Here is a 72,089-nt window from a genome sequence, read left to right as displayed (position 1 = left end):
TAAAATTTACTGTTACTATTCATCTCAGTAGATTCCTGAAGCCTAGAAACGGGCTTCTTGACTTTAAAACCTCGGACGGCCTACTTCCAACCTCTTACCTTGATTTTTTCACTTCCTTGACTTCAAATGTATCCCTATAATACTTCTCTCGCTAATGTATCTCTCCTTTCCTCAAAGTTTTACATTTTTAACAAGTTACCTTAATTAAAGCGGTCAAGACTTGTACTTGGCTTTTTGCCACCATTTTTGAATTTTCAAGTGAAGCTTACTTGCTAGACTTGTCCATATGTTGGCCTTGATATTTGTACTAGTGTTGGCAATCATACAAGCATTTTAAAAGAATGATTTGAAAGGTTTCTTGTGAACTTAATTAGTAATACTCGGAATGCTTTGGCCAAGCTTCCAAGTAAAAATGTGTTCATCTTCCTTATTTGAAAGCCAAAGTTTTTATCGCCATAGTTTCCTAAGTTTACGCCCTCGATTTAACCATTGAAAATGAACGTTAAGTGAGTCTTTTACTAAAAGAAAACTTAAGAAATTTCACTCAATTTACGTTTATAACTTGAAGTGGCAGCTAAAGAAGTTAATGCGTCGTTAGTGGCGGTTTTACTAGACTTTAACTAAATGAGTTTGGAAAATGTGAAAGCTCACTTATACTTGAAACTTGGGCGTATAACTAGGAAATTTTGACCAGAAAATAATCTTCCATCTTTCTCGATTTTGGTGCCAAAACATAGAGACCTATTGGCTAACCTTGGGACCCGAGCCAGCAATGGCTTGGTCGGGAAGCTTGGTGAACAGTAGAAAGTGATAAGTTTGATCTATTGGAGAGACCTTACTTGGTATATCAAGTAGTATTACCACCTCTTGCGTGTTTGGTTCCAGGCCCGAGAGGGACAAATGTTGGGAGGAGACGTAGCAAGTGGTGATTCTACGGATTTGTTTGATGCTTGGTTGACGGAGAGTCAACACCTGAGATGGAATGGTATCAGCTTCAACCACTTTACGAGTGGACTTAGCTCCTGAGAGTTCCAGTATCTTTAATTTTTTCTGCTTACTTTTCCTACTTGAAATGTTAATTACTTGAAACTTCTGGTTTTACTATTGTCTCGATTTTTTTTTCGTGCTCTCTTCTACTTACTCTATTACGTGCTTGCATGTCTTTTCTTGGCCTCACTGAGCGTTAGCTCATTCCATTCCATTTGTTATTCCTTAACAGGAGAGTGACGTGAAGGAAGTGATTGGAAGATACTAGTGAAGGCTAGTCTTTTGTATACTTTGGTATTATTGTAACTGACCTTTGGGGAATTGTAAGATTTGGAACTCGATGTAATTGACTTGAGATTTGTATCCTTGGATGTACTTGTGCAATAAAATATTATAGTCGTGTTGTTATTTTGGGCATATTTAGATGTAATTATTGGATGCAAAACCGATTGGCAAAAAACAAGTAACCATTGGAAATAAAGAACTTACCTTGCCCAGTGTGTTTGCAAGAAGTGTAAAGCTCACCAAAGTCACTATCTTGGATATAGAGCTCTTTAATCAGCTCAAACCCTAACGACTTAGCATCTAAGGAGGTGAGTAGAGAGTACCTTCGGGAGAGGGTATCCGCAACCACATTAGACTTACCAACCTTATATTTAATCACGTACGGAAAGGACTCCACGAATGCAATCCACCTTGCATGCTTCTTGTTCAAGGTGTGCTGGGCCTTAAGGTACTTAAGGGACTCATGATCAATGTGTATCATGAATTCCTTAGGCCTTAAGTAGTGCTGCCACACTTGTAGTGCTCGAATGAAGGCATACAACTCTTTATCATAAGTTGAGTAGTTCAGTGCAGCCCCATTGAGTTTCTCACTAAAGTAGGCAATGGGCCTCCCACCTTGGTTCAACACGGCTCTAACCCCAATACCTGAAACATCACAATCAATTTCAAATGTCTTAGAAAAGTCAGGTAAAGCAAGTACAGGTGCATGTGTGAGTTTGTGCTTTAAAGCGCGAAAAGCCTGTTCTTGAGAATCTCCCCAATGGAAGTTCTCATTCTTCTTGATCAATTCGGTCAAGGACACAACAATGGTGCTAAAGTCCCTCATGAATCTCCTGTAGAAACCCGCAAGTCCATGGAAGCTCCGAACATCACCTACAGATCTTGTTGTTGGCCACTCTTGGATAGCTTTCACCTTTTGGTCATCCACCTTCATTCCCCGCGCACTTATAACAAACCCTAGAAACACAAACTCATTAGTACAAAAATTGCACTTCTTGAGATTGGCATAGAGCTTCTCTCATCGAAGTATATCCATAACAGTCCTAATATGCTCTAGGTGTTCATCAAAAGATTTGCTATAAATTAGGATATCGTCAAAGTAAACTACCATAAATTTCCCTAAGAATGGACGCAGAACATGGTTCATTAACCTCATGAAGGTACTAGGTGCATTAGTTAGCCCAAAAGGTATCACTAACCACTCATACAATTCATACTTAGTTTTGAAGGCAGTTTTCCATTCATCCCCCTCCTTAATTGTAATTTAATGGTACCCACTTTTGAGATCAATTTTGGTAAAGAACACAATCCCATGTAACTCATCAAGCATGTCATCTAAGTGAGATATAGGGTGGCGATACTTTACCGTGATGGCATTTTTGGCTCTACAATCGGTGCACATCCTCCACGTACTATCTTTTTTGGGCACCAAAATGACTGGGACAGCGCATGGGCTTAAGCTCTCATGTGCCATCCTTTGCCAAGCAATTCATCCACTTGTCTTTGCAACTCCTTAGTTTCCTCCGGGTTGCTCTTGTAAGCTGGCCGATTTGGCAACGAAGCTCTAGGGACGAAGTCTATTTGGTGCTCATGCCTCTTAGCAGTGGTAATCCACTTGGCACGTCCTCGGGGAAGATATCAGCATATTCCTGCAAAAGAGACTTCACCTCAAGAGGTATGTTAGTATCAAATTCATGCACATTCAGAGCTACTTCTTTGCTAACAAGCATAAGAAACGGTTGCTCATCCCTCACTAATTTCCTCACTTGCTTGGCTTTTATTAGGAGCATTTGTTTTCCCTCGGGTTTTACCTCACTTGCCGAGCTATCTATAGCTTTTTTCCTCTCTTTTTTTGCCTCAGCTTTCTCATTTTCTTTCTTTTTTGCACTATACTTCTCAAACTCTTGTTGCAATTTTAATTGGTCCTCATGCACTTGTTTCGGGGAAAGAGGTGCTAGGGTGACTTTTTTTACTATTATACAAGAAGCTATATTTGTTAGTCACACCATCAAAAGTTACCTGCCTGTCAAATTACAACAGCCTACCCAGTATAATGTGACTAGCCTGCATAGGAACTACATCACATAACACTTCATCAGAATATTTATGAATTTGGAAGGATATAAGAACCTGTTTGGTTACTCGAACCACCCCAGAATTGTTGAGCCATTGAAGTTTGTAAGGTTGCGGGTGATCTCTTGTAGGCAGTTTCAAGTTGTCCACCATGAGTGAACTAGTTATATTTGTGCAGCTCCCATTATCAATAATCACACTGCAAAGTGCTTAGTTAATGAAGCACCTGGTGTAAAAGATGTTCTCCCGTTGAAATTCGTCCTCCTTAACACGTGCAGTTAATGCCCTCCTTGCAATCAAGGCGGTCCCAAAGTGACCCTCGGGTGCACTAAATTCCTCTTCATTTGGTGACTCACCATCACTACCTCCTTCAAGGGGTGACATGCCTTCGTACTCGATTTCGTCCTCACTCATGATCTCGCCATTTTGTATCATAATCATAGTCCTTTGATTGGAACATTGACTAGCAATATGGCCTCTACCTTAACATTTGAAGCATCAAGTATCACGAGCCCTAGTTTGTGCCCTAGGCTCCTCAAATTTTGAAGTAGAAGAGGGTGGTTTACCAACACTAGAATTGCCCGCCTTACCTCCCTCGAATCTCGGCTTTGGTGTAGGAGCATTTGGCAAAGGCCGAGAATCATTCCGCGGTTGGAATGGGTGGTTGGTAGAGTAGGTGGTATTGTCGAAATTCGAACGAGTAGTACCCCTCCCCTCCTCTTGAGCCTTTGCTCGACCTTAATAGCCTTGTCAAGAAGCTCATGTAACTCCATATAGTGTTGAAGTTCGATTCGTTCAGCAATATCGGGTCTTAACCCGTTCAAGAATCTCGCCATGGTGGCTTCGGGATCCTCTTGTACATCCGCTCTAAGTATCAGGATCTCCATCTCCTTGTGGTACTCATCCACACTCCGGTTGCCTTGGACTAGGGTTTGTAATCGGTGATACAAATCCCTAGTATAGTGTCCAGGAACAAATGGGATGCGCATCATGGCTCGAAGTTCGGACCATGGAATGAGTTCAGGTAGCTCACTTATCCTTCTAGACTTCTTGATTTGGTTCCACCAAACCACAGCGTACTCAGTGAATTCCATGGTTGCCAATTGCACCTTTTGCACCTCGATGTAGTTTTGGCAAGAAAAGACCATTTCGATCTTGGATAACCATTCAAGAAAGGTCTCGGGATCGGACCGTCCTTTGAACTCAGGGATTTGTATCTTGATTCCTTTGAACACATCGGTAGGTCCAGGTTGGTTCCTTTGCCTTGGTCGAACGCGAGGTTCTCTGTTATCATCATCATTGTTGGAACCATTAGACTCCTCTATGTCCCTTCGCCTTCGCCTGGACTTAGACGTTCTTGGTGTTCCAGACGCCCGGAGTTGCAGCAACACTTCTTGAATCGGCTCTAGCATGCGTTGGAAACACCGTTCCATTTGCTCCATCATTTTTTCAAAGTCCATGGGACGGGATACTCCTTCGTTTCCACTAGACATGGAGTCTCGAGTGTACCTGCAAGGGTTAGTAGCAAAGAAAGGGAAAAGAGAGAAGAAATGTTTGTTTCCTTTTTTTTTCTTCACTCCCTAAGTGTATACTCTCACACTCGTGTATGGTTACTTAGATCACTCTAATGTTCTCACCAAAGATTTTCTCACAGACCCTTGCAAACCTTGAAGAAATTAGAATTCCTCATGTGCTCAAGTATAGCGCAAAAATCAAGTTCACGCTAGAATTTGAGGTTCGTAAGAGTGGGGATTTTCTTGGAAAACAAATTTAGAACACTAAGAATGGAGTAGTAGAATATATTCAAGAGTAAAAATTAGAAAAAGAATGGACACAAAAGCTACAAAAAATTAAGAATGACACTCAAGGCTCTAACCGACAAGGAAGTTGGTTTTTTTGCTTGTGCTGGATTTCTCGGTCAGCTTACCAACCAAGGTTACCAAATGCCTGTTAGTTGAACGGCTCAATGAACGACTCATAGGTTGACCACGGCTCAATAAACGACTCAATAAACGACTCAAGCCTGAATTTTACGAAGCCTAGACGAGACACTATGGACGTTGGCTTGCTGGAATCTGGTCTTGCTACTGCCTTGGGTTCGGGTTGGGGGTTTTATGGGGTATTGGTGCTGCTTGGAATGCTTAAGGAGTAGGGACGTGGTATTCGTTGATGGTAATTGATATCGGTTCACAAGGTGTGGTAACCGAAGTGGAGAACAAGAGCTAGTGGGCTGTTGGTCTTTGTTAGGGAACTGATTTGTAGGTCGGTTGGTTCACAATTTGGGAACTGAATTGCGGTGTGAGGTGAGCTGGTGATGTCGGTTGAAGGCTTTGAGACTGATTGGGAGTCTGGCCAATGTTTCTTGGCAACCACTGTTCCAAGGAGAATTAGAATTGGTTGTAGTCCGGTTGGGAATTGGTTTCCAATTAGGAAACTACTAGAGCCGATACTATCTCCTTCCTCTTTTTTTTTTCAATTCTCTTGCAGCTGTCTGATTTGTTTTATAGAGGTGTGGGAAAGACTGGGTTTCAATATGGACAAGTGGGGGCTACAAATCAGGAAGCAATAAGGATTGGAACTCACCTCTAGCGGCTGTCCCCCTTTCTTTTCTAGATGTGCACCCGAGTGGGTTCTTCTTTCGAAGAGCTTGAGGAGTGCACAGAGACTGGTTGGAGTTCCCCAATTCAATAAAGTATTCAAGACTCTTTGTTTCGAAATTAGCTTGCTGTGTTTGTTTTGTTCTCCTCTCTTTTTTTTTTCAGCAACAACCTCGGATGAACAAAGGTTCGGGTTATCAATTTCTTTCCCAGGTCTGTATCGAGTTTGTCCAGATCTTTTGTGGTAGGTTGTTGCAATTGGCTAGGCTAGGTTCGGTCACAAACGAGTCAAGTACAGCTCTAGGTATCAACCAGCCTTTAACAACCAAGAATAGTAAACCAAACACCAAGAATGTCTAGCAAGAACTTCAGGAAGATCGCTGCAATTTCCAGATTTCAAGGTACCAAGAATCCCTTCAAGAACTCCAAGAAATTGAGAAGTTTGCCCACAAAATTCAAGAACAAGGTACCACTACTTTCCTAGAGAACAAACAACTCGGCAAAGACTCAAGACAAATTTAGAAACAACCCATACACAACAAATAGATATGAACAGAATTTGACAACTTCAAGAGCTGCACTTCGCGACTTGGGAGAGAGCAGCGAGCAGAATTTTTTTGTGTGTTTCTTTTTTTTTTTTTTAAACTCAGGTTGGACGTAATCTCGAGAACAAGAAGATATCAAGTTGCTGAACAATTATCATGCACAAGCAATGAGGCGACAACTTGGACAGATTTATCAGTGATAGTGCCGCAAGACAGAATCTCCAATCGACTCAATATTTTGTGCAACTTGGAAACATGACAATTCAACACCGACTGAATCTTTAACCTGTTGGACCCAAGCGGTGGACACAATACAGCAAGACATGTCCAGATTTAACACACTAGGCTCAATGGAATTGGCAATAATGGGACAGATCGCACAAGGTTCAATGGACACAGCAATACGGGAGCGACACTAAGAACACTAGCGGTGTGGTTTTGTTTCTTTTTTTTTAATGACTGCTGGGATCACACACCACCAACCCAAACACAACACACTTGACTTCTAGAAATTCCAGGAATTGAAGACGACACCAAGACAGACTCCAAAACACCATGACCAGAATTGAGCAAAAAGAAAAAAAGAACAAGGAAGACTTGCAGACAGTTTGCAGTTGCGTGAACATAATTTAATTTAATTTTTTTAACCAATGAGACAGATACTAAAGACACGAAAAGAGGGATAACGATGTTACCAACAAGCTAGCTCTGATGCCAGCTGATACGAATCTCGTTGGGGAGAAGATTCGTGACCCAAGATCGCTTGTTGGATTTGACGTCGGATGCAAGAAACGGTAGCAGCGGAAACCCTACGACCCCTCTAATCCCTGTGACTACGAACCTGTTGATACTATCTCAACCCGTGATCAAACAAACTAGCGAACCTCAGGCAAGTGTACAAGGCGCCACAATTCAAGTGCGATTCTTGAATTGATAAGCCAATCAAGAACACTAGAGTATAACTCTAGGTTGTTCAAGGGTTGCTCGAAAGTTATGAAAAAAATTCTCTCAAGTATTTTATGATAAAAGTGTCTACCCCTTTATTGATGTAATGTAGTGCCTTATATAGGCTACAAATAAAAACCCTAATCTAGTAAGGAAAAAGACTAAAGGTGCGGTCAGATATGGGTCCTAATAAGTGACGAAACGGAAACGGAAGCTACAGGCTCAACCCTCGACGGGTTGAGCCTCATGTGGGCTTTCCTTCCTAGGCTGCCCATTCTAGCAAATAATAATGAACAAAATAGCAATCCTACCCTTGGCGATTCTACGTGCAACATGCACTTAGCCAATTATTCAAGCTATTCAACTAATGTGGAAATAACTGACTATGATGCTAAAACGGAAACCAGAGTTTGGCAACAACCCTAATCCTCAGGTGTAGCTTCAATGCTCATTACCGAACTGCGATCACCCTCACTTGAGTGTATGAATCCTTCAAAGGACTTGTGTATGGCTTGAATAAGTTTATTGAGTTGCTCACAAAGTCTCTTCGCGCGAGCCCTAGTAATGGATCCGCTTGGAGCTTGCACATGATCCTCAGCCCCTCGATCACTCGAGCCATTGTTGGCGTGCCCACGTACCATGACGCTATCAGTATTCAAATTAGGGATTTCAAACCCTATTCTTATGGCCTTGATAATTGTAAAGAGTTGACAATTATACAAGTATTTAAAAGAATGATTTGAAAGGTTTCTTATAAACTTAATTAGTAATGCCCAGAATGCTTTGGCCAAGCTTCCAAGTAAATATATCCATCTTTCTTGATTTTCGTGCCAAAACTTAGAGATTTGTTTAATCTTCAACTTGAAGAATCTTGGACATGACTTGACTTGGATTAATGTATTTTTGAGTATTTTCAAATGCTACTCTCGTGGATTAAGTTATTATGTGATATTTGTATTCGATTTGAACGCGTTATCTCTTAAGTGAGAGTAGCGGGAATACTACTAGACCTTGGTTGAATACCTAGGTGAATTGTAATTGTACATGTCTCAGGGGATCAAGAGGATCCCGAGAAACTCGTTTGATCTTGCCTCGCTCTTGTTTTACACTCTTGGTTTCGGTGAGTGTTTCTTATAGGTGTACGTGATTTGAACAGTTTTACTATATGTTTACTTCATAGTTATTGTGTACTTAAGTGTTAAGTGCACCCTACAATTGCTCCCATTTAACTGTCCACCATTTTAAGGCGAGTGTGTATTTTATCTCTCTCGATCTACTAAAATAATAAATTTCTACCGTTTAAGCGTAAATTTTCTACCGTTAACCGTGAACTACTACCGTTTATCGATTTACTTGATTACTTGTGCATGTTGTAAGTTCTAAACTGAACTGGTTCCTGCCCTTGGTTACTAATCTGTTTGAGCCAAAACTAGGCTTGGTCGGGTAAGTTGGAACCCTGGACTACCGTTTCGGTATACTCGAGTATTACCACTGGAGGGATAAGGTGATGGCCAGACAAACCGAGGGGATCACTGGAGTTATAAGATGAAGTGGACCGAAATCATTCCAAATGAACACCGTATCCTTTCAATGTGTGTTTATTTCTGTACAATGATAACTGTTTCATTTTAATGTGCCAATGTGACACCTTGAACCGTATTTGCGTTATGCTCAATTTACTTGATTTATTAGAATTGCTAGTGTGTTTTGGAACCTCATTGAGCTATTTAGTTCATTCCACGCTTTTGTTTTGCTTAACAGGGTTCAAGACCGAGAGTACCCGTGAATAGTATCAGGTTATTTTCTTTTGAAAACTTTAAATTGCATTGTAGCATATGACTATAGTACATATTTTTTTGGGTTGTATTTAAGTTTGAAGGTTAACTAATGGTAAGTATGAAATGTTTTGGAGTACTTTAAATGTAAATTGAAAATATTTGAAGTATTTCTAGTTTTGAGTTATGGATTGTAGTGAGTCCTGACGAAAGTTGGGCAGGCATTCCGCGGATACCCTCGGGTTCGCCCTTGGGAGAAGTGGGGGCATCACAGGTGGTATCAGAACCACTTTGCGTGGTCTCTGCGCAGGGCGAGTTTGGGCCAAGTGGTGTTATGGTCTTTTTTATGTGAATAAGTAAAGGTTTAAGTATTTTTCTAAAGCGTAAGCTGTGAATCTTAAATGTGATAGGTATAAACCCTTTGTCTTGATACTTGGGGAAAATTAGATATGTATGTTGGGTAGGAATCTCAAATATGGTGATTTACTCTTGGGACCGGCCGGCTCGAGTTGTGAATTATCTTATTTCGGATTCTTGCACACTTGAGATCTCCATTTGCAGGGAATAAGAACGGGTTAATGTTTTGCGAGTGCAAGCGCAAGAGGTCAACGGACGTCTAGTTCGAGTAGTAAGAGAAATGAGAGATCGAGCGGAGAATATCTTAACCGAGTGTGGGACAATATTGGCCAGAGATAAGTGGAATGTAGTTGAGCTTAAGAAAGAAAGGTGAAGAAGATCGTGGCCCAGAAGATCCTAGTGTTGGGAATAAAGTTGAATGTGTTAGGGAACGGGAATTATCTAGTTCCAATTAATCTAGTGAAGCACTATTTTTGGCCTTTTGTAATGGGACAATGGGAATAGGATTTAAGAGTTTGTGTCTTGGAGATGCATATACTTTTGTTAAACACCCGTTTACTTTTGTTTACTGACCTTGACTTGGTATGTACTTTACTTAACTGTAACTTGTGTTATGATTTAATGAGCTCTAGTTTGTGTTTGACTTGTACGGTGATAATGTTATTTGTGCAAATGATTCCATTTCTTTAGAATTGTTACCGGTATGTGTGTGTAGTTCAGTTATGGTTTAGTGTTGGGTTTATGCATGTGCATCTAGATTAGCTGTGAACATGGAAACTAGAGGACAACGAAAGGGACATCAACCCAGACAACCCCGAAATCAAAGGATAGATAATGATTCTGCTACTGATCAAAACGCCTAACCAAGGGTTGGGGGAGGAGATGATCAAATGGGATTAGTTTTTACTTTCATGACGGATGTACTAGAGCTCTTAGTAGCACAACAAGGTCCAACGTTATCTAAGGTTACGGAAGGTATGATTTTCGAGAACGAAATTCTTTTAAGGAGGGAAGGATGAGAGGACCCAAAAAATTTTCTTATTTTTATTTTATTTGTCGCGCCCCATTTTTAATAAGAAAAATAAAAGACGAGTTTAGAAAAATGGCTTTTGATTCAATTTTTGATTGAAAATTAAATTTTTTATTTAAAAGGAAAATGAAAAACATGGGTCTAAATGGGACTTGAAAATGCGACGATTTGACCCAAAATATAGTTTAAAAAGGGGTATTTTTGGAATGAAAAATGGAGTCACCACTTTGTATTGAGTTGAGGTGTACCAAAAAAAAAAAGTAGAAAACCCTTTTTAAACGACTCCAAGTCTACGAAAAAAGATTCGGGAATCACATTTGAAGAAAGGGAAGACAAGGATAAGAATCCAAGACACCCTTTCAACCTAGCCAAGGCTAGTTGCGCGATTTAGTCAAAGATTTTCTTATTTTTAACCTAAAGATTTATCACATTTGGATGTACTATATGAATGCAAACCTTAGACCTAAATGGGTATCGGGGGGTCGAAATTTCTCTTCAAAACTCAATTGATGCCAATCACATTAATTGTGATGCCCAATGTGGATTCTTTGGAGAGGTCACGAACAATGCAAAAAAAAATGAGACTCTAAGAAAAGAATAGGAGAATAAAAGTAATTATACAAATATACATGGCCTAAAGGAATGCATCATGTTGGGTACGGGGGACTAATGTTCGTGACTCAATTTTCCCTTTAATAGAGGGAATACGAGCGTGCTAAGGCTAGAGAGCCAAACTCGTCCATATCCCATATCCAAGGGGTGTTTTCCTATCTAATCAAGCAAATGCACTACCCTAATTCTATTTCTTAAATGAAATGCAAGTCTAATGTTATGTTTTCATACAAAGGGGTAAGGAATATACATATAAGGGAAAATGCGGGATAGGGGATATAAATAGGAGAGAATATGGGATAAAGGATAAGAAAGTGTCATGCATCATGGTAAAAACCCTAAAACGGTGAAAATATGCATGAAATGTAGTGATTCACACAAACATGATCTAACGCGTAGACGGTCCCTAAAGGTCTAGTATTGGACTAGTCCTTTACTAACGTTCTCTCACAAGTATTGGACTTGTAAGAGCTCGAGGGGAAGACCATGACTAGCATTGGACTAGCCACGGTAACGTGCATTTGCATTCACCATATATATACAAGTAAATGGGCATAGTTAAAGCAAAGCATATGAGCACGTAATTCACATAACACATAAGTATGCATATCTAGATGCTAAATCCTAGGAAAGCGATAACACATAGCAAGTAAGCATGCAAATCACACAGGGCAAATAAAGCAAAGGAAGCCCTATCTATTACACTTGGGAGGCCCTACTACAATCTAAGAGGGGGGAAAAGAGTAAGTAAAATGAATACCTAACTATTACATCTTGGCATTTGAATGCCCCCCTTAAATAATTACATTAGAATAAACCCACAAAATTAAAATAAATGAAATAATTAAAGAAAGAAATAAATAAAAATAAAATAAAACATTCAAAATCATACAATTACACACATAAAACACATAAGATCAAATAAAATGAAAAAAATAAAGGATAGAGTATACCTCCCTTCGACTTGGAGCCCTAAGGAAATGGAATTACTCTCTTATTTACCCTTCAAAAACAAAGAAAGGGTCAAGGCACCACTTTAATTAACAAGTAATCACAAGAAATGAGAATAAGCATGAAATCCAAGGCATTTAAAGGAAGGTGAACAACCCATGTAAAGATTAAAACAAGTAGTTATTTGATTGCAAAAACTAAAGAAATTTGAGGGGGCAATTTGATTGATTTTTCAATTATTTGGGCCATAGTGAAACAAGAGGAAACTTTGGGGGCCAAAGTGCAATTTTTAAAAGTTTTTCCATGCAAACTCATGCAAAGTTACGAAGCTTATGTTTCTGTAACTCAAACCTGCTGCCATTTCATTTCAAATGAGGATTCCAGACAAAAATTTGATTCAAAAACTTGTCATCTAGACTTCAAAACTTAACTTAAGCAACAAAACACATATATTCCACATCCAAATCAAACAAAACTTAGAAGGAAATTATGCAAGTCTTGAAGAAATTTTCATGCAAAGATGGCTGGCCAACTCGTTATGAAAACATCTGCAATTTAGCAAAGCTTGCGACATAACTTCATGATATCTGATGTAGGAGTAAGTAAACCAACTATGGTTCAAACATCAAACACTTCCAGCAACCCACGAATCAAACCCTTCAAACAATCCAAAACACTCAACAAGCAAAAATAAAGTTTGCTGCAATTTTCTGCTACAATTTCGCATGCTCCAATTCAAGCCAATGAAATACCAAAATCACACATCTTCAACCATCAAACTTAGTATTGATCCAACATGGTTGCCTACCCCTAACTATTCCCAGCCGAGAACAACAAAATGCAGCAAGGAAAGTCAATCGCGACTTATGTTCATGCCACTTTTACTCGACCGAAACGTATTCCCATGAAGCAATTCAAACCTTAACACATCAACTGATTCAGTAACTGACCCAAAATAGAGAAAAGACAGCAATTGATCATCTGGACATGAACATAAACTGTGACAGCCCCACCTTCCCCTAAGGCGAACCAGAGGGGTTAGCGGACTGCCTGCCCAGCTCTCGCCAGGACTAACGGTACAGTTTACGTCAATCTATAACGTTCCGAACATTGCAATGCCCGCAAATAAGCCAAAAGCACAAAATAAAAAAAACGAAAAGAAACGAAGCCAAAATTTATCTAAACCATAGCCAAGCATATATATACAATGGAAATCAACATTTACAACCATAATGGCATGCCAAAACCATTCATTAATGAGTACACATTCGATTTGCCTATCAAAAGGAAATGAACCCGTTATACATTAGGGTTTCACTTCAAGAGCTATACAAAAGACATTTACAAGCTCAGTATGGCAATTGACTATCCAGTCCATTTTCAAAAGCAATTATATCCCTGTAAGGAAAACAAATAACACGGAATGAGCCAAAGCCCAGTGGTATACCACCCAATAAGCGATCAAAGTCACATAAGCATGAACTTTCATTTGAAGTACGCAAATAAGCGATAAAGCAAAACAGTAAAAGGATACGGTTGGCTCTCAAGAGCCCAATTCCACGCTTGTAATCTTGATCCAACCCCATTGACCCTCCGTCAATGTTAAAAGTACCAAACCGTAGACCACACTTTACTTCCATTCCTTCCACCTATCATACCCCAACCGGGCCCGCACTCCATTCAGTAATATTTTTGGTAATACTCGAGTTTACCGGAACCAAGGGTCTCATTACCACAAGGTTCCCCAGTACAGTCCCCGTGGCATGATAATTTTCACGACCAAGCCCTCGCCGGCTCGATCCAATTAACTACCATACGGGGTTGAGCTCATAAATGCAGTAAAGCCATTGGATACTCGTCCAACGACACCAAATCAGTTTCCATGAATGGAATGCAGTATTTCATATATCCAGTGCAGTATTTCAGTAAAACAATCAATAGCCACGAATAAAGTCAGGAGGGGTGAGGGCGATCAAGTACACCCTCACCTCAATCATTTCCAATAACCAAATAAGCCTTCAAGGCATCAAATACACATAGCACAAAGCCACATTATAACAAGTAAGTGAGTAGTATACTCACTAAGCCAGTAAGTGGTATTTCATGTACCACGATCACCAAGCCGTCGTGCACTACCTTCACGCCCTAGAATCATGCAACACATACAATAAGACTCCATGCCGAGCCATAAACAACACCAATTCACAACCCTAATAGGGTTTCATATGCATAAATGAGCATAATAGCAAACCAGAAATTAGAAAATGGCCTTAGTCTTGGCCCCAAATAGAAAACTGTTTTACACTCATTATGCGGTAATGGTACAACTCTCACCACAAATATCGGTTGGGGGTGTAAGACCCACCGTTTCGAAGCTATGGAACAGGGCTACAATAATGTAAAAGACCACTCAATCCAGTTCCTAGCTTAACTAGGTCGAAAATGCCAAATACTAACCCAGAATTCCTAAAACAGGTTTGCAAAACACAGAAAACTGTAATCGGTACATCTCAGTCCTTACAAGTCCAAATGCCGAAATTCCAAAGGCATATGTTAGCTAGGACACTCAGCTACATTTCATCAGAAGACACCAACTCCAAAATCCAAACCAATTCCAGTCAAAATAGCCAGTTACTATCGCAGTTTTCGCATTCTGCTCAAAGCAGAACAGCTACAGTAATTTCGTCATAACTCATTCTACATTAATCCAAATGACCTGAAATTTTACAGGCACATCAACCTCATCAATACCTACAACTTTCATGTTTTGAGCAAAGTCAAATTCGGCCTCTAACACAGTGATCTAAAACCGGACAGAATTGGGGTTCAAGAACCCTAACTTTTCAAATTTCACACCAAATCCAAAATTGATTGCATTTAACCACAATTCACACTCACTAGAGTCATTTCCAACCATTACAATTCATCATACAAGCCCCCAACATCAAGATCATATTAAACCAGAAAAATTCCCAATAAAATAAAAACTTCACCATAACAAGCCAAATCAAGAAATAAATCACATTTTCACACACTCATGCCACTTCTAAGCATCATATGACCATTATTAGAGGTAGTAGGGTGTTCAAGCAACACTTACCAAGAGATCAAGAGAGAGAGGGATGTAGGACACCTTTGCTCTTCAAACAAAGTTCACCAAACAACTTGCTAGCACTAGAAGGAAGAAATTTATGGAGTAAAAACTAAGTTAAGCAAGTGGTTTAGTTGATTTGAGCTTGGAGTTGGCTAGAATATTGAAGAGTTTTGTCTTTCTTCTTGCTTAGGGAGGGCCGGCCATGGAGGAAGAAAATGAGAGAATTTTTGGTGAATTTTTTTTGAAGATATTTACTTATTTGGGTCAAAAGTCAAAAAATGTCAAAAGGTGAATAGTAACTCTTAAAGTAAGACTAATGACATGGTGACAAGTGGCACTACATTAAATGCAATCTTATCATTTCTTTTCTCTCTCACATCAATCACTTCACACACACTACTTATCTCTTAACACCCGATAAATTTATAACAGTATCCGAAACTTAACCTTATTGGCCGAATTTTTCCGAACTTTTCGCACTAGTGGGTCCCACGTCCATTATTTATCCTTAATTTTCTAAAAACTCGCCAATGCTAGAAAAATCATCTTAAAACTATAATTGCTCATAAAATCCTCTCAGAAAATATTTCTAAGCCAGAATATGCAAAATTATGCAATTAAAGGGGAATAAACCCTAGGAAAATAATTAGGGTTTTACGGGCTCTCACATAAACTCAGCTGAGACTTCATTTAAAGCAACTGAAGTTTTTTCCTTTTTAATGCAGACAGTCTACTTCTACAATGGATTCACCGTATTGTAGCCATTCATCCTTTTTAGTTTCATACATGAAAACAACAGCTTTGACAGCAAACATATTCATGGAATCACATTCAAACGATAACCAACAGCAAGAACATCAAAACACTTCAACTTCAGCAACCCAAAAGAAATTCCACACTGCTGCAACAAGCCGAGAAATTCAAGTTTGTCGCGCCCCATTTTTTGATAAATTAATAAAATGGTTTAAAAAGTGTGTTTGTGATTGGAAAATGGATTATGATTTAAAAGAAAAATGGGTCTAAATGGGACTTTTGAAAATGCGACGATTTGACCCAAGAAAAATAGTTCAAAAAGGGTTTTTTATATGAAAAATGGAGTCGCCACTTGGTATAGAGTTAGGGTGTACCAAGTCACCTAAAAAAAGTGAATTTTTTAAGGAAAAAAGTAAGAAAACCCTTTTGAACGACTCCTAGTCCACGTAATCAAAGAAAAAGGTTCGGGAGTCACATTTGACGAAGGGGAAGGCAAGGATAAAAATCCAAGGCACCCCTTCGACCTAGCCAAGGCTAGTTGCGTTGATTTAATCAAAGATTTTCTTGTTTTAACCAAAGAATTTATTACATTTGGATGCACTACATGAATGCAAAAGAAAAGAAAAGAAAAAAAATGCAAACCTAAATTCTAAAATGTCTCTTGTAAGGTTTTTGGTCCCAACCACATGAATTGTGACGGCCAATAAAGGAAAACCTTATAGAGGTCGATTAATGCAAATGATGGCTAAAGTACAAGTGTGCAAGTGTAGAAAAAGGTGTACGTGTGAAATTGAAAAATCCAAGTGTTTGTGTGCAAGTGTACGAAAATAGAATAATAGATATATAAGGTAAGGTGGAATTCCATTTGTGAGGTGAAATTGAGCACGTGATGAGAAAAATGTAGTGAGAAAGTATGGTTTAAGAAATGTGAAAAAATGTGGTTAAAATAGTATGTAGGTGATAAAAATGAAAGTATGACCCTAGAGGAATGCAACAAGTCGGGTACGGGGGTTGACTCCTAACTTTTCGACTTCGATTTTCCCTTTGATTAGAAGGCGAAACTAGCGTGCTAAGGCTATCGAGTAGCCACACTCGCTCGTTTCCCTTATCGGAAGGGATTTTCACGCAAATGAGCCCTAACTAGCATGAGATGCAAGTCCTAAAATGAAGGGGAAGGGGTTTGAGGAACATACCAAATGACAAACTAAGGAAAAATGCGTGATATGTGGTGATCATGCACTTAATGAAAAAAAGGAAAAAAAGAACCTATTGGGTCTAGCATTGGACTAGCCCATTCTATGAATTCCGACTAGCGTTGGACTAGTGGAAACGATAAAAGAAGCCACAACTAGCGTTGGACTAGTGTGGTGACGTACATTCATCCATTCCATTCATCTATACTACAAAAAGCGAGTAGACATGCGAATCACTTATAAACACGTAGCACATAACACTTAGCATGCTTGACTAGATGCAAAATCCTAATAAAGCATTTAACATATAACACATAGGCATGCAACCATTACATTTGCTAACTAAAACAAAGGGGAAAGGGGAAATGGACCAAATTACTTGCTACGCCCTATCTATTACAAGCCAAGAGGTGTACACATACCCCATTAATAAAAATCAAAAGTAAATGGAATAATTGAAAGGAAATAAGGAGAGGCTAGGAAAGCAAATAGACATGCAAATTTCAATTAGCACATTAGTCACATAAGAGAAACAAGAAAGATAAAAGGAATTATACCGCTCTCTTTTGTAGTGTTAAATGGCCGAGACTTAAACTGGGCTAAGTCACCAACTAACGGGATAACATATGCTAAAACCATTCAAAGCAAAGGATTAACGCACCAATTTAGTTATAAGATATAAACAAAACAATTGGAATCCACCAAATCATTAAATTTTCCCCCAATGGCAACTTAATGAAGTAAAAAGCTAATTAAAGACCAAGCAAAGGCATGATCATCCAACCTCCAAGCATAAGATCTACTAAAGACCCAAATGCAAGCACTACTCAACTCATTTGAACCTAATTGAAGCATTTAAAAACTCAAAGGTCCCCAAGTAAAGAAAAATAAAGTCCAAGCAAACATTATATCTCAAGAATCCAAGAGTGAATGAAGGTCCATGAATGGTTTAAACTTGCATTTCTAGGACCCAATAATGACCACTAATCAATCACAATCAACGTCAAAATGAATCATCAAAGAGCTTCAAAGTTCCCCAAAATAATAAAGATCCATTAATGATTCAAATGCAAACACCTTAGGACCTAATTGTTAGAACATGGAATGTAATTGGGCCATAATGCATTGCTGCAAAAATATCAGGGATCCAATTGATTAGCTTTCTCAAATTTGTGGGTCATAGTAACATTAAGGACAAGCCAAGGGGTCAAAAATGTAATTCTCAAAAAAAACCATGCATGCAACGAAGGAAGATTTCTGCATTTCTGGCTTCCTTTCCTCTGCAGCATACTTAACCAAATGGATCATCAACAAGCATCATCTTTTGGAATCAAACAACCACAAGACACAACTTCCAATCATCTACCAAGCCAAATATTACATTTTATTGCAGGATTAAAGCTGAAAAACTAGATTGGTGACTGCTAAAAACAAAAAGAAATAACAACAAAAAGGAAAGGAAAAAAAAACAAAATGCAGCAAGAGTTTTCGGCCACCTTCTTTCCTACGCTTTGAAGTTTCGGCAAAACGAAGGGAGTTGGGGAATTAAAGTGCAATTTCAGTAATGTTTCATGCAAGTTTCATGCAAAATGACAAACCAGATTTTTTGCTATAAAGCATTCGTCAACTGGGGCAGATTTCTGAAATTTTTCAATGCAATTTTCCATCCCAAACACAGCTAAAACTTTAAACGAACAATGCCACTTTGACTTTAACAACAACCATCACCAAACTAAGCATCCAAATAAGCCAAAGACATGGGAGGAAATCACACAAATGCCTGGAGAAAAGTCCAGCAGACATTCGGCAAACTGGACAGAACAAAAAGAAAAGTTTTTGCTGCAATTTTCTGCTGCAACTTCCGCATGCTCCAATTCATGTGTACTTCACATCAGACAGATTGCACCAAGCTCATGGGTTTATTAACTCAAATCAATAAAAACCTCAACCCATTTAGTTAGCATAATCTGGACAAGGTTCTTGATATGCCAAAAGGAGAAGAAACACGCAATAACAAGGGAAAACATGAAACCAGAATCTTTAAGAGCTAATCTTTGCTTTGTCTAATACAATTTCCTTTTCCAAGAACATCTAACAATTTCGGCCAAACAACTGGAAACAAGATGTCACGAAACTTTCATTTCATCTTTTCAGCACCCAAATGAAACAAGCAAAAGATGTCTAAAACCAATTTCAAGAGCTGTTGCAGGACCAGAAAAAACCATAAACGTGAGAAACGAAGTGCGGCTTTTCTTGTTTTAAACAAAAATTCCAAATAGCATCTTGACAGAAATCCAATGTTAAAGTATTTCATTGGATAGATTAAAGCAATAAAAGTGACTCAAACACACACCAGCGGCAAAAAATATGCATCAAGAGATGCTACAAGCACCCGTGTCTCTAGAACCCAAGGGAAAGTGAAATTGCAGCAGAGGCATGAAGATACCCAACGGCAAACATGCTTACAATCTACTATCATAGGAATCGAATGTTAACAAACCGCAGCTTGAACCAGCAAAAGAAGGTACCATAAAACAGCAAGTAAAACCCCAGCTTAGGAAGAAAAGATTACCTGCAATGCTTTCTTCCTCTTCCGAAGGTGATGACAACGGCATGAAATGGAGATAACTCCACTCCTTGCAATAGACAGCGGCTGCAAAGGCTTCTCGTCCCCTGCCTCACAAAGTTCTCTTTTTCCTAAAACTCTTCTCCTGATTTTCTTCCTTAGTCACGGAACTTTCCCCCCAGATTTCAGCCGTCAAAAGCCTCTTGCCTTCTCGCTCAACTCAGCCGCAAGTCTGACTTTTTCTCGTCCCTTTTGCCGTCGCCTCCAGTTTCTCACCGTAGCTCTCTTACATTTCTTCCTCCTGGTTGTGGTTTCTTCTTTTCTACCCTAGCCCCTCATCCGATTCTATTCTCAGCAAGTTTTTGTGGTTTTTGCTCTCTCAAAACCCTCCTTAAACCTGGCCGCCAACTATCTCTGTCCCTCTCTTTTCTCCCTTCGGAGTTTTTTCCTTTCCAAGTTTCTTTCTCTGCTTAGCCGTCACCTCCCATATGAAGCCTCCCACGTAACTTCACGTTTCCGCCGCCCCTTTTTCTGTTTTTTTTTTTAACTCTCAGCCGTTGTATCCCCCTAAAATCCCTCTGTTGCGGCTTCCGTTTCTGTCTTTCTTTTGCTCTCTCCTTCTTTTTTCCAAACTCAGCCGCTAATTCCTTTCTTCTCTAAAACCCTCTCCCCCTGCGGCTGCTGCTTCTTGTTCTATTTATATGAAGCACTCCCAGGTTAAACCCTCATACGAAGGGTGCTGATGAGGGGTTGGTCCCTGCCTTCCATCCAGCCCTTCGATGGTTAGTGAGGCTGTCATTTGCACGCTGCAAAAATTTGCAGCGTGCATGCTGCGGCTCTTTTTTTTTTTTTTTTTTTTTTTTTTTCTTTAATTTTCTCTTTCAAAATAAATAAACAAAATGCCAACAGATTGAACTTAAAAGAAATGAACGTATTTTTGAACCATTTTCTTTTTTTTCCTTTTTTTTTTTTATTTTTCATTCTCATTTTTTCCATTTTTTCCAAGAAAACATTGCATTTAAATCAAAACAATTAAAACACATTTTTTTGAATGCTTTTCTTTTCTTTTCGAGAAATTCTATGCTAAAAACTTAAAAATAATAATAATAACATGAAAAACTAAAAAAACTAAAAATTAAAAAGTGAATAAAACGAGCACAAACTAAAAAAATAAATAGTAAATGAAATTACACCAAAATTTGGTATCTACAGTTTGCCCCTCTTTGTCTGAGTTTTGGAAAAACTTGAGACAAAGAAGTAGACACCAAATGCTCACCTGTGTTATTCGGCTACGAGCGTCTCGAACGATGGACGCTTTAGAAATGGGGACTGACCCCTTTGACAAAAATTTAAAATGGGATTGACCCAAATAAACGTTAAAATCATGGGACTGACCCAACTAAGCTTTTAATCATGGGACTGGCCCGAAAATGCTTTGACAATCGGACAGTGGGATTAAAACCAATCCTGCCGTGATGAAACTTGATTTGATTTTTGAAAATTTTTTTTTTTTTTTGTTTTTTTTGTTTTTTTTTTTTTTGATTTTTGATTTTTTTGAATTTTTTTTTTTATTTTTTGATTTTTTGAATTTTTTTTTTTTGAAAAACTTCCCAAAAATAATTTGCCCCAGTATGATGAATTGATCAGCGGGATTACACCCGAACCTGCCTTGGTTGTATTGGCGGCACAAATTTCAGACTCAATGGGATGTTGGCGGCACAAATTCCAGGCCCAACGTGATTTTGTGAAGTTGGCGGCACGAAATCCAGACTCAATTTGATCTTTGGAACGTTGGCGGCACGAAACTCAGGCCCAACATGAATTTTGGAATGTTGGCGGCACGAAACTCAGGCCCAACGAGATGTGATGTGATGTTGGCGGGATAGAAACCAGTTCTACCGAGGTCGGAGGGATAAAACCCATGCCCAACGAGAATAAAAGCGGTCAGAGGGATAAAACCCATGCCTGCCGAGGTCGGAGGGATAAAACCCGTGCCCAACGAGAATAAAAGCGGTCAGAGGGATAAAACCCATGCCTGCCGAGGATAAAAGCGGTCAGAGGGATAAAAGCGGTCAGAGGGATAAAAGCGGTCAGAGGGATAAAACCCATGCCTGCCGAGGATAAAAGCGGTCAGAGGGATAAAACCCATGCCTGCCGAGGTCGGAGGGATAAAAGCGGTCAGAGGGATAAAAGCGGTCAGAGGGATAAAACCCATGCCTGCCGAGGTCGGAGGGATAAAACCCGTGCCCAACGAAAATAAACACGGTCAGTGGGATAAAACCCGAGCCTGCCGAGGTCGGAGGGATAAAACCCGTGCCCAACGAAAATAAAAGCGGTCAGTGGGATAAAACCCGAGCCTGCCGAGGTCGGAGGGATAAAACCCGTGCCCTACGAAAATAAAAGCGGTCAGTGGGATAAAACCCGAGCCTGCCGAGGTCGGAGGGATAAAACCCATGCCCTACGAAAGTAAAAGCGGTCAGTGGGATAAAACCCGAGCCTGCCGAGGTCAGACTTGATCTGATTTTTCGACTTTTCTGATGATGATTTTTGATGTTTGATTTGATTTGATTTGATTTTTGATTTTTGATTGATTGATTTTATTTGTTCTCTTCTTTTCTTTTTTTTTTCTTTTCTCAAAAATAAATTTGCCCCAGTTGGATGAAATTTTTTCTTTTTTTTTTTTTTTTTTTTTTTTTTTTTTTTTTGCAATTTGAGTCCATAGTTGATTCGATATCGCCATGTCGCTGCACCTTTTGATCAAATTTGATTGCAACTTTTCAAATCTGCCCTTGTTCACCTGGGGACTCTTCCCGACACCAATTCCAGTGCGATGTGTGATTACTTTCATCTGTGCCTGCAATTTTCTGCAAATGAAAAAAACAAAAGAAATTGCCACCATCATTTGCCCCGTTTTCCTTTGAGAATCGTGTAAACATGAGTCTTTCGACGCCTTTATTAACTTTTGCTGCGACAGCCGATTGAGTTGGATTTCTCGCCCTAAGGCTTTTCCGATTTTCAAACTGACCAGGTATATGCTTTGCCATATTATGAAGTTTGTGTAGCTGGCTTGGCTGGATTTCAACTGTTTCCAAAGGATGACTGAATCCAAGTATACTTTTTGAAATAAATCACAGGGATTGTCATTTATCACAATTCAACGATAAAAAATGAGGTATGCAAGAAAATTCACATGTCATGTAAAAATGAATATGCACAAGAATGCACATATAACCATGTGTGCTTAAATTCTACAAAAATGTCATGAATACAAGTAATTTGGGAAAAAATGAGTTTCCTAAGAATGTATGTGCAAAAGAATGTTTTTACCAAAATGACAGCTTTGGCCAACGGATGTCATATTCGAATCTCTGGGTATCCTTGTTCTGGGATTCAATGTTGCCAGAGGTATGACAAAAATGAGAAGAAATCTAAATGGACCAAACCACCAGTTGTTCCTCTTTGTGCTTGCTCATTGCAGAAACCTACCTTGGCGCCCATTCGGGTTTTCACCAAGGTTGCCCCCCACCCTTTTTGTTGGTTTTCCTTTTCTCTTTCTTCTTCTTTTTTTTCTTGAGGTGCCCTTGTGGGTTTTTCACCTAATGAAATAATGGAAGAGCTCAACCATAGTCGACTCAGGAATGTAAGTTGAAGATTGCTGGCATCAGTAAAAATGCGCTTCTCTTATAGACTTAACGAAGGTATTATGGACATCACGTGCCAGTTGATTAGCAAAATCCCTAATAGAAATGCAGCAAGTGACGAAAGCCAGGACTTTTGGGCTTTTGTAATGAGGTCAGGCGGGGTGTTTTCTAGAAAAGTTGAGGCTTGAAAGCAATTTGTGCTTATGAGAGGTGAAATAACCTGAGATTGCATCATTTTGAAATCATCTCCAATTTTTGAACGAAACCGAGGAAAATTTGCCCCAGTTTGATTGGATTTTTCTTTCTTCGTATTTTTCATTGCATTTTCTTCTCTTTTGTATTTTTCTTCAAAAACTAAATTTGCCCCAGTGTGGGGTTCTTTCTTCCTTTTCATCTCTTTTTCAAAACAAATTTGCCCCAGTATGAGGTTCTTTCTTTTCCTCAGATCTCTTTCAAAGATAAATTTGCCCCAGTGTGGGGTTTTTCTTTTCTTTCTGATCATTTTCAAAATGAATTTGCTCCAGTGTGGGGTTTGCAATTCTCAGGGGTTGCCAAACGAAAATTATTGTTCTGATGGCTCAAAAGGGACGACTAGGGATGAAATATTTTGATTGGAAAGGAAGATGGCCTGACTTTTGCCTCGTCTCTTGCATGATTTCCTAAAAGAAACTTTGCATAATCAAATAAAGAACATCTTACACATGTCTGAGTTGATAGGTTGAGAGAAATGTCTGTCCTTCCATCTCTCCTTTGAACACCCAATAAGCTTTGCCGATTTGAAGCAAATTTGCCTTTGACTTCGTCTTTCATCGCTTTAGCACTTTGTTTCTTTTTCAGAAGATCGGTGGCGGATCCTTTTGTTATGAACACAGGTCATGCGTTTTGACAACGTTGGTCATGGCACATAGCATTCAACTGCTTTTCAGTAATCAGAATCAATCGTTAATGACACTGCTTTAACCAATCAGCTTACAACCTGGCAGGAAAGGGATTTTCTCAATGAAGGAATTTCTCAATGAAGGCTTTTTCCTTTTTATGAAGGCTTTTTCCATGAAGGGGTCTCTCAAAGAAGAGATTTCTCAATGAATGGATTTTTTTAATGGAGGGGTTTTCAATGGTTTTTTCAATGAAGGCTTTCCCAAGGAAGGGATTTTCAATGAAAGGATTTTTAATGAAGGGATTTTCAATGAAGGGCTACATCAGATTCCAGAACAGTGATATCAAAGGATCAAATAATTTCATCTTTGGCCATCTCAAAGAATTAACAAAAATTCAGGGAAATAATCAAATAAACAAATAAAACAAATTGTGCATTTTATGAAACTTCAAATCAAAGCAGAAACAAGACAAAACTCAATTGCAAAAGATGCTTTCATTAAGCTATTCACATATGCAAGAAAAAGTTTTCGTGAATTTTAGTAAATGACAAACCCTTAGATTCATCGAAATTCCCTTTGAGATGGAGGATAATCAGCCATCCAAATTGTGCGGAGCTCCTTCAAGATTTTCAAATTTCGTCATTGGAGGTGGATGCTTCAAAGGTGTCACTGTGTTTGGGAAAGGGGTTTGTACTTATGTTCGGTCCTTGTTCTGCACTTCTTCTAATCAATATTTCCCCGGCCTCGATCATTTCCTGGACTTTCTGTCTAAGTGCTCTACAATCAGTAGTTGGGTGGCCAGGTGCTCCCGAATGATAGGCACAAAAAGATTGAGGATTATAATCAGGAGGAAATCCTTTAGCATAGGCTTTAGGAGGTATTGTACCAATTTTCCCTGCGGCCTTGAGCTGCTCATATAGTTGATCCAAGGGCCGGCCTAAATTGGTAAAAGTTCTATATCGAGCCGGGTCTTGGGTGCCAGCGGTTTGTTGATAGTTGTGATTATGGTTGACGGGTAATGTGGGTCTTGGATGATAAGGAGAGCGAGGTCTAGTTTGAAAACTATGTGGAGAAATATGAAATGGTGTTGTAGGCGTGTTTGGGTAATTTGGTCGAGGTCGAGGATGAGGGGTATTAATGTGATAAACAGGCTGAGGGTTTGAATAGTAAGGGTAAGGGTTGGAGTAGGTAAAGTGTGGTCGAGGTCTAGGTCTTGGGGTAGGGTTTTGATCCCAAACAAAAGTAGTTTCCTCCTCTTGCTTTTTGGGCTGTTGCTTCTTCCCATTACTACCTTGGCTTTGCAAAGCATCCAACTGTGATTTGAGGACAGACACATTAACAATCTTTCCTGCCCTCACGAAATCATCGTACTCCTCAAGCTTATTGACAATGGCAGCGAACGAGCATCCAGTCATGCGGAAAATTTCTTCAAAATACGGCGGATCATGTGCTTTGATGAAAGTGCGTATGATTTCATCCTCAGTCATTGGTGGCTCGACTTTGGCAGCTATTTTCCTCCACCTCTTGGCATAGGTCTTGTGATCCTCGGAGGGTTTTCTTTTTGTTCCTTCCAGTGTGGTCCGCGTTGGCGCTAGCTCACAATTGTACTCATATTGCCTTGTAAAGGCATTGGACAGGTCCAACCAGGTCTTTATCTTTTCGGGCTTCAGCTTGGAATACCAGTCGAGCGCATCCCCCTCCAGACTTTCTGGGAATAGCCTCAAAGGCAGATTTTCATCATCTGTTGGTCTACCCAATTTGTTAGCGAACAATCGGAGGTGCGTTTTGGGATTGCCCGTCCCATCATATTTGTTAAACTTAGGAGTTTTGAACCCCTCAGGCAGTTGCACATTCGGAAAGAGACATAGCTCATCGTAATCCAAAACTCCTTGCTTGTTCAACACCTGACTCTTCCTCATGAATTCATCGAAACGGTCCAGGCGCTTTAATAACTTCACATCAATGGGAGCAGAGGATCCTCCCACCTCTGGTTTGGTTTGAATAAAATGGTCCGGCAGATAAGGCTCAGTGGTGGGGTAATAAAAAGCTTGTGTCTCAGGTGGTATATTTGCAGTGACTTGAGGTTGAGGACCTTGCATTTGAGTAGGGAAAAATGAAGGATTAGGAGGGTAGGTGTATGGCAGATGGATGGTGGGGTAGGTAAAAGTCCCTTCAGGTGGACCCTGCATGGGAAAAGTAGTCTGAACTGCAGGAATAACAAAAGGTTCAGATTGTGGTTGTGTGACGTGCGGAAGTTCAGGCTGTACCCCGCTACTGACAAGCTCGTCTATCAATTTCTTTTGGGAGGCCATTGTAGATGCCATTTCCTCAAACTTAGCAAGTAATTCGGCCAACTGAATTCCAGGACTTGTGGTTTCCGGCTGAGTAGTTGCCATGGTCTTATCGGATGATTGAGGCTTAGTACTCATGTTTACACAATTCTCTTGGGTTTCACTTCGGGATCGTGTAATGGTGGGACTTTTTCGAAACAGCTGTTTTTGGAAATTTTCCTGAGCATGCAAAAGATACATTTAGATAAACAAATCATTTGGTAGATTTCTGCAATTTATTCGAAAAGGAAAAAGGAAAAGACATGAGTTAGTGATTGTTAAAACAATTCAGATGCATGTCCTATGGGGGAACCCTTTTTTGTGCCAAGGGTAGGCCTAACATGAAAATGCAATCCTCCAGAGCAGGCACTATACCATACCCGATGGATCTGATCAACTCATTTAAGTGAAAAATAATTTTGAAAAATTTGGTCAATTGGAGTGCCGAGAGACATTTGTCAAAATGATGTCAACGTCCAAGTGGATTGATCACTTTTGATCGATACAAGAATCTGCAAAAACGCACAGGTTTGACCTTGACGAACTTCCTATCGAAGAGATTGGAATTCGTTTTGACAACTTTTCTTAGTGGAGCACGGGTCAAAACTCCAACTGATCAAATGGCATGGATACAATGGATGGTTTTCTCAAAAATCGACTAAATTTCCCAATTTGAAATTGACATTGAAACCCTGATTAGTCAAATGGGTTGAATGAAATTGACCATTTATTTAAAATCGACCGGATTACCCTAAAAAGGGAAACAGGTCAAATGAATTGAATGAAATTTAACTTATCCAAAATTAATCAGATCACCCTAAAAAGGGTAAATTGATCAAATAGATTGAACGCAACTTGATTTATTCAAAATCGGCTCGATTGCCCTAAAAATGGGTAAATTGGCCAAATGAATGAAATTGAATTAGTGATTTATTCAAAAATTGGCCGAATGACCCTAAAAAGGGCAAATTGGTCAAATGAATTGACGATTTATTCAAAATCGACCAGGTGACCCTAAAAAGGGTAAATTGGTCAAATGACCCTAAAAAGGGTAAATTGGTCAAATGACCCTAAAAAGGGTAAATTGGTCAAATGAATTGACGATTTATTCCCAATTGACCGGATGACCCTAAAAAGGGTAAATTGGTCAAATGACCCTAAAAAGGGTAAATTGGTCAAATGAATTGACGATTTATTCCAAATTGACCGGATGACCCTAAAAAGGGTAAATTGGTCAAATGAATTGACGACTTATTCCAAATTGACCGGATGACCCTAAAAAGGGTAAATTGGTCAAATGAATGGTTTATTCAAAATTGATTATGAATTGACAAAATGGATCGATTGAATCGTTCGGCCATTGATGGTTTCAGAAAATTAGTCTATGAGCTTTCTAAAATCACTATTTGGCCTCAATTTATTTATCGTCTCAATAGGAGGAATCATTTGTGAATTTCTTCAAATTAATGTCCTTCACGCAAGGGATTTTTACCAATTTTTGATAAAATGGCCAAAAAGTGATTATTAGATGCTCATATTCCAAAGATCACTCTACGAAAATGATCGGATCCTACCTTACCTTGTGCACTACCCCTTTGGATGGTACAAAATGTAAACGTGCAAGTCTCGTTGGATTAAGTATCCGAGACACAAGGTGGCTTATTCCTAACACGGGATCCCCTAAGTGGCATTCCCTTTCTAGGGTTTATGCATGATGCCAGTTATTAAAGCAGGAAAAAATGCAATTCGAAATGAAACGTGACCTAAGGAATCCTTTATCTGCCAGGGTAGGCCTAGAATGATATGCAATCATTAATCTATGAATGCAATATACAAAAATCTTTAGACGTGCAATAGCCTATCTACAAGGGTAGGTTCTAAAAGAAAGTCATGCCGGACCTCTTATTTCCTAATGTTTGTGAATGCAAAAGACAAGAGACAAGGAAACGTGAGTTCAACACATAACACATAACACATTTGGACAATTAGATAATATAAAAGGCAATAAAGATAAATAAGGAAAAAGGATTGGGACCCCTCCCCTCGTGAATAGTGTCCCTAGTTCAGGATAAGGCTGACTCTACCCTAGGCAATTCTAATATGGATGCATGAGGCTTGGCTTACTAATGCATCTAGACTCGATAGGTCATAGGCCCCCGAGCCTTCAGACTTAGAAACCAAGGGTCATCAATCCCAAGGTTCTTCGTCGGTGGCACGAGCGATTCCCCAAACACCGCTACGCACACATCGTGTCGCGGCTACGTGTTTGAGTGAATCTATCAAAATCCTCAACCTTCGACTAAAAGCTAAAGGCTATCAACCCATAGCTTAAAGCGGAAGATTGAGTGACTCATTGGAACATGCTACACACACATCGTGTCGTGATCACATGGCCAAGTGAGTCACCTAATCCTAGTAGGGTGGAGTGGCGTGACAAGCCACTAAAAGAAAAATAAATGAAGGGTGAATAATAAAGCGAATGCACGTATGCTAGTGCTCGTTTGGAGGGGAGGGATCGAGAACCAACGCAAGGCTCTAAGGTGATGTCCCCCACCCAAATGCAATGCAAGCGCGAGATAAGCAAGTAAACATATATCCAATCAACCAAACATACATTCGCAAGCGAGGGAGTAGTTGGATACGCGTGAAGTGCAAAATCCTAAAAAAGGGGAAAAATGCAACCCTAAACATCCAATGTGATAAATGAAAAGGTTAAAAAGAGAAAAAGGTTGATTAAATCAAATTTGCTCGGACTCTCGAATGTCCCCAGTGGAGTCGCCAACTGTCGCGCCCCATTTTTTGATAAATTAATAAAATGGTTTAAAAAGTGTGTTTGTGATTGGAAAATGGATTATGATTTAAAAGAAAAATGGGTCTAAATGGGACTTTTGAAAATGTGACGATTTGACCCAAGAAAAATAGTTCAAAAAGGGTTTTTTATATGAAAAATGGAGTCGCCACTTGGTATAGAGTTAGGGTGTACCAAGTCACCTAAAAAAAGTGAATTTTTTAAGGAAAAAAGTAAGAAAACCCTTTTGAACGACTCCTAGTCCACGTAATCAAAGAAAAAGGTTCGGGAGTCACATTTGACGAAGGGGAAGGCAAGGATAAAAATCCAAGGCACCCCTTCGACCTAGCCAAGGCTAGTTGCGTTGATTTAATCAAAGATTTTCTTGTTTTAACCAAAGAATTTATTACATTTGGATGCACTACATGAATGCAAAAGAAAAGAAAAGAAAAAAAATGCAAACCTAAATTCTAAAATGTCTCTTGTAAGGTTTTTGGTCCCAACCACATGAATTGTGGCGGCCAATAAAGGAAAACCTTATAGAGGTCGATTAATGCAAATGATGGCTAAAGTACAAGTGTGCAAGTGTAGAAAAAGGTGTACGTGTGAAATTGAAAAATCCAAGTGTTTGTGTGCAAGTGTACGAAAATAGAATAATAGATATATAAGGTAAGGTGGAATTCCATTTGTGAGGTGAAATTGAGCACGTGATGAGAAAAATGTAGTGAGAAAGTATGGTTTAAGAAATGTGAAAAAATGTGGTTAAAATAGTATGTAGGTGATAAAAATGAAAGTATGACCCTAGAGGAATGCAACAAGTCGGGTACGGGGGTTGACTCCTAACTTTTCGACTTCGATTTTCCCTTTGATTAGAAGGCGAAACTAGCGTGCTAAGGCTATCGAGTAGCCACACTCGCTCGTTTCCCTTATCGGAAGGGATTTTCACGCAAATAAGCCCTAACTAGCATGAGATGCAAGTCCTAAAATGAAGGGGAAGGGGTTTGAGGAACATACCAAATGACAAACTAAGGAAAAATGCGTGATATGTGGTGATCATGCACTTAATGAAAAAAAGGAAAAAAAGAACCTATTGGGTCTAGCATTGGACTAGCCCATTCTATGAATTCCGACTAGCGTTGGACTAGTGGAAACGATAAAAGAAGCCACAACTAGCGTTGGACTAGTGTGGTGACGTACATTCATCCATTCCATTCATCTATACTACAAAAAGCGAGTAGACATGCGAATCACTTATAAACACGTAGCACATAACACTTAGCATGCTTGACTAGATGCAAAATCCTAATAAAGCATTTAACATATAACACATAGGCATGCAACCATTACATTTGCTAACTAAAACAAAGGGGAAAGGGGAAATGGACCAAATTACTTGCTACGCCCTATCTATTACAAGCCAAGAGGTGTACACATACCCCATTAATAAAAATCAAAAGTAAATGGAATAATTGAAAGGAAATAAGGAGAGGCTAGGAAAGCAAATAGACATGCAAATTTCAATTAGCACATTAGTCACATAAGAGAAACAAGAAAGATAAAAGGAATTATACCGCTCTCTTTTGTAGTGTTAAATGGCCGAGACTTAAACTGGGCTAAGTCACCAACTAACGGGATAACATATGCTAAAACCATTCAAAGCAAAGGATTAACGCACCAATTTAGTTATAAGATATAAACAAAACAATTGGAATCCACCAAATCATTAAATTTTCCCCCAATGGCAACTTAATGAAGTAAAAAGCTAATTAAAGACCAAGGAAAGGCATGATCATCCAACCTCCAAGCATAAGATCTACTAAAGACCCAAATGCAAGCACTACTCAACTCATTTGAACCTAATTGAAGCATTTAAAAACTCAAAGGTCCCCAAGTAAAGAAAAATAAAGTCCAAGCAAACATTATATCTCAAGAATCCAAGAGTGAATGAAGGTCCATGAATGGTTTAAACTTGCATTTCTAGGACCCAATAATGACCACTAATCAATCACAATCAACGTCAAAATGAATCATCAAAGAGCTTCAAAGTTCCCCAAAATAATAAAGATCCATTAATGATTCAAATGCAAACACCTTAGGACCTAATTGTAAGAACATGGAATGTAATTGGGCCATAATGCATTGCTGCAAAAATATCAGGGATCCAATTGATTAGCTTTCTCAAATTTGTGGGTCATAGTAACATTAAGGACAAGCCAAGGGGTCAAAAATGTAATTCTCAAAAAAAACCATGCATGCAACGAAGGAAGATTTCTGCATTTCTGGCTTCCTTTCCTCTGCAGCATACTTAACCAAATGGATCATCAACAAGCATCATCTTTTGGAATCAAACAACCACAAGACACAACTTCCAATCATCTACCAAGCCAAATATTACATTTTATTGCAGGATTAAAGCTGAAAAACTAGATTGGTGACTGCTAAAAACAAAAAGAAATAACAACAAAAAGGAAAGGAAAAAAAAACAAAATGCAGCAAGAGTTTTCGGCCACCTTCTTTCCTACGCTTTGAAGTTTCGGCAAAACGAAGGGAGTTGGGGAATTAAAGTGCAATTTCAGTAATGTTTCATGCAAGTTTCATGCAAAATGACAAACCAGATTTTTTGCTATAAAGCATTCGTCAACTGGGGCAGATTTCTGAAATTTTTCAATGCAATTTTCCATCCCAAACACAGCTAAAACTTTAAACGAACAATGCCACTTTGACTTTAACAACAACCATCACCAAACTAAGCATCCAAATAAGCCAAAGACATGGGAGGAAATCACACAAATGCCTGGAGAAAAGTCCAGCAGACATTCGGCAAACTGGACAGAACAAAAAGAAAAGTTTTTGCTGCAATTTTCTGCTGCAACTTCCGCATGCTCCAATTCATGTGTACTTCACATCAGACAGATTGCACCAAGCTCATGGGTTTATTAACTCAAATCAATAAAAACCTCAACCCATTTAGTTAGCATAATCTGGACAAGGTTCTTGATATGCCAAAAGGAGAAGAAACACGCAATAACAAGGGAAAACATGAAACCAGAATCTTTAAGAGCTAATCTTTGCTTTGTCTAATACAATTTCCTTTTCCAAGAACATCTAACAATTTCGGCCAAACAACTGGAAACAAGATGTCACGAAACTTTCATTTCATCTTTTCAGCACCCAAATGAAACAAGCAAAAGATGTCTAAAACCAATTTCAAGAGCTGTTGCAGGACCAGAAAAAACCATAAACGTGAGAAACGAAGTGCGGCTTTTCTTGTTTTAAACAAAAATTCCAAATAGCATCTTGACAGAAATCCAATGTTAAAGTATTTCATTGGATAGATTAAAGCAATAAAAGTGACTCAAACACACACCAGCGGCAAAAAATATGCATCAAGAGATGCTACAAGCACCCGTGTCTCTAGAACCCAAGGGAAAGTGAAATTGCAGCAGAGGCATGAAGATACCCAACGGCAAACATGCTTACAATCTACTATCATAGGAATCGAATGTTAACAAACCGCAGCTTGAACCAGCAAAAGAAGGTACCATAAAACAGCAAGTAAAACCCCAGCTTAGGAAGAAAAGATTACCTGCAATGCTTTCTTCCTCTTCCGAAGGTGATGACAACGGCATGAAATGGAGATAACTCCACTCCTTGCAATAGACAGCGGCTGCAAAGGCTTCTCGTCCCCTGCCTCACAAAGTTCTCTTTTTCCTAAAACTCTTCTCCTGATTTTCTTCCTTAGTCACGGAACTTTCCCCCCAGATTTCAGCCGTCAAAAGCCTCTTGCCTTCTCGCTCAACTCAGCCGCAAGTCTGACTTTTTCTCGTCCCTTTTGCCGTCGCCTCCAGTTTCTCACCGTAGCTCTCTTACATTTCTTCCTCCTGGTTGTGGTTTCTTCTTTTCTACCCTAGCCCCTCATCCGATTCTATTCTCAGCAAGTTTTTGTGGTTTTTGCTCTCTCAAAACCCTCCTTAAACCTGGCCGCCAACTATCTCCGTCCCTCTCTTTTCTCCCTTCGGAGTTTTTTCCTTTCCAAGTTTCTTTCTCTGCTTAGCCGTCACCTCCCATATGAAGCCTCCCACGTAACTTCACGTTTCCGCCGCCCCTTTTTCTGTTTTTTTTTTAACTCTCAGCCGTTGTATCCCCCTAAAATCCCTCTGTTGCGGCTTCCGTTTCTGTCTTTCTTTTGCTCTCTCCTTCTTTTTTCCAAACTCAGCCGCTAATTCCTTTCTTCTCTAAAACCCTCTCCCCCTGCGGCTGCTGCTTCTTGTTCTATTTATATGAAGCACTCCCAGGTTAAACCCTCATACGAAGGGTGCTGATGAGGGGTTGGTCCCTGCCTTCCATCCAGCCCTTCGATGGTTAGTGAGGCTGTCATTTGCACGCTGCAAAAATTTGCAGCGTGCATGCTGCGGCTCTTTTTTTTTTTTTTTTTTTTTTCTTTAATTTTCTCTTTCAAAATAAATAAACAAAATGCCAACAGATTGAACTTAAAAGAAATGAACGTATTTTTGAACCATTTTCTTTTTTTTTCCTTTTTTTTTTTATTTTTCATTCTCATTTTTTCCATTTTTTCCAAGAAAACATTGCATTTAAATCAAAACAATTAAAACACATTTTTTTGAATGCTTTTCTTTTCTTTTCGAGAAATTCTATGCTAAAAACTTAAAAATAATAATAATAACATGAAAAACTAAAAAAACTAAAAATTAAAAAGTGAATAAAACGAGCACAAACTAAAAAAATAAATAGTAAATGAAATTACACCAAAATTTGGTGTCTACAAAGTTCATTACGGCGAAACCCCTCAATACGGCTCTAAGGATCTTAACAGGCTCAAGTTATGCAAATAAAGACCCAAGATGTAGCCTTTCATTCACCAAATTAGAGAAAACTATAACCTTTCAATCAAATATCAAACAAAATATCATACAAACTGTTATCTCAGCAACCGAAGGGAAAGAAAACTACAAAAGATTGCAACGGGCCGAAAGGTTCAATCTGGTTGCAGCCAAACTTTTAGTCCAAAGGTCTTAGCATACGACACAAAACCATACTCATAAGAGAATCATCAACATCAGCCGTCAAAACACCGAACAAAATCCATGATTTGGAAGCTATCTATAAGAAAAAGGTAAAAGGAGAAACTTACAGTGCTATTTCTGGTGAAGATTCGGCAGCAACAATGGTGGTTGAATCCGGTAAGCAACAACAGTCCCAGATGACACCAGATTCCTCTCTCGTTTTCCTTCACCTGAAGCTCTTCCTCTCCTCTGGTTTGTTCAGCCGTTACCCTTTTCTTAGCCGTCCTTCAGATTCTACTCAGACCTTTTTCCTTTGTCCAGTTTTCTTTCTTCTCCGTTGATTCACTCTTTCCTTTCCACCCTCGCTCTTTTTCAGTCGTCACACATTCCTCTGGGCTTGGTTGTTCTCTCTACCCCAAACCCTTTTCTTTTTCCTCTCCTTTTCTATTCAGCCCAGCCGTCGTTCCCTAGCTTCTCTTTTTTCCCCAGATTTGCAGCCGTCACCCTCTCTTTTATAACAAACAAAATACTAAACCCTCCTTTAAAGGGTTCTGATGGAAGCCAAGTCATTAGCCTTGTGGATCATCTGATGGTGAACAAAAACAAGGAGTTGCGATTCCTGCTTGAAATGTTATATGAAGAAATGGGCACGGATCCTGTGTAGCTCGGGTGCATGAGCCTGTTTCCCTTTTTTTTTTGTTTTTTTTGTTATGTGTTGATTTTTCCCTTTTTTTCTTTCTCTCTTTTTTTAATTAAATAACAATGAATTTGAATCTAAAATAACTAAAGCATATTTTTTGTGAATGATTTTCTTTTTTCGATAAATTCTATGCTAAAATGACTTCAAAAATAAAAATAAAAGGCTAAAAGTAAATAAAAACTAACATAAAAAATAAAAATAATAGTAAACAAAAATACACTAAAAATTTGGTGTCTACATTATTTTACTAGTTTATTTAATTATTTATTCATCCGTTTGCTCCAAATAATTTATTTCACCCGTTTTAAATTCATTTGTATGCAAAAATGTCCCTTTTATAATTTTAAAACGTTTTGTTAGTAAATTTAATTTTTCTACTACTCGTTTAGCGAGAAATAACGAGTACACATTTTTTGAGATAATATTCGTTTCGAGAGTGCATTAGTTTTGGAGAATTATGAATGATCAATAGTAGACTAAAAAAAGTTAATTGAGAGATTAGAAGTGAGTGAGTTCAAATTAAGCATTTACCGTGTGAGCGTCAATAGTTTCCCGAAAGTCGCGCCGGTACGACTAATTTGAGATTTGAGGAATTAATACTAGACTATTAAGGGTGAATAATTACCATATTAAATGAGGTACCTTGGAGGATTAGTGCATGAATGTATCAAACCCAAGAGAAATTGGTGGTACGAAACACTGACGCGACACTATTGAAGGTTGACTTTTTGCCCGACACTTATGGCTACTATTCCATTCTTTCTTCTCAAGTTTTAGCACACAAACAAAACCACATCTCTCTCTCCTCACTCCCTCATTTTTGGCCAGACCAAGGAGAAAGAAAAGGAACAAGAGAAAACTCGAACTTTTGCTCCATTTTGCTTCCATTCACTTGAGAAATCTTCACCCAACTCCTAAACACTTTGGAGATTAGTTTTATCTTGGAAGAAGACATCATCTTTAGGAATTTCTTGGATGATTTTCGATGAAAAATTTCTAGTTTCATCAAGAGTTTCATCTTGAGGTTTGAAGGTATAAACATCTCCACCAAAGGTTTTACTTTCTTATTTCATTTCTTGGTTTTGAAGCTTGTAGCTTCCTTATTGTTGTTGTTGCTTGGATTTGGTTGGTTGAAGTGGGATCTATGAACTCCCACCTTGGTTATATAAGGGCTGTCATGATGTTTATATTTGTGTTAGTGTGTTTGTGATGAGTTTTACTAAAAGAAACTAGAAGAGGAAAAAGAAAGAGAGAAAACCGTGAGAGGAAGTAAGTTGGCCGAATCTGTCCTGTTATTGCCTTGCCTATGTTTCAAATTTTTGATGCTCAAATTGTAAGAGCTTGGAAAATTGCATTTATATTTTTATTTTATTTTATCTTCATATATTATCAAAAGTGTTGCAGATACTATATAATTGATTAAATTATATGTTTAATTGATTTCTTATGAATTGAATATATGGAAATACCCTAAATCAATGTAAGAAATTTTCCAAGAAAACACAAATAAAGTTAGGAGTTAATGTATAAAATAATAAAACTACAGCCTTAGTAAGCAAATAAATTAAAGTTAAAAGATGAAGTTACCCTTGGAACCTAAAGAATTAACCAGGCAGCCAAGCAAAATAAGTTATCAGCAATTTTACAATAGGAACCGAGTGGAAGTAAGGCAATCAAATGCTAACCAAAACTTGGGCGGTGATTGAGAAAAATCGAAGAGAAATCAGCTGCCAAATATATTTGGACAGTTGGCCTGAGTGGAACAGTCTAGTATTGTGTAGTACCAATTGGAAAAGTTGACCACCGAATGGCATTTCCTTCTTCTAATTCTTAAGCCTTCTAAACAGAGAGATAAGTGAGTATAAGAGGAAAATATTTCTGGTTCCTTTCTGTTTCAGCTTGCAACCGAGAGAGAGTGAGGGAGAGAGAGTTAGACATTTGCTAGCTTCATTTCTCCAGCTTGCAACCTCAAAACCGTGAGCCAAAAGTGAGAGAGAGGGAGTGAAATCTTGCTGGTATACTTCCCCTACCAGCCTCAACCAATGAGAGTGAAGTAGATAGAAGAAAGAAGGAGAGTTGGTGCCGACCTTGAGGAACCGAAGCTAAGAAATCTGCCTGGTTTGCAACTTTTAAATCTTGAAAGACAGAGGTAAATTTTCTGTGATCAATCCTTATTTACTGAGTATAAATGAATATATATAAGCTGCAAGTTAAGTTTTAGCAGGGGAAAATGAGTTTCGACTGAAGAAAAGTTCTGGTTTAAGATTAAAATTGAAGCTGGACTGAACCTGTTGGAACCGAGAGAAGATTGATTAAGTTACAACCTGTTGTCAATGGAAAAATGGAAGAATGTTGTAGTAAATGCATGAAAACGTTTATTTCTGACATAAAGTGAAATTTAGCTATAGGAACTTGTGAAAGTTGGAACTTTGAGTTGAAAACAAAGAAAGAAACCTGCTGGAATTCTTATGGCATCATCCGAGAAAAAGGGACTGGATATGTAGCTTATCATTTGAGATTATGGAACAATTTTCATTTAAGAATTCAAGCTATTTGTTTACACTCTTGTGCTATCTGAGAAACTAAAGCAGAGTTGGTAACTTAAGTAAGAATATCTGCAAGAAATAGTTGGAGGTTCTGTCTAGCTAGCCGAAAGATGAAGTAAGGAAATTTTCCAATTTTCTTGACAGATTTTGGGTTCCAAATTCCTACATTGAAGCTGAATACCTTGCATAATTTTTTAGTTTTAGCATGCATGTTGGAGTTGAATGGGAACTGAATTAGTTAATGGAGAAATTTCTTGTTTAAAAACTGATTGCTGTCCAAAAACAATCACAGCTTGACCGAATGAGAGGAGCTAAGAAATTCATTTGTGCACTAGTTGGGCGGTGACCGAGAGGGTTCCATTCACTTCCCCTGTTGCCTAAAATCGAGAAACAACAAGAAGGAAAAACAGAGAACCTCTCTTACCTTCTCCAACCATGAACACCAGCCAAGAAACAAGAGAAACTCCAGCTCATTTAACCAAGGAATCGAGAGAGGGAAACAAAAGAAAACCAGAAATCTTGTTCCAGTCTAAACCGTGAAGAGACAATAGGTAATTAATTAAGCTCTTCTTCATTTTCCTGCTATGCCTGGTTAATAATTCCTTTGGATGAACTAGAACTGAGAAAGGAAGGAATTCACCGATAAAAGTTCTTCAAAGCTGGAAAATTCTGTTCAAAGTTATTGCATGCTACCCGATGATAAAAAGCTGCAATTTTTGAGTCTTTTCTCCTTCAAAATGTGTTAGATTATGTCTTCATGCATTATATATATTCCATAGTATACATATCTTGACATGGGTGCAGTACTTGACCTGAACTCAAGTGGAATGAGTGTAAAATATGAAGAAACCTTGCTGAAATCTGTTTGAAACTAAGGGAGACAGGAGCTTATTTTACAGCCTCTTATTGCGAAATTTTGAGGAGTTTTTGTGACAGCCCCACCTTCCCCTAAGGCGAACCAAAGGGGTTAGCGGACTGCCTGCCCAACTCTCGCCAGGACTAACGGTACAGTTTACGTCGGTCTATTACGTTCCGGAACATAACAATGCGCGCAAACAAGTCACAATCGCAAAATAAAAAAAAATGAAAGTTGAAGCCGAAGTGAACAGTAGAAGACACGTCAGAATCCGGTCGGAATCTGGCCGGATTTACGGCCGGATTCTCGGCCGGATACAAGGCCGAGAGCAAAACCAAGAAATTCAATTTTCCCTCGCAATCCGGCCGGATTGTCTGGCCGGATTCCAGGCCGAATGCAACTGGCCGGATTTCCAATTTTTCTCAGGCAATCCGGCCTTCAATCCGGCCAGTTTCTGGCCGGATTCCTGGCCGGATTCGACACTGTTCATCCACGCCAAATTTTTTTCCCCTTTTCGTTTGAAATCGCATTGATCCGAAATCCATCCAAACATTTACCAAACATATATATATACATCAATTCAACATTTACAAGCCAAAACGGCCTACCAAAATCATTCACTAAGGAAGTACACATTCGATTTGCCTATCAAAAGGAAATGAACCCGTTATACATTAGGGTTTCACTTCAAGAGCAATACAAAAGACTTTTACATGCTCAATTCGGCAATTGACTAACCAATCCATTCTCAAAAGTAATTATCGCCCTGTAAGGAAAACAAATAACACGGAATGAGCTAAAGCCCAGTGGTATACCACCCAATAAGCAATCAAAGTCATATAAGAATGAACTTTCATTTAAAGTGCACAAATAAGCAATGAAGCAAAACGGTAAAAGGATACGGTCGGCTCTCAAGAGCCCATTTCCACGCTTGCAATCTTGATCCAACCTCATTGACTCTCCGTCAATGTTAAAAGTACCAAACCGTAGACCACCCTTTACTTCCAATCCTTCCACCTAACATACCCCAACCGGGCCCGCACTTCATTTCAGTAGTTTTTGGTAATACTCGAGTTTACCGGAACCAAGGGTCTCATTACCACAAGGTTCCCCAGTACCGTCCCCGTGGCAATTCAATCTTCACGACCAAGCCCTCGCCGGCTCGATTCGATTGACTACCAAACGGGGTTGAGCTCAGTAATGCAGTAAGGCCGTTGGACATCGTCCAAACGACATCAATTCAGTTTCCATGAACTGGAATTCACCAACCAATATATCAAGTTCAATAATGCAATAAAACGGTAGCCAATCAATGACAATATCAAAAGAGGTGAGGGCGGTCAAGTACACCCTCACCTTAATCAATTCCAATATGCAAGTAAGCCTTCAAGGCTTCACATAAGCATTTAGCAAAGCCACATAGTAACCATTTAGTGAGTAGTATACTCACCAAGTGAGAAAGTGGTGTTTCATACACCGTGGTCACCAAGACGTCGTGAGCTACCGTCACGCCCTAAAACATGTAACACATACAATGAGACTCGAGAACGAGTCACCAAACAATGCTAAACACAACCCCAATAGGGTTTCATATGCATAAATGAACACGATAGCAAACCAGAAATTAAAATTAGCAATAGTCTTGGCCCCGATTAGGAAAAACTGTTTTACACTTATTATGCGGTAATGGCGTCAATTTCACTACGGTTATCGGATGGGGGTGTAAGACCCACCGTTTAGAAGCCAAGAAACAGGGTTACAACATTGTAGAAGGTCATTCAATCCAGTTCCTAACACAACTAGGTCAAATATACGAAATACTATACCAGAATCCCCAAAACAGGTTTGCAAAACGCAGAAAACTGTAATCGGTATATCTCAGTCCATACAAGTCCAATTGCCGAAATTCCAAAGGCATATGTTAGCTAAGACATTCAGATACATTTCATCAGAAGACACCAACTTCAAAATCCAAACTAATTCCAGTCAAAAAGGCCAATTACTATCGCAGTTTTCACATTCTGCTCCATGCAGAACAGCTACAGTAGAAACGGCATAACTCACTCCACACTCATCTAAATGACCTGAAATTTTACAGGCACCTTAAACACATCAATACCTACAACTTTCATGTTTTGAGCAAAGTCCAATTCGGCCTCCAACTCAGTGATCTAAAACCGGACAGAAATGGGATTCTATGAACCCTAACTTTTCAATTTTCACACCAAATCCAAAATTGATTGCATTTTCCTATCCAATACACCTCATAGAGTCATTATCAACCATTACAATTCATCATACAAGGCCACAACATCCCATTCATATTAAACTAGAAAAATTCCCAATAAAATAAAAACTTCTCCAAAACAAGCCAAATCAAGAAACAAATCATATATTCCTTCACTCATGCCACCATTAAGCATAATATAACCATCATTAGGTATAGGGGAGAGGTTGTAGCATCACTTACCAAGAAACAAGAGAGAGGAGGATGTTGGACACCTTAAACCTTCAAACAAGCTTCACTAAAGCACTCACTATCACTAAAAGGTAAGATTTTATGGAGCAAAAACTAAGTTAAACACTTGATTTGGTGGATTTGGACTTGTTAGAAGCTTGAATGTTGAAGAGTTTTGTCTTCCTTGGAGCTTGAGAGGGCCGGCTATGGTGGAGAGAAAATGAGGGAATTTTAATGAATTTTTGAAGATATTTACTAATTGGGTCAAAAGTAAAAAATTTGTCAAAAGGTGAATAGTGTTTCTTAAGTCATAACCAATGAGAAAGTGACATGTGGCATCTCATTAAATGCCTTCCTATCTTTCTTTTCTCTCTCACATCAATCACTTCACACACTCTACTTATCACTTAACACCCGATAAATTTTACACAGTATCCGAAACTTAACCTTATTGGCCGAATTTTTTCGAACTTTTCGCACTAGTTGGTCCCACGTCCACTATTTACTCTTAATTTTCTAAAAATTCTCCAATACTAGAAAAATCATCTTAAAACTATAATTGCTCATAAAATCCACTAAGAAAATATTTCTAAACCAGAAAATGCAGAAAACATGCAAGTAAGGGGAAATAAACCCTAGGGAAAATATTAGGGTTTTACGGGTTCTCACACTCTCCCCCCCTTAAAAGAATTTCGCCCTCGAAATTTCTCACCTTAATTCTCGAAAAGGTTTGGGTATTTATCTCGCATTTCCTCTTCCATCTCCCAGGTAGCTTCCTCCACTCCGTGGTTTCTCCATAGCACTTTCACTAGTGGAATCTTCTTGTTTCGGAGCTCTTTGACTTTTCGATCGAGTACTTGAACCGGTTTCTCTTCATAGGCAAGCGATTCATCTACTTCGATCTCTTCCGGTTGCAATACATGGGATGGATCAGGATGGTACTTCTTTAGCATCGAGACGTGGAATACATCATGGATTCGAGAAAGACTAGACGGTAGTTCCAATCGATACGCGACCGCTCCAACCCTCTGAAGGATCTTGTAGGGTCCGACGTACCGCGGTTGAAGCTTCTTTCCTTTCCCCGCTGTAAGACTTCGTAAGGGTGTGATTTTGAGAAATACATGGTCTCCAACTTCAAATTCCAAATCTTTTCTTCGATTATCCGCGTAGCTCTTTTGTCGACTCTGAGCTGTTTGAAGTCGTTGCCGAATCAACTTGACCTTTTCCTGAGCCTCTTCCATCCATGGAATGGTTGCCGGGTCTAGCGCTTTCTTTTCACCAACTTCATCCCAGTAAATCGGTGAGCGGCACTTGCGTCCGTAAAGAGCCTCGTACGGAGCCATTTGAATCGACGAATGGAAGCTATTGTTGTACGCAAACTCTACTAAAGTCATGTGCTGACCCCAGTTGCCTCCAAAGTCCAGAATGCACGTTCGTAGCATGTCCTCGAGAGTTTGAATTGTCCGTTCTGACTGGCCATCCGTCTGAGGATGATAGGTAGTGCTCAAATTGAGTTTAGTCCCCAAGGTTTCTTGGAATTTCTGCCAAAATCGTGATACAAACCGTGGATCCCGATCGGAGACGATGCTCACAGGCACTCCGTGTAGTCTTACAACCTCATCCATGTACAGCCGAGCCAACTTGTCCATTGAATATTTCATGTTTACCGGTAAGAAATGGGCCGACTTGGTTAATCGATCAACGATCACCCAAACGGCATCGTGTCCCCTTTGCGTCCTCGGTAAACCGGAAACGAAGTCCATTGTGATGTTTTCCCACTTCCACTCGGGTATCTCCAAGGGTTGTAATAGACCCGATGGTTTTTGATGCTCTGCCTTCACTTGCTGGCAAATAAGACATTTCTGCACGTATTGAGCTATTTCCCTCTTCATATTATCCCACCAATAGGTCCCTTTCAGGTCTTGATACATCTTGCTGCTACCCGGATGGATTGTATACTTGGACCGATGAGCTTCCTCCAGAATTTCCTCATTCAACACCTCTTCCTTCGGTACTACGATTCGGTTCCGATACTTCAAAAGACCCTCAGGACTCAAATTGAAGTCCGTTGTTTCTCCCTTTTCCAATTTCTCTCTCCACTTCCGTACCATCAAATCCTCGCTTTGCGCCTCTTTTATACGTTCCAGTAGAGTGGAGGTAACCCTAACATTGCCAAATATCACCTTATGGCTCCCTAGACAGGGTTTCCACTCACACACGGATTCTAGCAAATCCCACTCCTTAATCATTAGTCCCGCTACTTGCACCTTACGACTCAAGGCATCTGCTACCACATTTGCCTTTCCCGGATGGTAATTGATCGTACAGTCGTAATCTTCCAGAAATTCCATCCATCGCCGTTGCCTCATGTTCAGTTCCTTCTGCGAGAAAAGATATCTAAGGCTCTTGTGATCCGAATATACTTCGAAGGTCACCCCATATAGGTAGTGCCTCCACTTTTTCAGGGCAAACACAACTGCGGCCAGTTCCAGGTCGTGAGTTGGATAGTTCTGCTCGTGAAGCTTCAATTTCCTAGAAGCAAAAGCTATCACATTCCGGTTCTGCATCAAAACACATCCCAATCCCTCTCGCGACGCGTCCGCATATACTGCAAACCCGTCCACTCCATTTGGCAAGACCAGTACTGGAGCCATGGTCAATCTTTTCTTTAATTCCTGCAAACTCGTTTCGCATTGGCCGTTCCAGATAAACTGGCCATGCTTCTTTGTCAAGTCAGTTAAAGGTCCTGCCAGTTTGGAAAAATCCTTAATAAACCTTCGGTAGTATCCAGCTTGTGACGCCCCACATCTCCCTAAGGCGGACCAAAGGGTATCCGCGGACGCCTGCCCAGCTCACGCCAGGACTCATGCAATTCCATCCAAATTCAAACCGAACTAAACACTTCGATGAGAGCAACATGAATACAATAATGTGGAAGCGTTCAAGCTTAATAAGTCACTTAATGTATATCCAGTACATCGGGTAATCATGAAACGACTTAAATTCAAAGTACACATCAGGGCCCAAACTTTTCAAGTTGACAATTTCCAAAAGTACAACCCAAACCAGGGCCTAGTCAAAATACATAACAGGAGTCTTAACAAAATTCAACGGATGGTTTCTCCATATTTCTCCAAGAGTCGGTCCTGTTAAGGAAAACAAAACTATAGGGTGAGCTAACGCTCGTGAGGCCAAGAACACACATGCAAGCACGTAATCAAATAACAATCCCAACTTTAATAAATAAAGCCATGTCTTTTCAATAATCAATCTATCAAACAGGAAAAGTAATCAGAAACAATTCAAGGATATAGTAGCTCTCAGGAGCTAAGTCCCACTCGATCTGTCGATGTCATTCGTATACTTTCCCGCATTGACCCTCCTGTCAACCGGGTCGGTATTTCCATTTCCGTAGATCACCACTTTCTTCCCTCCGTCCACCGTACACCCCAAGGGCCCACAAGTCTATTTTTAGGGCGATACTCGACGAGTATGCCAAGCAAGACCTCTTATTAGGTCGAGCTTATAATCTCATGGCTCGCCCAAGTTCCCGACCAAGCCCATTGCCGGCTCGAGTCTAAGGACGGCCTATGAGTTTGGGCGTCCCCCATTCATTAGGTAGTCGAGGAGATTCACTCCAACGACACAATCATTCATGACATGACATTGCATTTCATTCATTCATTCAATACATTTCATTCATTCATTCATTCATTTGAAATTAGAACGAGTGCGATAAAGTATGCACCCGCCCTTATTTTTAAAACTCCCAACAAGTATCACAATAGCAAGTATCAAATTCATACACTTGACACTCACCGAGCAATTCAATAAGAATTATTTTCTGGGAGTTCAAGTGTCCGCGGTGAGATCCTCTTGAAGGTCTCCTTGCGCGCCTGACAATTAAATGGCGAAATCATACAATTAACCCACTTATCAGGAAGATTGTACACTAGTACAATCTAAGAATTATTTTGCAAAAAGGAACCTCAATTACACGTAAATCGAGGTTCAACTTGCCTTTTATTAGGTACAATATTATTTGAGTTTTTATCTTGAAAATCGTAAGCAAAACGTTTAAGAATATCAAAAGAATAAAGAGTTCTTGAAAAACTCTATTTCTTTGAAGTTGGAAAATTTTTCAGTTTTACGATAAATCTTTGAAAAATCATAACTCGCTCGGCATAAGTCAAGAATTGGAAAACTTTATACCGTTGGAAACCTCTTAGAGAGTACTATAAGTTCCTAGAAGACACTTTTCCATGAATCAAAGTGAAAAGTGGTCAAAATTGAGCTTGAAGATGCTGGGTTGGTTCACAAGGCAGAATGAAGTTGGATTTTGGCCAACTCTGAAAATTCGGCACGATTCGCACGTTGCAAACCGGCCTCTGAAATTTTCAGCTCAATTAGTGTTGCAAGTGAAGTGTAGGACAAAATAAGCGGATCAAAAATCGGAGTTTCGAGCACCGAGATACGGTAGCCCGAAGTTGAGCAAATTCAAGACTGGATGAGAATTTTCCAGATTTGAACCTCTAACTTTAGTAATTCAATTGGGTATCGAAACGAACTTGAATCGGCACCAAAATTGGCAGTGTTTCAATACTATATGGAAGGTATCTCTCTATCGAATTTCGGGGAAAAATACCTTCGGCAAGGTCGTTAATGAGCCAACCGAAGTTCAAGAAAAATCCTAAGGCAATCTGCCTTGGACCTTCATTTTCCAAATTTCCAATCGTTTAACCAAGAAAGTTATCCAACCATGGTTCATTTGTGAAATAAGGGTCTAAGATATACCCATGATACCTTTGGTAAGTGTTTAATATCAAAAACATCAACTAACAAGTTCACTCCGAGATTTTGTTCCAAACCAGTCCAAACATTAGGGTTTTCCAAAACAGAGCAGTCCACTTGTTTTAGTCACAACTCAGTCAATATAGCTCGAAATTGAGCATGGCTTATGCCGTTGGAAAATACATTCATAGAGTTAAAATATCATAGAAGAAATTGTTTCCAAATTCGGCACCCATCTGGTTCAAATTCGGGCATCAAGTTGCAGCCTGCACACTTCATTCCAGATGAACAGAGTGACAGGACATCGAACTTAAAACATTTGGTTCGGCCTGCTCACAAAGACTCAGAACGTGCATTATATACCAAATTAAAGCTAGGAATGTCTAGTTTCAAACGCCACCAACGGCACATGATTTCGACATCCGAGGACAGAGTTATAGCCAAAATACTACTGCTGGTCAGAGCATACGCGAATCAGTTTTCCAGATTTGCTGGTTTCAAAAAAAAAAATTCATTTGCCCATTCAAACCTCATTATTTTTCAATAAAATTTTCCACACCTCTAATACATCATATAAGCATCCAATTCAAGCCATTAAACCATTAAAAATTGGCCTGGAAATGGCCGAACATGGCAGGGGCAAAATCGGAAGTTTTTGCTTCTTACACCCAATGAAGTTCCTACTAATTACCCACCACTAATGCATCATTATAACCACTAAACCAACAATATAATCACCATCAATCATCACATCAGCAACAACAACCCAAGTGTGGGAATTCCAAGAGCCCACAATCACATTTTTACACCATAAACAAGTAACTAAGTGCATGCATGAGCTTAATCTTGTCATATAATCTCCAAAAGATAAGAATCCAAGGGTTGATCATTACCTACTCCTTTGGTTTGCAAGGTCAGAATTTTCGGCCCTCTTGAAGCTCCAAGAAACCGTGAAAGCTCCCCTCCTCCTTAGCTAGATATAGTCTCCAGGTGGTGTGCTAAGTGGTCTCCAAGTTTGGTGTGATTTGGAGGTGATTTGGGGTGGTTTTGAGTGAGGTTAGTGTGCAGAATTTTTTGTTGCAAATGAGTTAGAGAGAAGGGAGAGCTTGGCCGGCTGTGAGGAGAGAGAAGAGAGAGTGTGTTTGATCTAAGTTAGCTTCTCCAAGAAGATTAAATGTGTGGTGAAAAATTGCTCCAAAGTCAACTCTTGTAAGGCTCGTTTGGCACGTTTTTAGGCTCGATTTTCTCGCGCGTTTGGTTCACTAGTGCACTAAACCTCCAAGGCATATGTATTCTTGTAAATATTATTCACTCTTAGTTGTCCCGGAATAAGGGTCTAAAGTCCCTCAAATGAAGTCGCGCGTGTGAAAACGCGTACCGTCAAATTTTACCGCTATACGCAGAACTTTCGAAAAATTCCTATAACGATTGCACTACTAACTATCACTTGAATATTTATTCATAAAATTACCTATTTTAGGATCCTAGTACAAGTCTCCAATATTCCAAGCTTATTGTGCTACTACGCGGATAAAATCTCCAAGTACTATTCACTATTTTTACTAAACGCGCTCTAGGAAATTAATTTTCGAAACGAATCATTTTAAAAATATAACGAAATTATATTACCACTTATTTGGGTCTAATAAGACTAGAAAATATTCCTTGGAAATGAAATCCAATTAAATAATTTATTAAGCCATAAATTAGGCATAAAATAATAGTTTTTGCGAGTCCTCACATCCTCTCCCCCTTAAGAAAATTTCGTCCTCGAAATTTACCTTGGTCGGTGAACAAGTCTGGATACTTCTCTCTGATTGTTTCTTCAACTTCCCACGTTGCTTCCTCTACTCCATGGTTCTTCCATAAAACTTTCACTAGTGGTATCTGCTTGTTCCTCAATTCCTTCACCTTTTCATTAGCCTCCTCAATCCCTGATATAGTAGTCGTGTCTAAGATTTTCCGTTCACCTACTTCATCCCAACAAATTGTCCCTGATACAGTGCCTCATACGGAGCCATTTGAATAGAAGAGTGGAAACTATTGTTACAGGCAAATTCCACTAAAGTCAAAAACTTACTCCAATTCTCTCCAAAGTCCAGTACACAAGTCCTCAACATGTCCTCAAGAGTTTGAATTGTTCTTTCAGATTGTCCATCAGTCTGGGGATGATAGGTGGTACTAAAGTTCAACTTAGTCCCCAACACTTCTTGCATCTTTTGCCAAAACCTCGAAACAAATCTTGGATCCCTATCTGACACAATACTCACAGGTATACCATGTAGTCTGATAATCTCATCCAAGTACAATCTGGCCAACTTCTCCAATGGATATTTCATATTAATCGGCAGAAAATGAGCCGATTTAGTCAACCTATCTACTATCACCCAAATGGCATCATGGCCTCTCTGTGTCCTTGGTAAGCCTGATACAAAATCCATGGTAATATTTTCCCATTTCCACTCAGGTATTTCTAGAGGTTGCAAAAGCCCAGATGGTTTCTGATGTTCGGCTTTAACCTGTTGACAAACCAAGCATGTCTGAACAAATTGGGCAATTTCCTTCTTCATATTTTTCCACCAATAAAGACCTTTCAAGTCTTGGTACATTTTGTTCCCTCCTGGATGTACTGTAAACTTTGATCGGTGTGCCTCTTCCAAAATTTCTTTTCTAAGCCCTTCATTCTTTGGCATAACCACCCGATTTCGAAATCTTAATATTCCATCTGATCCCGAAGTGAAATCGGTCTGGTCTCCCATCTTGACTTTCTCCACCAACTTTCGCATTTCAGGGTCCTTTTCCTGAGATTCCTTAATACGTTCCAATAAAGTGGAGGTTATCACAATGTTCCCCAAAATCACTTTCCTTGGTTCTAATCGGGGATTCCAATAGCTAACTTCTTCCAACAATCGAAATTCCTTAACCATCAATCCAGCCATTTGTACCTGACGGCTCAAAGCATCGGCCACTACATTGGCCTTCCCAGGATGGTACTTAATCGTGCAGTCATAATCTTCCAAAAATTCCATCCATCTACGTTGCCTTAAATTCAGCTCCTTCTGAGAAAATAAGTACTTAAGGCTTTTGTGATCTGTAAAAAAACCTCAAATGTCACTCCGTATAGATAGTGTCTCCGTTTCTTCAAAGCAAAGACCACAGCCGCTAACTCCAAATCATGGGTCGGATAATTTCCTTCATGCGGTTTTAACTTTCGGGAGGCATAAGCTATCACTTTATCATTTTGCATCAAAACACATCCCAAACCTTCCTTAGATGCATCGGTGTAAACCACAAAACTATCATGTCCATTTGGTAGAGCTAGAACAGGCGCTCTAGTCAACCGTCTTTTCAACTCCTGAAAACTTCCTTCACACTTAGGACTCCAAATAAATTTTCCATTTTTCTTGGTCAACTCAGTCATAGGCCCAGCAATTTTCGAAAAATCTTGGATGAATCTCCGGTAATATCCTGCCAGTCCTATAAAACTCCGAACTTCCGTTGGGTTTTCCGGTCGTTTCCATTTCGAAACAGCTTCCACTTTAGCTGGACCCACTTTAATCCCATCCTTTGAAATTATGTGCCCTAGGAAGGTCACTTCCTTTAGCCAAAATTCACACTTGCTAAACTTAGCATATAACTGATGTTCCCTCAGGATTTGTAAAACCATTCTCAAATGTTTCTCATGATCTTTCACATTCTTAGAATACACCAAAATGTCATCAATGAAAATCACCACAAATTGATCCAAGTAAGGCTTAAAAACCCTATGCATTAAATCCATGAAAGCGGCAGGTGCATTGGTTAACCCAAAAGGCATCACTGCAAACTCGAAGTGCCCATACCTTGAGTTAAAAGCAGTCTTAGGTATATCCTTCTCCAAAATCCTCAATTGATAGTAACCTTGCCTTAGATCCAACTTTGAAAACACTACCGCCCCTTGCAATTGATCAAACAGTTCATCGATGTGGGGTAGTGGGTATTTATTCTTAACCGTAACATCATTTAAACCTCGATAATCTATACATAACCTCAAACTCCCATCTTTCTTCTTTACAAACAAAACTGGGGCTCCCCACGGAGAATCACTCTCTCGTATAAAACCCCGTTCCAACAAATCCTGTAATTGTAACTTCAACTCCTTCAACTCAGCTGGAGCCATCCTGTATGGTGTCCTTGATATAGGTGCTGTTCCCGGAGCTAAATCAATTTTAAAAGCTATTTCCCGTTCCGGAGGTAGAGACTCCAATTCTTCAGGAAAACATCAGAAAATTCTTTCACTACCGGTGTGTCCTCCAGATTCACCTTATCGCTAGGGGTATTAATAAGAAAAGCCAAATACCCTTGAGCTCTTTTACTTAACAATTTTCTAGCCCGAATTCCCGAAATAAGTGCAGACGAGGCTAACTTACCCCTTACGTCCAGCAAAGCATGGCTTATATAATAATCACTTATCAGGTTCAAGTACTACATATCACACCAATCCAACCTATCAAATAGTCATGGTCCAATAGGGAATTAATCGCGTAATCAGATAAAACGGCAAAAAGGCTTGAAGTCGGACGTAAAGTCCCAGACATTTGGAAGAAATTCAGGATATAGCGAAGCTTCAAATCAAAAGTTCATCCCTGGTGGTGCTGGACAACACAACAAGCAATGCCCCACCAGAGAGGTTCAGTTCAACCGCTACAGAAGAGTAGTAGCCGGTCTACAACCACACCAGTACGAATAAGTTCAAGAGTAGGGTCAAAGCAGAGCCAAATACTTCAGGTTCATGGTGTATGAGTACGAACAAAAGTATAAGTTCAAGTTCAAGTGCAAGTTCAAGTTCAAATTCAAGGGTCATGAGTACGAGTAAGAACACACTGGCCTAACCTCTGTCCAGCAATTCATATTCTTAAACAGTCACAAAATTCAAGTCCACATTCCATATATTCAGTCAAATTAGGTCCATTGAGGATACGCAAGAGCACACTAGCCTAAACAGGTTCAAGTCTCAAGTAAGCTCAGTCTAATCGGTTTCAGGCAGTTCGAGTTCTCTTACCAACCTACTGCAATACTTTCGGAGTTCAAACTTCCTAAGATTGAAATATTGGCACAGAACCAATCATAACATATGTTGCGCACAAGAAAACTCACCAAGTTTCTAGCTAGGTTAATCCATTATACACTAGTAGATCGGATCTTCGGGTTTATGTTCGATTCATATTCAGTACTAGGGACCTATTAAATTATATGAAACTGTCTATCAATTTGTCTCACAAGTACAGGGTTGTCTAAGCCCTCGGTCACGGTCCCCTTTTCTCGTTCCTGCTACCCTACTTAAGAAAAGTCTATAAGCACAGGAAAAGGCATAACTAAGCATAAAGAGCACATTGCGTATACAAGTTGCAAACACATTTAAAATCAGGTCATGATTCGTTACATGTATCAAAAGTTATAACACGATTAGAAGTTACAAAACAAGACCAATATGTCCAATATTGCACATAGGCAATTAAGTGCCACAAAAATATAGAAGTACATACAAGCAGGATACAAAAGGCCTCACAGCGTGCACTACCCCTTTCTAAGTCCATAGTTAACCCAAAGGGTCCAGACATCACTAATTTCAATCAGATCACACGCCTTTACGAAATTAGATCCAATAAAGCCATAACGCAAGCTAAAACCAAGATTATCCATTCGAAGTTCAAAATCTTTAATAACCAGCCACCAGTCGGAACACCATCATCTCCAAAATAACCAGTCTTAGGGTTTTGTAATTAAAGTTTCAAGCTCCAAGTTCAAACCCAAGAATAAGTACAACTTGCTACCTTACGTGTCAAATGGAAACCAAATCAATTCACACTAACTTGTACTCTTGAATGCAGTTGCTCTATATCTCAAAGTTGCCTCAGTCCGTACATTTAAAATCGGCTCACTCTTCTTGAAAGTCAAGAATTTTAAAACATAAGAAGAGTATTTCAAGTAATCAGAAATCTTATCAAGTTCAGGATTCACATTATTAAACATAAGCTTGCCATTCTTTCGAAAACTCAGGATATATATATATTTTTCTTCATGTAAAGCATGGACAAATTCAAGTGTGAGATTACACCAATATACAATCAAGGGGGAAAGATTAGTTTAGAAAATGTTAATCTTGTATTAACCCATCATATACAAAGTTCAACAACTCATTAGTTATTCACAAATTTTCAAATGTGAAATTCAAGTAAAACTCACCCTTTTACCAAAATCGGAAAATTACACATATTTAAAGCATATATATCTTACTTCCACTCATCGCTTACAAATAAAACTAGTACATCCTAGTTTTTCTTTAAATTTTCAAAGCAGAATATCTTTAGAAGATATGTGGGCGGAAAATACATTTTATTCCTTTGTACTTTTATCTTGGTTCAAAATCATCACACATGGAGTTTGACTATCAAATCTCGGTCTCTTACCCTCCATAGCCAGTACTAATAATTATCTCAATTCTTTCCACACTTACAAATATAATGATAATTCAAATTCATCCAATCTTTCACTACAAATCTCTCATCCCATATCTTCCTTCAATATAACATCACCTAATTCCTCAGTTTCTTCTGCAAGTCCCAAATAAGAACTCCCAAATAATAAATTTCTTTAACCCCTAAGATACAATAGATCCTTGTCACATAATATCCAAATTAATCCCACAGTCAGGCATCCTAAACTTTAAGCCTAGGATACGCTACAGAGATCTGAAGCCTAAGCTCTGATACCAACTGTGACGCCCCACATCTCCCTAAGGCGGACCAAAGGGTATCCGCGGACGCCTGCCCAGCTCACGCCAGGACTCATGCAATTCCATCCAAATTCAAACCGAACTAAACACTTCGATGAGAGCAACATGAATACAATAATGTGGAAGCGTTCAAGCTTAATAAGTCACTTAATGTATATCCAGTACATCGGGTAATCATGAAACGACTTAAATTCAAAGTACACATCAGGGCCCAAACTTTTCAAGTTGACAATTTCCAAAAGTACAACCCAAACCAGGGCCTAGTCAAAATACATAACAGGAGTCTTAACAAAATTCAACGGATGGTTTCTCCATATTTCTCCAAGAGTCGGTCCTGTTAAGGAAAACAAAACTATAGGGTGAGCTAACGCTCGTGAGGCCAAGAACACACATGCAAGCACGTAATCAAATAACAATCCCAACTTTAATAAATAAAGCCATGTCTTTTCAATAATCAATCTATCAAACAGGAAAAGTAATCAGAAACAATTCAAGGATATAGTAGCTCTCAGGAGCTAAGTCCCACTCGATCTGTCGATGTCATTCGTATACTTTCCCGCATTGACCCTCCTGTCAACCGGGTCGGTATTTCCATTTCCGTAGATCACCACTTTCTTCCCTCCGTCCACCGTACACCCCAAGGGCCCACAAGTCTATTTTTAGGGCGATACTCGACGAGTATGCCAAGCAAGACCTCTTATTAGGTCGAGCTTATAATCTCATGGCTCGCCCAAGTTCCCGACCAAGCCCATTGCCGGCTCGAGTCTAAGGACGGCCTATGAGTTTGGGCGTCCCCCATTCATTTGGTAGTCGAGGAGATTCACTCCAACGACACAATCATTCATGACATGACATTGCATTTCATTCATTCATTCAATACATTTCATTCATTCATTCATTCATTTGAAATTAGAACGAGTGCGATAAAGTACGCACCCGCCCTTATTTTTAAAACTCCCAACAAGTATCACAATAGCAAGTATCAAATTCATACACTTGACACTCACCGAGCAATTCAATAAGAATTATTTTCTGGGAGTTCAAGTGTCCGCGGTGAGATCCTCTTGAAGGTCTCCTTGCGCGCCTGACAATTAAATGGCGAAATCATACAATTAACCCACTTATCAGGAAGATTGTACACTAGTACAATCTAAGAATTATTTTGCAAAAAGGAACCTCAATTACACGTAAATCGAGGTTCAACTTGCCTTTTATTAGGTACAATATTATTTGAGTTTTTATCTTGAAAATCGTAAGCAAAACGTTTAAGAATATCAAAAGAATAAAGAGTTCTTGAAAAACTCTATTTCTTTGAAGTTGGAAAATTTTTCAGTTTTACGATAAATCTTTGAAAAATCATAACTCGCTCGGCATAAGTCAAGAATTGGAAAACTTTATACCGTTGGAAACCTCTTAGAGAGTACTATAAGTTCCTAGAAGACACTTTTCCATGAATCAAAGTGAAAAGTGGTCAAAATTGAGCTTGAAGATGCTGGGTTGGTTCACAAGGCAGAATGAAGTTGGATTTTGGCCAACTCTGAAAATTCGGCACGATTCGCACGTTGCAAACCGGCCTCTGAAATTTTCAGCTCAATTAGTGTTGCAAGTGAAGTGTAGGACAAAATAAGCGGATCAAAAATCGGAGTTTCGAGCACCGAGATACGGTAGCCCGAAGTTGAGCAAATTCAAGACTGGATGAGAATTTTCCAGATTTGAACCTCTAACTTTAGTAATTCAATTGGGTATCGAAACGAACTTGAATCGGCACCAAAATTGGCAGTGTTTCAATACTATATGGAAGGTATCTCTCTATCGAATTTCGGGGAAAAATACCTTCGGCAAGGTCGTTAATGAGCCAACCGAAGTTCAAGAAAAATCCTAAGGCAATCTGCCTTGGACCTTCATTTTCCAAATTTCCAATCGTTTAACCAAGAAAGTTATCCAACCATGGTTCATTTGTGAAATAAGGGTCTAAGATATACCCATGATACCTTTGGTAAGTGTTTAATATCAAAAACATCAACTAACAAGTTCACTCCGAGATTTTGTTCCAAACCAGTCCAAACATTAGGGTTTTCCAAAACAGAGCAGTCCACTTGTTTTAGTCACAACTCAGTCAATATAGCTCGAAATTGAGCATGGCTTATGCCGTTGGAAAATACATTCATAGAGTTAAAATATCATAGAAGAAATTGTTTCCAAATTCGGCACCCATCTGGTTCAAATTCGGGCATCAAGTTGCAGCCTGCACACTTCATTCCAGATGAACAGAGTGACAGGACATCGAACTTAAAACATTTGGTTCGGCCTGCTCACAAAGACTCAGAACGTGCATTATATACCAAATTAAAGCTAGGAATGTCTAGTTTCAAACGCCACCAACGGCACATGATTTCGACATCCGAGGACAGAGTTATAGCCAAAATACTACTGCTGGTCAGAGCATACGCGAATCAGTTTTCCAGATTTGCTGGTTTCAAAAAAAAAAATTCATTTGCCCATTCAAACCTCATTATTTTTCAATAAAATTTTCCACACCTCTAATACATCATATAAGCATCCAATTCAAGCCATTAAACCATTAAAAATTGGCCTGGAAATGGCCGAACATGGCAGGGGCAAAATCGGAAGTTTTTGCTTCTTACACCCAATGAAGTTCCTACTAATTACCCACCACTAATGCATCATTATAACCACTAAACCAACAATATAATCACCATCAATCATCACATCAGCAACAACAACCCAAGTGTGGGAATTCCAAGAGCCCACAATCACATTTTTACACCATAAACAAGTAACTAAGTGCATGCATGAGCTTAATCTTGTCATATAATCTCCAAAAGATAAGAATCCAAGGGTTGATCATTACCTACTCCTTTGGTTTGCAAGGTCAGAATTTTCGGCCCTCTTGAAGCTCCAAGAAACCGTGAAAGCTCCCCTCCTCCTTAGCTAGATATAGTCTCCAGGTGGTGTGCTAAGTGGTCTCCAAGTTTGGTGTGATTTGGAGGTGATTTGGGGTGGTTTTGAGTGAGGTTAGTGTGCAGAATTTTTTGTTGCAAATGAGTTAGAGAGAAGGGAGAGCTTGGCCGGCTGTGAGGAGAGAGAAGAGAGAGTGTGTTTGATCTAAGTTAGCTTCTCCAAGAAGATTAAATGTGTGGTGAAAAATTGCTCCAAAGTCAACTCTTGTAAGGCTCGTTTGGCACGTTTTTAGGCTCGATTTTCTCGCGCGTTTGGTTCACTAGTGCACTAAACCTCCAAGGCATATGTATTCTTGTAAATATTATTCACTCTTAGTTGTCCCGGAATAAGGGTCTAAAGTCCCTCAAATGAAGTCGCGCGTGTGAAAACGCGTACCGTCAAATTTTACCGCTATACGCAGAACTTTCGAAAAATTCCTATAACGATTGCACTACTAACTATCACTTGAATATTTATTCATAAAATTACCTATTTTAGGATCCTAGTACAAGTCTCCAATATTCCAAGCTTATTGTGCTACTACGCGGATAAAATCTCCAAGTACTATTCACTATTTTTACTAAACGCGCTCTAGGAAATGAATTTTCGAAACGAATCATTTTAAAAATATAACGAAATTATATTACCACTTATTTGGGTCTAATAAGACTAGAAAATATTCCTTGGAAATGAAATCCAATTAAATAATTTATTAAGCCATAAATTAGGCATAAAATAATAGTTTTTGCGAGTCCTCACACAGCTAGCCCTAGAAAGCTGCGAATCTCCGTGGGGGTTTCGGGCCTCTTCCAATTTGTCACGGCCTCAACCTTCGCCGGGTCCACCGAAATACCTTCGTGGGAGATCACGTGCCCTAGAAACGTTACTTTCTCCAACCAGAACTCGCATTTACTAAACTTGGCATACAGTTGATGTTCCCGTAACGTCTGCAGTACCACTCTCAAATGCTCCTCATGCTCCTCGCGTGTCTTAGAGAAGACCAAAATGTCATCAATGAACACAACGACAAATCGGTCCAGGTAGGGTTTGAAAACCCTATGCATTAGGTCCATGAAAGCGGCGGGAGCATTAGTCAGTCCAAAGGGCATAACGGCGAACTCGTAATGCCCGTATCTTGAATTGAAAGCAGTTTTCGGAATGTCCTCCTTCCTAATCAACAACTGGTAATATCCCTGTCGGAGGTCCAACTTGGAGAAGACCACTGCTCCTTGCAACTGGTCGAACAACTCGTCGATGTGGGGCAGTGGATACTTATTCTTGATCGTTACATTATTTAGACCCCGATAGTCAATGCACATCCTCAAGGTTCCATCCTTTTTCTTCACAAATAGAACAGGAGCTCCCCAAGGAGACTCACTCTCGTGAATGAAACCGCGCTCCAACAGATCTTGCAATTGCAACTTAAGCTCCTTAAGTTCTGCAGGCGCCATTCGGTAAGGGGTTTTTGAGATAGGTGCAGTTCCAGGTAAAAGGTCAATTCGAAATTCTATCTCTCTTTCCGGCGGTAGGGCTACTAACTCGTCAGGAAAAACATCCGGAAAGTCCCTCACTATGGTCACATCTTCTACCTTTAACTTATCCGTAGGGGTATTAATTAAGAAGGCCAAAAATCCTTGCGCCCCTCTACTTATCAATTTCCTAGCTCGAATGCCCGAAATGAGAGCAGATGAGGCTAACCTACCCCTTATATCTAACCTTAAGGTTGCCTCGCCAGGAATGCGAAATTCAACTATTTTCGTTTTACAGTCCAGTTGGGCGTTATATTTAGCTAACCAGTCCATACCCAAAATCACATCGTACCCCTTAATGGACAAACTAATCAGGTCTCCTAAGAACCTCCTTTCACCTACCCATACATCGCAATCCTTATAAACCATACTAGTCACCAAACGTTGATTCCCCGTAGGTGTACTAACCTCTAGGTTATATGGTAAACTAGCAGGTTTTATATCGATGCCACACATGAAGTCAGGGTTAACAAACGAATGAGTGGCACCAGGATCAATTAAAACTTTGGCAAAGCGGTGGAAAATAGGGATCGTACCTTCCACCACCTCGGAAGACTCTGGGACCTGATGGGGCTCTAAGGAATACACCCTAGCTGGCACCTTTGGTTTGGATCCGTCTCCCTTGGCTGGTCCAGTATTGGTCCTCGACGGTAGCTGGCTTCCCTTTCCGTCTTGTTTCAGGACCGGGCATGTAGCCAGTTGATGGTCCGCACTTCCACACCGCAGGCACTTACCCAATTTCCTCCAGCAATCATCTTCGGTGTGGTTTGCTTTCCCACAGTGCCCACAGGGACCGCGAGGTGCCAAAGCCGAGCCACTCCGAGCGTTTCCCCTTTGTCCTCGCCCAACTTGGCCGCCCCTGAACGGAGTCCCTCTGCCTGGTCCAGATTGTCGACCACCTCCCGTGCCTCGTCCAAACTTAGAGGGAGTGCTCTTCTCACCCTGTCCAGATGTACTCCCAGGAAAACCACGCTTTTTAGCCTGGAAGTTTCGGACCTGAAGCCGTGCACTCTCAACCCGTTGGGCCTTCTCCATTGCCTCGCTAAATGTAGTGATTTGAGCCGCCGCGAGGTCTTTCTGGATCTCCACATTCAAACCCTGAATGAAGCGCCTCACCCGTCGTTGCTCAGTCATGATCAGTTCAGGCGCGAATTTGGACAGGCGGGTAAACTGGCTCTCGTACTCCGCCACCGTCTGAGCCCCTTGCCGGAGCCGGATAAACTCGTCTTCCTTCCTCTCCTGGACTAAGGGAGGGAAAAACTTGGCATTAAATTCCCGGATGAAGTTCACCCAAGTCCTCGGTGTCTGCTCCCGTTCCCATTTCTGTCTAATTACGTTCCACCAGGAACGGGCAGCCCCTTCAAGTTGAAACACGGCAAAAGTGACCTGCCGTTCGTCCGGATAGTGTAGGGCCGCGAATATATCAACCATTTTCTCAAGCCATTTCTCAGCCACATCAGGGTCGGGTCCCCCAATAAACTTTGACGGAGAAAACTTTTGAAATCGTTCTAGCGCTCTATCTTCACTCTCGACATGATGGCCAGGGTTTCCAGGGTTAGGGTTTGGGTTTTGGCCCTGTTGTTGCACTACTTGTGCGAGTAGGTTGGTCATTTGCTGCATAGCAGCAGCGATTTGCACATTGGGGTCTAATTGCGGTCCAGGGTTAGGTCCAGTAGAGGGTTCCCCCGTTTCCCTAACCGGTGCGGTTTGTCTAGTTCCGCGCCCGCGTCCCCGACCACTTCGTGTTCCTTCCATAAATTCACTCGGTCTAGGCAAAAGTAATAAACCAAAGCAGTAATAAAGCAGGTAAGTAACACATAAACTTTCACATAACACATATTGATACATTTCAAACAGGGTCACAAGCACACATATATACAAGCCAAACATATATATACAAGCAGTCAGTCAAGTACGGCCAAAGCACGTACGTACACAAAAGATCCACCTGAGGATAGGCCTATCAAAAGAGATTTACACGTAGCTAACCCTACATCCAAAACGGTTAGCTAAGGCTCTATCCCTATCCGCCCTATACACAAGACCAAAACTATCTATAACAACTCTAGGAGTCATAACCTAGCCCGAAGATGAGCTATGAGACCCACTCGACGGAGTGGATCCAACCCTAGCCTCAGACCCCGCACAGGAGTCCTTATCGCTCACTCCTTCCACCACCTCGGCACAGAGGTTTAGGATTGCAGCGGCTCGAGTCCTCACCTTCCGAGCCCTCTTAGACTCGCGCTCACGCGCCTCCCTCAGCTGGGCACAGAGGTCATCGACTCTATCCTCCGCCTCTAGTACATCGTACTTCAGATCCTCTATCCTTTTGGCTTGCCCCTCGTTGGCCGCCTTTAACTGATTCACCTCAACCTCAAGCTTGGCATTAGCTTTTGCCAGCTCCTTTCTTTCCTTCACAACTGCCAAAACGAGGGCATTCGGGTAAGCATACTTCTCCTTACACGCGCACCGCCGAAGACGGTTAGACGGGCTCCAACGAATAACGGCCCCCTTTGGCCGGATCTGGTACTTAATCATCGGGAGCGCTACACGGGGTCGCTTGGCCGCAGGGCCATCACTAGGTCCACTGGAACTGTCCATCCTACACCAAAAGTATAAAAATAAGAATCAATAAGCTTAAAAACCATAAACAATAAACCCTCAGATCAAGCATTCCTATAACACCCAGGCTATTTCAAACCTAGGCTCTGATACCACCTGTGACAGCCCCACCTTCCCCTAAGGCGAACCAAAGGGGTTAGCGGACTGCCTGCCCAACTCTCGCCAGGACTAACGGTACAGTTTACGTCGGTCTATTACGTTCCGGAACATAACAATGCGCGCAAACAAGTCACAATCGCAAAATAAAAAAAAATGAAAGTTGAAGCCGAAGTGAACAGTTGAAGACACGTCAGAATCCGGTCGGAATCTGGCCGGATTTACGGCCAGATTCTCGGCCGGATACAAGGCCGAGAGCAAAACCAAGAAATTCAATTTTCCCTCGCAATCCGGCCGGCAATCCGGCCAAGATTCCGGCCGGATTGTCTGGCCGGATTCCAGGCCGAATGCAACTGGCCGGATTTCCAATTTTTCTCAGGCAATCCGGCCTTCAATCCGGCCAGTTTCTGGCCGGATTCCTGGCCGGATTCGACACTGTTCATCCACGCCAAATTTTTTTTCCCCTTTTCGTTTGAAATCGCATTGATCCGAAATCCATCCAAACATTTACCAAACATATATATATACATCAATTCAACATTTACAAGCCAAAACGGCCTACCAAAATCATTCACTAAGGAAGTACACATTCGATTTGCCTATCAAAAGGAAATGAACCCGTTATACATTAGGGTTTCACTTCAAGAGCAATACAAAAGACTTTTACATGCTCAATTCGGCAATTGACTAACCAATCCATTCTCAAAAGTAATTATCGCCCTGTAAGGAAAACAAATAACACGGAATGAGCTAAAGCCCAGTGGTATACCACCCAATAAGCAATCAAAGTCATATAAGAATGAACTTTCATTTAAAGTGCACAAATAAGCAATGAAGCAAAACGGTAAAAGGATACGGTCGGCTCTCAAGAGCCCATTTCCACGCTTGCAATCTTGATCCAACCTCATTGACTCTCCGTCAATGTTAAAAGTACCAAACCGTAGACCACCCTTTACTTCCAATCCTTCCACCTAACATACCCCAACCGGGCCCGCACTTCATTTCAGTAGTTTTTGGTAATACTCGAGTTTACCGGAACCAAGGGTCTCATTACCACAAGGTTCCCCAGTACCGTCCCCGTGGCAATTCAATCTTCACGACCAAGCCCTCGCCGGCTCGATTCGATTGACTACCAAACGGGGTTGAGCTCAGTAATGCAGTAAGGCCGTTGGACATCGTCCAAACGACATCAATTCAGTTTCCATGAACTGGAATTCACCAACCAATATATCAAGTTCAATAATGCAATAAAACGGTAGCCAATCAATGACAATATCAAAAGAGGTGAGGGCGGTCAAGTACACCCTCACCTTAATCAATTCCAATATGCAAGTAAGCCTTCAAGGCTTCACATAAGCATTTAGCAAAGCCACATAGTAACCATTTAGTGAGTAGTATACTCACCAAGTGAGAAAGTGGTGTTTCATACACCGTGGTCACCAAGACGTCGTGAGCTACCGTCACGCCCTAAAACATGTAACACATACAATGAGACTCGAGAACGAGTCACCAAACAATGCTAAACACAACCCCAATAGGGTTTCATATGCATAAATGAACACGATAGCAAACCAGAAATTAAAATTAGCAATAGTCTTGGCCCCGATTAGGAAAAACTGTTTTACACTTATTATGCGGTAATGGCGTCAATTTCACTACGGTTATCGGATGGGGGTGTAAGACCCACCGTTTCGAAGCCAAGAAACAGGGTTACAACATTGTAGAAGGTCATTCAATCCAGTTCCTAACACAACTAGGTCAAATATACGAAATACTATACCAGAATCCCCAAAACAGGTTTGCAAAACGCAGAAAACTGTAATCGGTATATCTCAGTCCATACAAGTCCAATTGCCGAAATTCCAAAGGCATATGTTAGCTAAGACATTCAGCTACATTTCATCAGAAGACACCAACTACAAAATCCAAACTAATTCCAGTCAAAAAGGCCAATTACTATCGCAGTTTTCACATTCTGCTCCATGCAGAACAGCTACAGTAGAAACGGCATAACTCACTCCACACTTATCCAAATGACCTGAAATTTTACAGGCACCTTAAACACATTAATACCTACAACTTTCATGTTTTGAGCAAAGTCCAATTCTGCCTCCAACTCAGTGATCTAAAACCGGACAGAAATGGGATTCTATGAACCCTAACTTTTCAATTTTCACACCAAATCCAAAATTGATTGCATTTTCCTATCCAATACACCTCATAGAGTCATTATCAACCATTACAATTCATCATACAAGGCCACAACATCCCATTCATATTAAACCAGAAAAATTCCCAATAAAATAAAAACTTCTCCAAAACAAGCCAAATCAAGAAACAAATCATATATTCCTTCACTCATGCCACCATTAAGCATAATATAACCATCATTAGGTATAGGGGAGAGGTTGTAGCATCACTTACCAAGAAACAAGAGAGAGGAGGATATTGGACACCTTAAACCTTCAAACAAGCTTCACTAAAGCACTCACTATCACTAAAAGGTAAGATTTTATGGAGCAAAAACTAAGTTAAACACTTGATTTGGTGGATTTGGACTTGTTAGAAGCTTGAATGTTGAAGAGTTTTGTCTTCCTTGGAGCTTGAGAGGGCCGGCTATGGTGGAGAGAAAATGAGGGAATTTTAATGAATTTTTGAAGATATTTACTAATTGGGTCAAAAGTCAAAAATTTGTCAAAAGGTGAATAGTGTTTCTTAAGTCATAACCAATGAGAAAGTGACATGTGGCATCTCATTAAATGCCTTCCTATCTTTCTTTTCTCTCTCACATCAATCACTTCACACACTCTACTTATCACTTAACACCCGATAAATTTTACACAGTATCCGAAACTTAACCTTATTGGCCGAATTTTTCTGAACTTTTCGCACTAGTGGGTCCCACGTCCACTATTTACTCTTAATTTTCTAAAAATTCTCCAATACTAGAAAAATCATCTTAAAACTATAATTGATCATAAAATCCACTAAGAAAATATTTCTAAGCCAGAAAATGCAGAAAACATGCAAGTAAGGGGAAATAAACCCTAGGGAAAATATTAGGGTTTTACGGGTTCTCACAGTTTTCCCTAGGAAGTCATGCTCTAAATGTTATATTTCTTGTTTAGTATGATATATAGCATGTTGTCTTTGAATTTGGTAGCAAATGGCTGGCCTAGATGTGAGTTAGTGGTAGCAATAAAGTTGGAATAACTCAAGTGAAAGGTTGAATTTCGGGTGACAGTCACCCCTGGGCAGTTTTAGTAAAATGATCATAATCTAGTGTAAAAAAATCGAAATTGAGTGCCGTCAATTGCGTTTGAAACTAGACTCATAGATCTTTCTAACGGTATAAAATTGGAGCTGTGGTTCGTTTTACATATGCACCAGAAAATCGCCCAAGTTGACTGAAAAATGCGCCCTGCACAAATAAAAACTGGGATGTTGTAGTAAATTGTGCCTCAATTTGGACTAATTTATGAACTGAATCTCCTTGAGGTGTTTTTCAAAGATTGTTAGTATTTTAAGTCTAGTTTTAAATGAGCCAAGTTGTATAAGTTTTTGACATTTATAACTCAAGTTATGATTTTCCCAAAGAAATAATGCTTGCTGGAATTTCAGCCTTGATTGTTAAATTTTCAAGATGATTTTAAGCTCAATTTGCTCAAAATACCATATAAGACTTTAAACTACAAGTATGTGTTGGAAATGAACCAAAACCATGGATCTTAAGTGGTTTAAACTCCATTTATTTCACTGTTTTCATAGCTGGAATTCTACTTAAGGCTGACCGAAAGAGATAGTGATTTTGTTTAGCTTTACAATTGGCTTTGTGTGGTGAAATCATCTTGTTAATGTCTTAAACATATGATTAGACATTAATTTTGGTATGAGTAGTGAATTGACGTAGAAAATGAAAGGTTGAGAGGTGAAAACTTCACTTTTACATGTTTCATGTCCCAAGCGATAAATTTCCAATTTTAGTTGAGGAAAATGAGTGTTAATATGTTAATATAATGTAGAATATAAATGTTAGCCATGTCATGTGATTTTTCTAGTTTGTACATGTTCTATTAGTTTGCTTATGGAAATTTCAACTTGTAGAGTTGAGCTTTTGCTTGATGGCCAGCCTTGGTACGGAGACATGTGAGTTGAATACTTGTCTATTTTTGGTGCCTTTATGGTCTGAAACTAGTAGCTTGTATAGCCTATCATTTGTGGTCTTGATTTGGATGGTTTGGCCATGAAATTTTGTATTGAATTTGGAGAGGAAATATAGGATAAAACAGGGGTTATGCTGTCCAAATTTTGGGGCAGCTTACTGCCTTGATTTTGGACTGATTTGGTGATGTACTTGCTTAATATGCTTAGTGAACCTTTAAACTTTGCTTATGTATTACATTTTGGTTGAAATGGAAGGGTTTCATTGGGATTTTCTTCCAAATTGCTGGCTAAAATTGTGCTTGTTTGTCGATGGAGAGTGCAGTCTATTACATTGTTGTTTTTCTAACCTTTTAGTAATTGGTTTTGGCCAAAACTTGTTCCAAACTTTGGAGGAGCCTTTTGGGCATGAATTTGAGTGAAAACTATGAAGATTGGGAGGTGAAAACCTCATGATTGTACTTGTTTCATGGCTGCGAAAAAAATCTGATTTGGAGGGCAATTTTGCACCTTGCTACCTTTTAGCCTCAACGTCTTTAGTTTGAAAGTCTTTTGGACACAACCTCGCTGACTTGACTTGAGAAAACCTTGTTTCTTTCATTGGTTCGCCGCTGGAAAATTTCCCGCCATGAAGCGAATAAGGAACTTGTTGGTTATTCATGTTTCTTGAGTCCAAAATGCTCTCATACGCTTCAAAACCTTACTTGAGTTTTTGCCCTAGAATATACTTAAATTTTTCCCTGATTTGCATTCTAAATATGGCTGTGTATGTTGGGTTTTGAAAAAAAAAATTTAACTTGGAGAGGTATACGACTCATAGTCGAGTCTAAATTATGAATTCTGTTCACTTGGTTATTCTTAGGGCTTGTCTGATCAAGGGGGCAATCCAGGAGGAAACTTTTGACGCTATTTTTGCTTGAATTAGTGAGTGTTCCAACTGCAAGTTCCATGCTACTTGTTGCGCAAATATGACCTGTATATGACTTGTTACTTGAATTGACTTGTTATTACATAGGTGAGTGTGTACTTTATCACACTCGACCTAACTTGACTGAATTCCTGTTTTACTACTATAAGTGAATTGTTTACAAGTGAACTGAGATTCACAAGCATGAGTTGAAAGTAACGGCCTGGATCCTAAACCCCATAGGCGAGTTAATCGAGTCGAGCCGGTAAGGGCCTGGTCGATTAGATAACGAACCCTGGGTTTACTGTTTTGTCGAATGGAGTGTTATCTCCTCGACTAATTGGTATACTCGAGTATTACCACTACTATTTATGTTTGGAGTTCGGGCCCGGTAGGGGGTTGATTGGTGGATGGAGGTTGGAGTTAAGTGGTGATCTACTGGATTTTTTATGATTCCATGGTTGACGGAGTGTCAACAGATTCTGAACAAGTTGTCATGGAACCTGTTCCCGAGAACAGACTGTATCCTTTTATATGTATGTGTTATCGGCTGTACATGGTTAAATGAGTTGTCTGGATGTTATGTGCTTTATGGAAAATGTAATCATGCTATCATGTGAATGCTAATATGCCTAATTGCTTGTTGTTCTCTTGGAACCTCACTGAGCTTTTAGCTCATCCCTTCATTTGTTTTCCTTAACAGGGTACAGGGATGACAAGGACAAGAATAGTGCTAGTTGTAATAGGAAATCTTAATCTTGTATTTGGACGGCACTGTATTATGGTATTAGTTTACAAGTTCTTATCTTTTGGTCTGTATTTGGTTTGTATATTCGGATGATTGGTAGCATGCAGATGTTATATTGAAGAGTTTAGCGTTATTGATTTGCTATCCAAAGAATAAGGAATTCAAAAGTTGTAGTCCTTATTTTAAGTAATTGCAATCCTATTTATACTTAGAGAAGTGATTGAACTACTTGCATTTCTTTTCGCTTAGTCGTATGCATAAGTATGGAGTTTTTTGTGAAGTTGGATGGCTTGTAATATCTATTGGGGAGTTTCGTTCTTACTTTGGAGTTAATGTTAAGTTGTGGAACATTTGATGTATATTTGAGATTTATATTGCAATTTAATTGAGGACTGTAGTGAGTGAGTGAGCCCCGGCGAGAGCTGGGCAGGCGGCCTGCCGAACTCTTTGGTTCGCCTTAGGGGGAGGTGGGGCCGTCACACAAATGACCATGAAACTGATGTATATATGTGGTATATGGTGTGTTGAAAGTGTCTACCAAAAATCATTTGGTTTGGTTGAGCAAAACTTGAATTTTCGAAATTGAAAGAAACTTGGAAATGGTAATCTGGGCTGCCGAATAGTTCTTCTTTGATCGAATATATCTCTTTGTACAAAAGTCAAAATCATTGTCTAGTTCGTTTTGTGTGAATTACAGTGAACTTATAAAGTCGTCTGTTCCATTCAGCCTGTTCATTCGAATGGAAATGAGAAGCTGTAACTTGTGGCTTGAATTTGAGCTACTTGTGAACTGATTTTGGAAATGATTTCTTTTGATGAAATGTAGCTTTTGGAGCCAAGTTTCCAACTCCACCAACCATTCTTTATTTGAGTTTGTATAGAGTGAGATATGGCCTGATTTTTAAATTACAGCAAAACTGGAAATTGAAAAGTTTCTTCCCTCTTGCTGGCCGAATGGTCAAACTTGTTTTGGAATGTTTTGTTTCGAAAACTTTGATGTCAATTACCTCTAAATTGCTCATTGAATGTTTATGGAACCTTAGTTTCAACATTTGAGCTAATTGAGGTTGATTGTGTGGGACAAAACCTTTGAAAAGGAAAGAGAACCACGGACGGCAGATTTGCTTTGAAATTTTCCCGAATTTTGGCTATTTTATTAACTGTCTTCTCACGTGAGTTTTTGCGTGAAATTTGGTAGAGATATAGTTCACATATGGAAGATTTAGTGTACCAAGTTTGGTGTATTTTCAATGTTATTTTGATGGCTAAAGGATACTTCAAATATAGCTTTTTAAATCTTGAAAATGACTGAACAGTTTGCAAAACATGACCAACTTTGAACTGATGTATCTCGATACTCAAAACTCCAAATTTAGTTTCGTTTGTTGTGTTTGAAAATTTGTTAGGAACTCTTATTGTGTTACAAATTTTAGAGGCTAGTTCGCTTTCTTTAAATTTTACCGAATTTCTAAAGTTTGCCGAAAAACATGACCGAAACTGCCTTGCTTGTTCAGATCAGCCATTTTGAACTGAAAAATGAACATCTTCCGTTTAGAATCGTGGAAATGCGTCTTCTGGGAACTTTTAGTACTCTAAATTTGGTTTCCAATGGTATAAAGTTTTTCATATTTAAACTTACGAAACTCGAGATACGATTTTTCAAAATATTGTCACTCTAAACTGGAAAATTTCTGTTTCAACCAAATTACTCCTTTAAAAACTTTCCACCTTCCTTTGTGATTGTTAGGTTGTTTTAAGTTTGATTTCATGGTTAAATACAAGGTCTCTTTGGAACTTTGAACTTTAATTTCAAATCTTGGTTTTCGAAGGTCAAACCTCTCTTGATGCATTTACTTGGTCATATAACTCTATTGGTTAATGGTACTTATCTTCGTACTCAAATTAGGGACTTCAAACCCTATTCTTATGGCCTTGATAATTGTACTAGAGTTGACAATTATACAAGTATTTTAAAAGAATGATTTGAAAGGTTTCTTGTGAACTTAATTAGTAATGCCCAGAATGCTTTGGCCAAGCTTCCAAGTAAATATATCCATCTTTCTTAGTTGTCGTGCCAAAATTTAGAGATCTGTTTAATCTTCAACTTGGAGAATCTTGGACATGACTTGACTTGGATTAATGTATTCTTGGGTATTTTCAAATGCTACCCTCGTGGATTAAATTATTAAGTGATATTTGTATTCAATTTGAACGCATTATATCTTAAGTGAGAGTAGTGGGAATACTACTAGGTGAATTGTAATTGTACATGTTTCAGGTGATCAAGAGGATCCTGAGGAACTCGTTTGATCTTGTCTCGCTCTTGTTTTACACTCTTGATTTTGGTGAGTGTTCCTTATAGGTGTACGTGATTTGAACAGTTTTGTTATATGTTTACTTCATAGTTATTGTGTATTTAAGTGTTAAGTGCACCTTATAATTGCTCCCATGTAATTGTCCACCGTTTTAAAGCGAGTGTGTACTTTATCTCACTCGACCTACTAAAATGATAAATTTCTACCGTTAACCGTGAACTACTATCGTTTATCGATCTACTTGATTACTTGTGTATGTTGTAAGTTCTAAGCTGAATTGGATCTTGCTCTTGGTTACTAATCTGCTCGAACCAGGATTGGGCTTGGTCGGATAGGTTGGAACCCTGAGCCACCGTTTTGATATACTCGAATATTACCACTGGAGGGATAAGATGTGATGGCCAGACAAACCGAGGGGATCACTGGAGTTATAAGGTGAAGTGGACCGAAATCGTTCCAAGTGAACACCATTTCCTTTCAATGTGTGTTTATTTCTGCACAATGATCTCTATTTCATTTTAATGTGCCAATGTGACACCTTGAACCGTATGTGCGTTATGCTCAATTTACTTGATTTATTAAAACTGTTAGTGTGTTTTTGAACCTCATTGGACTGTTTAACTCATTCCACGCTTTTGTTTTCCTTTACAAAGTGCAAGACCGAGAGTACCCGCGAATAGTACTAGGTTGTTTTTTTTTAAGACTTTAAGTTGTATTGTAGCATATGACTGTAGTACATATTCTTTTGGGTTGTATTTAAGATTGAAGGTTAACTAATGGTAAGTATTACATGTTTTAGAGTACTTTAAATATATATTGAAAATATTTAAAGTATTTCTAATTTTGAGTTATGGATTGTAGTGAGTTCTGACGAGAGATGGGCAGGCGTTCCGCGGATACCCTTGGGTTCACCCTTGGGAGAAGTGGGGGCGTCAAAGGTGGTATCAGAACCACTTCGCGTGGTCTCTGAGCGGGATGAGGTTGGGCCAAGTAGTGTTATGGTCCTTATTATGTGAATGAGTAAAGACTTAAGTACTTTTCTAGAGCATAAGCTGTGAATCTTGAATATGATAGGTATAAACCTTTTATCTTGATACTTGGGGAAAATTAGATATGTATGTTGGGTAGCAATCTCAAATATGGTGATTTACTTTTGGGACCGGCCGGCTTGAGTTGTGAATTATCTTATTTCGGATTCTTGTACTCGAATATTTAAGAGTTGAGGGCAATACTAAGGATTTGAGATCTCCATTTGCGGGGAATAAGAATGGGTTAATGCTTTGCGAGAGCAAGCGCAAGAGGTAAACGAACATCTAGTTCAAGTAGTAAGAGAAATGAGAGATCAGACGGAGAATATCTTAACCAAGTGTGGGACAATATTGTCCAGAGATAAGTGGAATGTAGTTGAGCTTAAGAGAGAAAGGTGAAGCAGATCGTGGCCTAGAAGATCCTAGTGTTGGGAATGAAGTTGAACATGTTAGGGAACGAGAATTATCTAGTTCCAATTAATCTAGCGAAACACTATTTTTGACCTTTTGTAATGGGACGATGGGAATAGGATTTAAGAGTTTGCGTCTTGGAGATGCATATACTTTTGTTAATCACCCGTTTACTTTTGTTTACTGATCTTGACTTGGTATGTACTTTACTTAACTGTAACTTGTGTTATGATTTAATGAGCTCTACTTTGTGTTTGACTTGTACGGTAATAATGTTATTTATGCAAGTAATTCCATTTCTTTAGAATTGTTACCGGTATGTGTGTGTAGTTCAGTTATGGTTTACTGTGGGGTTTATGCAGGTGCATCTAAATTAGTTGTGAACATCGAAACTAGATGACAATGAAAGGGACATCAACCCAGACAATCCCTAAACCAAAGGGTAGATAATCATTCTGCAACTGATCAAAATGCCGAGCCAAGAATTGGGGGAGGAGATGATCAAATGGGATTAGTTTTAACTTCCATGACGTATGTATTAGAGTTCTTTAGCACAACATGGTCCAGGGTTATGGAAGGTATGAATTTTGAGAACAAAATTCTTTTAAGGAGGGAAGGATGTTAGGACCCGAAAAATTTTCTTATTTTTATTTTATTTTACTGGTTTATTTAATTATTTATTTACCCGTTTACCCCAAATAATTTATTTCACTCATTTTAAGTCCATTTGTATGCAAAAATGTCCCTTTTATAATTTTAAAACGTTTCGTTAGCAAATTTAAATTTTCTACTAATCATTTAGCGAGAGATAACGGGTACATGTTTTTCGAGATAATATTCGATTCGAGAGTGCATTAGTTTTTGGAGAATTAAGAATGATTAATAGTAGACTAAAAAAAAGTTAATTGAAGGATTAGAAGTGAATGAGTTCAAATTAAGTTTTTATCGCGCGCGCGTCAATAATTTCCCCAAAGTCGCGCTGGTACGACTAATTGGAGATTTGAGAAATTAATACTAGACTACTAAGGGTAAATAATTACCATATTCAATGAAGTACGTTGGAGGATTAGTGCATGAGTGTATCAAACCCAAGAGAAATTGGTGGTACGAAACACTAACGCGACACTATTGAAGGTTGACTTTTTGCCCGACACTTATGGCTACTATTCCATTCTTTCTTCCCAAGTTTTAGCACACATCTCTCTCTCCTCACTCCCTCATTTTCGGCCAGACCAAGGAGAAAGAAAAGGAATAAGAGAAAACTTCAACTTTTGCTCCATTTTGCTTCTATTCACTTGAGAAATCTTCACCCAACTCCTAAACACTTTGGAGATTAGTTTTATCTTGGAAGAAGACGTCATCTTGAGGAATTTCTTGGAGGATTTTTGGTGGGAAATTTCTGGTTTCATCAAGAGTTTCATCTTGGGTTTTGAAGGTATAAACATCTCCACCAAAGGTTTTACTTTCTTGTTTCATTTCTTGGTTTTGAAGCTTGTAGCTTCCTTATTATTGTTGTTGCTTGGATATGGTTGGTTGAAATGGGCTCTATGAACTCCCACCTTGGTTATATATGGGCTGCCATGATTTTTATGTGTGTGTTAGTGTGTTTGTGATGAGTTTTACTAAAAGAAACTAGAAGAGGAAAAAGAAAGAGAGAAAACTGTGAGAGGAAGTAAGCTGGCCGAATCTGTCCTGTTATTGCCTTGCCTATGTTTCAAATTTTTGATGCTCAAATGACTGTGAAACTGATGTATATATGTAGTATATGGTGTGTAGAAAGTGTTTACAAAAAATCATTTGATTTGGCTGAGCAAAACTTGAATTTTCAAAATTTAAAGAAACCTGAAAATGGTAATCTGGGCTGCCGAACAGTGCTTCTTTGATCGAACATATCTCTTTGTACAAAAGTCAAAATCAAGTGCCTTTTACGGAATTTGAAACTAGACATTCTTAGCTTTAAAATGGTGTAAAAAAACAGTCTAGTTCATTTTGTGTGAACTGCAGTGAACTTATAAATCAGCTGTTCTGTTCAGCCTGTTCATTCGAATGGAAATGAGAAGCTGTAACTTGTGGCTTGAATTTGAACTGCTTGTGAACTGAATTTGGAAATGATTTCTTCTAATGAAATGTATCTTTTGGAACCTAGTTTCCAACTCCACCAACCATTCTTTATTTGAGTTTGTATAGAGTGAGATATGGCCTGATTTTTAAATTGCAGCAAAACGGGAAACTGGAAAGTTTCTTCCCTCTTGTTGGCCGAATGGTCAAACTTGTTTTGGAATGTTTTGTTTCGAAAATTTTGATATCAATTACCTCTAAATTGCTCATTGGATGTTTATGGAACCTTAGTTTCAACATTTGAGCTAATTGAGGTTGATTGTGTGGGACAAAACATTTGAAAAGGAAAGAGAACCACGGACGACAGATTTGCTTTGAAATTTTCCCGAATTTTGGCTATTTTGTTAACTGTCTTCTCATGTGAGTTTTCGTGTCAAATTTGGCAGAGATATAGTTCACATATGAAAGATTTAGTGTACTAAGTTTGGTGTATTTTCAATGCCATTTCGATGGCTAAATGATACTTCAAAGATAGCTTTTGAAATCTGGAAAATGACTGAATAGTTTGCAAAATGCGACCAACTTTGAACTGATGTATCTTGATACTCAAAACTCCAAATTTAGTTCCATTTGTTGTGTTTGAAATTTTGTTAGGAACTCTTATTGTGTTACAAATTTCAGAGGCTATTTCATATTCTTTGAA

General features: G+C 39.3%; 1 long non-coding RNA gene across 1 annotated transcript; it reads left to right on the top strand.

Annotated features, from left to right (window-relative positions):
* Positions 1-36,988: 36,988 nt before the first annotated feature.
* LOC140013864 (uncharacterized) lies at positions 36,989-38,187 on the top strand. The gene is made up of 2 exons (XR_011820694.1): positions 36,989-37,273; positions 37,963-38,187. It is a non-coding gene; the product is annotated as an uncharacterized lncRNA (long non-coding RNA).
* The last annotated feature ends 33,902 nt before the right edge of the window (positions 38,188-72,089 follow it).

This window comes from Coffea arabica, chromosome 8c, assembly GCF_036785885.1.
Source record: "Coffea arabica cultivar ET-39 chromosome 8c, Coffea Arabica ET-39 HiFi, whole genome shotgun sequence".
In the NCBI taxonomy this organism is placed as follows: Eukaryota; Viridiplantae; Streptophyta; class Magnoliopsida; order Gentianales; family Rubiaceae; genus Coffea; species Coffea arabica.
Note: the sequence above shows the minus strand (reverse complement) of the source record. Positions and strands in the feature narration are given on the sequence as shown.